At 40.0% G+C, this 71,103-nt stretch overlaps 5 protein-coding genes, 1 long non-coding RNA gene and 1 pseudogene across 9 annotated transcripts; 1 reads left to right on the top strand and 6 right to left on the bottom strand.

Moving 5' to 3' along the window:
• Window positions 1–21,760: 21,760 nt before the first annotated feature.
• On the bottom strand, window positions 21,761–25,101 carry LOC112164132. The gene is made up of 10 exons (XM_024300370.2): window positions 25,063–25,101; window positions 24,863–24,976; window positions 24,157–24,762; window positions 23,750–24,028; window positions 23,362–23,645; window positions 23,108–23,281; window positions 22,886–22,993; window positions 22,729–22,798; window positions 22,520–22,618; window positions 21,761–22,026 (listed from the first exon to the last, which is right to left on the bottom strand). Exons 1-10 carry the CDS (start codon window positions 25,099–25,101, stop codon window positions 21,934–21,936), a joined length of 1,866 nt encoding a protein of 621 aa, XP_024156138.1. The 3' UTR covers window positions 21,761–21,933.
• On the bottom strand, window positions 25,102–30,305 carry LOC112164131. Of its 2 annotated transcripts, none has more exons than XM_024300369.2 (4): window positions 30,227–30,305; window positions 25,580–26,011; window positions 25,251–25,463; window positions 25,102–25,159 (listed from the first exon to the last, which is right to left on the bottom strand). In XM_024300369.2, exons 2-4 carry the CDS (start codon window positions 25,778–25,780, stop codon window positions 25,115–25,117), a joined length of 459 nt encoding a protein of 152 aa, XP_024156137.1. In that variant the 5' UTR covers window positions 25,781–26,011; window positions 30,227–30,305; the 3' UTR covers window positions 25,102–25,114. The 2 variants fall into 2 exon arrangements, with proteins under 2 accessions (XP_024156137.1, XP_040363389.1); XM_040507455.1 differs by lacking the exon at window positions 30,227–30,305 and adding an exon at window positions 26,486–26,698.
• LOC112164130 lies at window positions 25,853–29,744 on the bottom strand. Its single transcript, XM_024300368.1, has 5 exons — window positions 27,193–29,744; window positions 26,993–27,098; window positions 26,536–26,891; window positions 26,250–26,406; window positions 25,853–26,011 (listed from the first exon to the last, which is right to left on the bottom strand). Exons 1-5 carry the CDS (start codon window positions 29,742–29,744, stop codon window positions 25,853–25,855), a joined length of 3,330 nt encoding a protein of 1,109 aa, XP_024156136.1.
• Window positions 30,306–53,560: 23,255 nt separating the features above from the next.
• Window positions 53,561–55,540, bottom strand: LOC112164129 (annotated as a pseudogene).
• Window positions 55,541–55,592: 52 nt separating this feature from the next.
• Window positions 55,593–56,736, bottom strand: LOC121048998. Its single transcript, XR_005799101.1, has 3 exons — window positions 56,578–56,736; window positions 55,726–55,848; window positions 55,593–55,608 (listed from the first exon to the last, which is right to left on the bottom strand). It is a non-coding gene; the product is annotated as an uncharacterized LOC121048998 (long non-coding RNA).
• Window positions 56,737–57,157: 421 nt separating this feature from the next.
• LOC112164128 (F-box/kelch-repeat protein At3g06240) lies at window positions 57,158–58,466 on the bottom strand. Its single transcript, XM_024300367.1, has 2 exons — window positions 57,493–58,466; window positions 57,158–57,215 (listed from the first exon to the last, which is right to left on the bottom strand). The coding sequence occupies exons 1-2, from the start codon at window positions 58,464–58,466 to the stop codon at window positions 57,158–57,160; spliced, it is 1,032 nt and encodes a 343-aa protein (XP_024156135.1).
• A 5,250-nt stretch (window positions 58,467–63,716) lies between these two features.
• Window positions 63,717–66,404, top strand: LOC112166335 (F-box/kelch-repeat protein At3g06240). 3 transcript variants are annotated; one of them, XM_024303155.2, is made up of 2 exons: window positions 63,717–64,915; window positions 65,960–66,404. In XM_024303155.2, exon 1 carries the CDS (start codon window positions 63,768–63,770, stop codon window positions 64,887–64,889), a length of 1,122 nt encoding a protein of 373 aa, XP_024158923.1. In that variant the 5' UTR covers window positions 63,717–63,767; the 3' UTR covers window positions 64,890–64,915; window positions 65,960–66,404. The 3 variants fall into 3 exon arrangements, with proteins under 3 accessions (XP_024158923.1, XP_024158920.1, XP_040375722.1); XM_024303152.2 differs by having other exon boundaries at window positions 65,864–66,404; XM_040519788.1 differs by lacking the exon at window positions 65,960–66,404 and adding an exon at window positions 65,199–65,845.
• Window positions 66,405–71,103: the final 4,699 nt, after the last annotated feature.

Below are 71,103 nucleotides of genomic sequence, written 5' to 3'. Positions count from 1 at the left end.
AACTCCCAATTCTTCGGTGAGGCCTCAAGGAAAGAAGATTGCCAAAGAAGTTATCCGGAAAGGAAAGAAAGCATCTAATGATTCCAGTCCTCTGACATCTGTTGTGGAGACTATAGCAATCAACCAAACATCAATGTTGTCGGCTAAGGAGAAATGTGATGAGGAATTTGCTCAACATCTTCATGACCAACAACAGTGAGATTATATACGCTTGCAAATGGATATGCGAAATGAGGCATTCAAAATTCAAGAGAGAGATTTCAAAATTCAAGAGAGGGAAGAGCGAATTATGGAGATGGACACAAGTAAGATGACGCCAACCAAAAAGAAATACTGGCAAAGAAAACAAAAAAAAAATTGCGGAGAAAGAAGATGAAGATGCAACCCGTGGATCTAACTTCCCACAACCACCATTCATCGGTGGATATTATCCACAATTTCCTTTCCCCAGTGGCTTCCCACAACCACCATTAACCTGTGGCTTCCCACAACTACCATTCGCCAGTGGAGTCCCTTCCCCACCTTTCTCTTCGAGTGAATCCACCAACCCCAACCATATGGATGACCCCTCAAACACAAATTGGATTCCTAATGAAGATGAGGATTAGGAAAATTAGGGAGTTATTTATTTTAAATAATTGTATTATTATGATTCCAATGCTTGGTTTTTCACTTATGTAATATTAGATTGATGAAATGAAAATTTATTTGAATATGCGGGTACATTGGAAAGAAGTCCTCAAGCAATAATACCCTTACAAATGAAAAGCACACATACATAATTAAAAACATAAAAACTAAATGAAAACCACACAAACATAATTAAAAACATAAAAACTAAATGAAAACACACACAAATAGCAGATCTAGATACGTCTATTGCCTTGAACTTCCCAAAAGTGCTGAATGAGATCTTCCTGAAGGTTGGAATGACTATGCTCAGATCTAATTTCTTGGTATCGGTCCATGAATCTGTTCATATTATGACCATCTCTATCAACAAGATCAAAGTTTCACTACAAGAAATATGGGCTAATACAACGAAGTGATCTGCAAGGACTTGACAATTCATTGCATTTGGTTAGGTTATACAAAGAATTGTACAAGTCTTTGCTTTTGGTTTGAAGGATATGCAAGGAATAGATAAAGTTTTCGCATTTGGGTAACCAAAATAAGAAAAAGTGTAAAGTCCTTGTGTAAACTTTCCATTTCCTTGCATTGACCGGCAGGATCTTTGGCGCTCAGACTATTTTTTTTTTTTCTTTTGTCTCTCTCTCTCTCTCTCTCTCTCTCTCTCTCTCTCTACCCTTTTGCTTCCTCATCTCTCTTCTAAGTAGCTCTCACTCTCAAAAACCAGATCGATAAACACACCAAACACAAAACAACCAAATCTGAATCGGACCTTTTCCATCAATCTTCGCCATCCTTCTCTCTTAGCCTCTCACATGCTGCTTCATTTCCTTTGAATTCCAATCTAGGCCCAAAATCTATAATACCCAAATCAAAAACCCAAACACCTCAACCCCAATTATCTCCTCTGATCTTAAAAACCAAACACAAACCTCACGCTCTTTTTCTCTCTACCCTCTCCCTTGCCTCTCTGCCTTCTCTCCCGTCGACAACTACGTCTTCGACTGCTGCTCCATCGTGGACTCCACCTTCGACTATGGTCGCCGCTTCATTCCTGACTCGTCCACTTCAGCTCGCTCAATTTCACTCCGAAACCAAAACCCCAATCCCAATTCCCCCCAAATTTACCAAACCGCTAAGGTATTCCGGTGGCCATCCTAGTATGAGTTCCAGATCCGCGACCTGGGCACCCACATGGTACGACTCCATTTCCAGAGCATCAATTCTTGTAATTTTGATTGGAATAGTGCTCAGTTTCATGTGTTGGTCAATGGGTTTGTGGTTTTGAAAGTCAATAACTTTGGATTTGGGGGTGTATTAGGTCCAATGGTTAGGGAGTACTTGATTTGGGTCAGTACTGAAAAGCTTGTAATTCGATTTGTTCTTGATAAAAATTCAAGCTTTGCGTTTGTGAATGCGATTGAGGTCATTCTGCACCTAAGGACCTTGTTGCTAATACTGCAATATATGTGAGTGATGGGAAAGTTGTGGGTTTCAATGGGGTTGGCTAAGCAAGCTCTTCAAGTTGTGCATAGGGTCAATGTGGGAGGTCAAAATGTGACACCCTTTAATGATAGTCTATGGAGGACTTGGATTACTGATTTAAATAGCAAAAGTGGGTTTGGTTTTGTTTTAATTGTTTATCTATCTGAAAGTGGATTACTGAGAATACAAGTTGTGGCTGAATTGCTTCTAGGGCTAGTGTTAAGTTTGTTGAGCGTTTGCCTCCCAAATTGATGACTAGATCGATATGGATGTAACTACTTTGATCACTTGCATTCTATCTACTTTTCACTTGCTTTGTTATTTGATTGTGCATGTTAACGTTAGTGATCCGTGGGATCTCTAGTTAGCTTTAGAGAGAGAGAGAGAGAGAGAGAGTGACACAAGTGAAGTATAGTGGTTCACCTCCCGCCTTAGCGGGAGACTACGTCCACTTGAAAGCTTATACTAGTGTGTCGAGCCTTGCGGCCTAACAAGATTACAAGAGATGTAATGGGATGATGTTGAATTGTGGGAGGAGGCATTCCTTTTATAGGTGAAGGAATGCTTCTCCTTTACATTGTTTTCGATGTGGGACAAGCAACCATAACTATTCTAGTCTAGAGAGCCTATTTGTGAGGGCATGTTGGCAAGGCCGGGAAGGTGGCTTCCCGGCGACGGATTTGCGACTTCCGGATACCGTAGCGTAGCTTGAACATAGGGCTACAAGATGCATGTCTCGGTTGGGCCTCACCATGGCTCGTGGGTGTCTCAAAGAGGGTGTTACTTATGCTTGATGATGTAGTAAATACTCCATATTGTTGGAGGTATGTACAAGTCCCCGAAGTCCCCAAGTAAGAGGAGCTTCTTGGTTGGGGAGTTATAATCACGAAGTCATCAAGCATAAGTAACTGGGCGGCACGGAGCCCCTACAAGTCCCCGAACTCCGTAAGCAAGAAGGGACTCGTGAACCTGCAAAACAAAGACAAAAAACAGGCATATGTAGGATTCTCGTTGTATTGGGCAACAAATGTGAGTTGCACTTATATGCGTTTGGCATATACGAACATACGGGGTGCATGATACATGTTGATGTATACACTCGAATGGCGCCGAGTACGATCGCTTATGACGTACAAACTCGAGAGCGCGTATGGTCGTGTGAGCATATGGATTGCATAAATGTAAGTTGTATGAGCGTTGCGGAGGTAAGCGTTTGTAATTCGTGAGTGTTGAATGCTTGAACGTTTGTGTTTGTTTGGTTGTCGCTCGTATTAATGGAACGTGAAAACAATTCGATTTGTCACAAGCGACAAATGGTAGAAGAATTCAATGTTCCATTAACGTGTGGTGTGTCGAGTAGACATGAGTGTAAAGTTTGAGGATTGCCGGGCAGGCATGAGCGAAACACTCGGGGTTGCCGGGAAGGCTCGTGGGTTGCCGGGAAGGGATGAGCGGAAGCTCGGGGGTGCCGGGAAGGCATGAGCGGGAAGCTCGTGAGCGGAAGCTCGTGGGTGCCGGGAAGGCATGAGCGGAAGCTCGGGGTGCCGGGAAGGCATGAGCGGGAAGCTCGTGGGTTGCCGGGAAGGCATGAGCGGGAAGCTCTGGGTTGCCGCGAAGGCATGAGCGGAAGCTCGGGGTGCCACGAAGGCATGAGCGGAAGCTCAGGGTGCCGCGAAGGCATGAGCGGAAGCTCAGGGTGCCGCGAAGGCATGAGCGGAAGCTTAGGGTGCTGGGAAGGCATGAGCGGGAAGCTCGTGAGCGGAAGCTCGTGGGTGCCGGGAAGGCATGAGCGGAAGCTCGGGGGTGCCGGGAAGGCATTAACGGGTAGCTCGACGGTGATGCCCTGAGGCATGAGCGTGACCGTTGCTAATTATGTTGGGCTGTATGTACAAGTCCCCGAAGTCCCCAGTCAAGGAGGGTGTTCTTGCGGGTTGATACCAAAGCGTAGCTTTGTGCCATATATCAAGCATAATTAGTGCGAGTGCATCGTCCATCTAGAATTGTTAGAGCGAACGCTTTTGCCCTTTCGGGTGGGCCCCTGCTAGGCCCTGCGAGGAGTCCCCCACTCCTGGCTATAGACCTCCGGATGGTCGGAAAATTGTTTGATGAGAGAAGCTGCGCGGAGCAGAGGGTGTTGGGTAGCGAGCCCAATCTTAGATACCCAAGCGTCGGGGTTAACTGCCTGATCAATGGCTGCCGTGGGTTGTGTTAACTAGTCCCTAGCTGTTTTCTCGAATGAGAAACTTGACTGCAATGCCGCGTAGCGGTCATTGTCATTATGAGGCGTTGCCTTACCGCCTGGCGGTTGTTTGAAAAAAAATGATAAACACATAGAGCAAGTAATAAAATTTTGTTTGAGTGTCCCATACTTATTTAATTTTGCAATTAAAATAGAAGCATGGTATATGTGTATAGCATGTACTTGTAATGTGGATGCTAATATCATTTTTGCACTTTTGTAGATATGCTAAAGGATCATTGAGATCGGTATGTGAAGCATGGCATATCTAGTATGTGAGATCTAGAAAGTGTTGCCAAATCTACAAAATATTGTTGGCATGCTCAAAAGTTTATGGAAGCATGTAAAAGCATATCAAGTGTGATATATTGTAGGCATGCTTAGAGGTAGTAAAAGCATGTGATTGGCATGACATTAGCTCAATTTGAAAGAGCGTAAAAGATAAGATGTAGTGACTTATCTTGTGTCGATTTGAGGTTCATTGCTTGTGGCGGATAAAGTACTCCGATAATGTACGTCAACTCGTAGTTGAGGTTGAATGCTCAATAGAAATAGTTGAATTTCCTTGAAACAAAATAGATGATTAGTACACAAGTATGTAAAATCAACACTAGTATTTTGCATATACATTTTACATATGTACTTTGATGAGATTTTAGGCAAAGTGTATATGTAGTAGTTGACGATAAAATGGCATCCATAACTAGCTATTTTGAATGTCAAATTTGCGGGGAACAAAACCCATTACGTGTACCGATGGAAAAGGTGCATGGCGGTATGATTTATATGGAAATGCACTAGGTGAGATAATCATTTTGCCATATGCGTGTAGCCGCCTATATATATGTGTGGGAAATGTTCCTGGCCACAAGATATATATATATATATATATATATATATATATATATATATATATATAGGCAAAGAGGCATTGTACTAGATTGGGCGGTAGCATAGTGCACATATGTGGTGAACGTCCCTAGCTTAGCTTGTATATGTCATGGGTGTCTGACATATGCCTATTAGTTGATAACAAGGTACATGCAGCTAATATACAAGTGGAGGGATATTAATTAGCATGTTCATGCACAGTAGTTCATATAATTGATTTCCACAATTAAGTCATATGTGGGCATGCCGTGTATCATGTCTGACCACAGCTATATATACATGCATAATTGTGTTCATTGTTTTGTCACTTTACTAGTGCTTTAGCTGAAGCTAAGATATTGACAGCTAGCATCAACATAACATGTGTACGTGTTGATGAACAAGTAAAGATGGTACATGCAGCAAATAGGTCAATAGCACGTGTTAGATGTGCCTAGGCAAAGTAGAGCTAGCATGCACGGGGACCTGAATGGCGGCCTGTGAAGTAGACCAAGTCAAAAAAGAAAAGATAGCATACGACCGCATCAAAATATAGATTACTCGTGGTCCTTGTCCACTGAGCATATACGTGCATCACATATATATAATAGTGAGCTAGCTGTATTTAGAAGTATGAGCAAGTATGATGCTGTGAGCATACCCATCTATATGCTGTTGAAAACTAGCAGTATTTACAGAGAGTGGAAGTTTCGAAAAGAACACTTATCTTGTTGTCCGCTGAGCACCTTGAAGATATTTAGAGAAGAACCGGAGCTTATGAGTGAAGAGGAATGATCATGTGGTCCGTGCTCTCAGGTGCTCGGTGAGTGGCTGGAACGCTCTCAATTTCTAGAGCAGATGAAAGGAGGTGAAATGGATGGTGACAGCCATGACGTGGTGAAGATTGATGATCGAGTAGTCGACCGAGTCCCCATCGTTAATGGATCTCCCTTGCCAGCCTCTCCTGACGTGACGACTTGACGTAGCAAGAACACCCAAGTTTGGCGGTAGGCAGAACACCCAAGTTTGGCGGTAGCACAGACTTGGTGTTCAGCGGAGCTTTGGCACCTTAGCCAGCGGTGGCTCCTAGCGGTGAAGGTCAGCGATGCCGCTGATGGATATCTAGAGGAGCTTTGTTTCCGGCTGACGAAGCCTAGCGGAGAAGTTTCCCGCTGATGAAGCTTAGCGGAGGAGGCTTTGGCCGGTGGGTCAAGATGGTCAGCGGAGGAGAGTTCAGCGGTGGAGCAGCTCGGCGGAGCGGGGCTCGTGGTACCGCTGATGGTTGTTGGCGGAAGGGCTTACCGGTGGAGGTATTGCCGCTGCTGGGAGTATCTGGCGGGAAATGTACCGCTGATGGTGCTCTAGCGGAGCTTTGAAGTTGGGCGGTGAACAGTGTGGCGGAAGATTTTCCGTCGGAGAGGAGCAGAGATAAAGTTGATGCTCAGTTTTGCTTTGTGTGATTGCTAAAACATGTGGTACGGAGAGGAGCTTGATGACCGGTGGTATTTGCCGCTGGTGAAGCTGAGCGGAAGAACTGCTGCTGATGGAGATTAGCGGCGCCTTGTTTCCCGCTGATGAAGCTTAGAGGAGAAGCTTGCACAAGCCCAGCGGACTGGTGCTCATGACAGCGGCAGCGGAGGTATCGTCAGCGGCGGTGGAGGTTTGGGCCAACGGGGCGGAGCCTTGGCAAGGGTAAGAAGATGCCGCTGATGGAACTGATCGCTGAGCGGCGGAAGCATGGCGGTGCTATGCATGGCGGAAGGCAGCTCTGGAGCCTTGGCCATCGGTGGTTGAGTTTTGGGCCAGCGGGGCGGAGGTAGGGACTGGCGGAGATGGTTCCTAGCGGAGATGGAGTTCTGGCGGAAGTGGCTGGGTGCCCAGAGCAAATCTCTGGGTGTCCAGAGAAGTTTGCCGCCAAATTTTTATTTTATTTTATTTTATTTTTTTTTTTGTGAAGTTCAGCGTTGACTAACCATGGTCAGCGTTGACCAAGCTAGCCCGGCGTTGACCGACCCCGCCGGTCGTTGACCAGCCATGTTGGGCGTTGACTGGCCCCAATTTGATGTTGAATGAGCGTTGATTCGACATTTTCGGGTCAACGTTCGTGGTAGGTGACGAAGCCTTTGTGTTGGCTTCCCACAGACGGCGCCAATGTTAACGTTAGTGATCCGTGGGATCTCTAGTTAGCTTTAGAGAGAGAGAGAGAGAGAGAGAGTGACACAAGCGAAGTATAGTGGTTCACCTCCCGCCTTAGCGGGAGACTACGTCCACTTGAAAGCTTATACTAGTGTGTCGAGCCTTGCGGCCTAACAAGATTACAAGAGATGTAATGGGATGATGTTGAATTGTGGGAGGAGGCATTCCTTTTATAGGTGAAGGAATGCTTCTCCTTTACATTGTTTTCGATGTGGGACAAGCAACCATAACTATTCTAGTCTAGAGAGCCTATTTGTGAGGGCATGTTGGCAAGGCCGGGAAGATGGCTTCCCGGCGACGGATTTGCGACTTCCGGATACCATAGCGTAGCTTGAACATAAGGCTACAAGATGCATGTCTCGGTTGGGCCTCACCATGGCTCGTGGGTGTCTCAAAGAGGGTGTTACTTATGCTTGATGATGTAGTAAATACTCCATATTGTTGGAGGTATGTACAGTGCAAAAGTTAAATTGGTTATGAAATATTTGAAGATGCAATTTGAGTATTCTGGTCAAGAATTGTTTTGAACTAATTCAATTTGCTATCTGTAGGCTCTTCATATATATTTTGACAACCTTTGTTCGGGTAGTGTGTCCCCTATATCTCTTTAGCCCTTTTGGTAATTTGACACTAGAATGCCCACTATAACATATTTACATATCTATTTCAATGTGTATATATGTTAAGTTCACTAAGTTGTGAAGCTTTGTTGCTTGATTGTTTTTGGAGTGGATATTAGGTTGTCTCTAACTTGTTTATTTTGATTGTTTTCTCAAAACCAAAAATGTGATGCCCTGGAAATTCGTATTTTTTTTTCGAATTTAATTTTTGTGGTTATTGGATGGTTTCGTGGCTCGAGGATGGAGCAGAAGTGTTTCAAGCGAATAATTATTCAGGAAGCATCATTTTAGGGGGGGTGCAAGGGTTGACTTTTTATTCATTGGGTTTCTCCAAAAACTTCCTTCATGAAAGTTGTAGAGTGTGTTGATACGAGTTCGTAGATATGTGGAACTCGGAAATCGGAGTTAGTATGGGGAAGTTATGGCTTTTGGAAGAAGTTTCCATTTTGGTAAAAATCGGAATTTTCTGAAATTATTTTCATAATTTCCAAGTTTTCATTTCTGGAAAGTCTCATTCTCACTCTTTTCTCTCTTGGTCAACCTTCACTATATGAGTTTTTCGTCTGACCCGCCCTGGACCAGGCCGACTTGACTCGACTTTTCCGGCGGTCTCCAAGGTGAAATCTTCCAGATCAACTCGTCTCGGCCGTCTGCTCCTCCCTCTGGTGTCCTCTAGCAGCGATTGTCCTTCACGGATGTGCTACAAGAAAGCAAAGTTTGAGGATTTCGGACCCGACCAAAAATCCTTGTTCCGGTGACAGCACGGCTTCAAGTTTTCTTCTTTGAGTTTGTGGAAGATTTCTAGATCGATCTGTGGAATTTGTTTGGATTGATTTACATGGAAATCGGTTCAACAAGGATTCTGCAAAAATCAAAAGCTTGTGAGACAGTTTTGGACCCTTTATGCTTGTTTTCTGACTTCGAGCTAGTTATGAAAATTTACAAGCATGCTTAGATGAACAGCTTTGATGTTGGGAGTTTTGTGAAATATTGAGTTTTGGTGGGCGGCAGTGCGCCACTACCTATGGCGGTGTTCTGGTGGCTTTCCGGCCATGTAGGGAACTTTTTTGGTATTATATATGTTCTACTCGTTGATACGAGCGTTTCGATATATAATATGCAAATTTTGGAGTTCGTATGGAATTGTTATGATTTTTATGGTTTCATACCGGTCGATTTATTCGATCCGTGAGGATTCGAGCTTCCGATCGACTTATGGTTTTGGCATATCGATCGTAGAAGTATCCCGGAGATATTGGGTGGTCTTCAATGTGGTTTCGCCTCGATTGGAGTCACTTTGGGCATTTCAATTCAAAATAGGGGTCTCAGACTTAAATCGTTTTTGGATTGTTGCTAAGTTGAAACGATATGTGATTAGGTACTTGACGAGGTATCATTGGACGGTTGTTTTGTGGTGTGGCTGCCTTGTTCTGTATTGAAGACGCAGCGGGAATTTCGAGGTGAGTAATCTCACGCGGTTCATTTATGAACGAAGTTACCCTTATTGTTTTGAGAGTTATTTAGTTAACTGCAAACTATTGTGGGTATTAGTGGCATTTCTGAGTGAATGACCACGTGTGTATATATATATTTACGTGAAATATGTATATTCTTGGAATAGATGGGTGATTTATGCAATAGGGATTGATGGGTTTCATTCTATTACTTGAGGCATGACTTTTTGGGAGACAATGTGTTAGGAATTGGGAATTCCTATTGTCTGGGAAGTGTCAAGATTTGTTGTTGGTACATCATGGGGGGTAGCAGGGAGATATCTGATGCTCATGAGTACGTGTTTTTAAAAGAGAGATTCGGGGATTCTTTCTTTTAAATGTCCTGGGAGGACTTGTGAATCATATTCTATTTGTTAGGTTAACGATAGATATGATTGAGGTGTGTGTTGATGTGTTGTGTGTCTACGTTGGACCAATGTGTTGTTTTGTCTAGGTTGGACTGATTTGTTGTTGGTACATCATGGGGGGTAGCGGGAAACTATCTGATGCTCATGAGTACGTGTTTTTAAAACAAAGTTTCGGGGATTCTTTCTTTTAAATGTCCTGGGAGTACTTGCGAATCATATTCTATTTGTTAGGTTAACGATAGATATGATTGAGGTGTGTGTTGATGTGTTGTGTGTCTAGGTTGGACCGATGTGTTGTTTTGTCCAGGTTGCACTGATTTGTTGTTAGTACATCAAGGGGATAGCGGGGAGCTATCTGATGCTCATGTGTACGTGTTTTAAAAAAGGAGTTTTGGGGATCCTTTCTTTTAAATGTCTGGGGAGGACTTGTGTATCATATTTAAATTGTCAGAGTTTCAATTAATATGATTTTTGTCACGGGGTGATTGTGTTGTGTTCTTTTGGGAAAAGAATGTGTTGTGTTGGGAAAACAAGGTGTGTGGTTCTTTTTCACGAGTTGATGGCTTTCCTCGTTGGATGAGTTGTGCGTGTGTGTTTTGAGTTACTCATACTGGCTTGCAAAAGCTTACCGGGTTTGTTGTGTGGCAACCCAGTGCACCATTCAAACGGTGTATGTGTTATTTCTGGAGGTCAAGATAATCGTGGCTGGTGCTGAGGTAGCGTGCTCGCAGCTTAACGGTAGGAAGCCATTTATGTGACTTTACCGTTATTAAGACTTCAGCTTGTAGTGAGCTCTGAGGAGCATTTACGTTTTATTTCGTTGTGGCAATTTAATTCGTAAGCAGTTGTATTACATAACTCTGTGCAGGACGAGTATATGTTATTATTGTGAGTTCAGGGCATGAATGTGTACTTAGGTTTAAAGGGAAAAGTTTCCAGGTATTTTGTGTTGAAGGCTGAACGATTGCGCATATATAAGTATGAGATTATATATCGATTTTTAATTTTGTTAAAAATCAAGAGCGTGACAGTTTGGTATCAGAGCGTAAGGTGCATATTTGGTGACAATCAATACTCCTCGAGTGATGGCCCGTCTGCAGCGGAACCCCATCCGATGCTCTTCGGTATTGATATAGTCATTGGGTATGCAGTGGGCGTTGGAATGTTAGTCTTCAGGGTAGTGTTGGCTCAGTGAACAAAGTGTAGGAGCTTAAGGTAACTTCTAGGAGTTATAGTCTTTTGAGGAATGAAGACCTTTAGATGTAACTCTTGTTTAAGTAAGGGATAGAATTGTGTCTTCGGACGTAGTGTATGGATGATGTGTGATGAATAATATGCATGATGGGTTCATATTATTGTTGAATGTGACTTTTTATTATGGAAAAATATGTTTTCTATTGTTTGAAAAGTATTGAGCTTGATGTTACAGTTTTTAATCAAGTGTGACTCATTTTAAATGTATTGGTCCTTGTACCAAGGGTCACAGGTGGAGATCGATATTGAGTCACAGATGGTTACTGATAACAGATGGTGATCGATATTGGATCACATATGGTGTTCAAGATTGAGTCACAGATGGTGACTGGGATTGGATCACAGTATTTTTGAATATAACTGTAGATACCTCTACTAGCATGACTAGTTTGCTATCTCACCAAGCATAAGTAACACCCTCTTTGGGACACCCACAAGCCATGGTGAGGCCCAACCGCTACTCGCATCTTGTAGCCCTATGTTCAAGCTACGCCACGGAATCCGAACGTGGCAAATACGTCGCCGGGAAGCCACCTTTCCGGCCTCACAAAGTTGCCTTCACAAACATGCTTTTTAGACTAGAAATGGTGGTTACTTGTTCCACATCGAAAACCATGTAAAGGAGATGGCTTCCTTCACCTATAAAAGGAATGCCTCCTCCCACTTAAACATACATCCCATTACATCTTTTGTAATCCCCTTGGGCCGCAAGGCTCAACACACTAGTGTAACATTCAAGTGGACGTAGTTTCCCGCTAAGGCGGGAGACGAACCACTATACATCTCGTGTCACTCTCTCTCTCTCTCTCTCTCTCTCTCTCTCTCATGCTAACTAGAGATCCCCTCGGATCTCTAACGTTAACAATGACTTTTCACGAAACAATATTGTGGAAAAAGATGTTTTCTATTGTTTGAAAAGTATTGAGCTTGATGTTACATTTTTTAGTCAAGCGTGACTCATTTTAAATGTATTGGTCTTTGTACCAAGGGTCTCAGATGGTGATCGATATTGAGTCACATATGGTTATTGATCACAGATGGTGATCAATATTGGATCATAGATGGTGATCGAGATTGAGTCACAGATGGTGAATGGGATTGGATCACAGATGGTGATCGAGATTGAGTAGATCACAGAGGGTGACTGATCATAGATGGTGATAGATATTGAGTCACAGATGGTGATTGATCACAGATGGTGATCGATATTGAGTCACAGATGGGGATCGATATTGAGTCACAGATGGTGACCGATCACAGATGGTGACGGATCACAGATAATGATCGATATTGAGTCACAGATAGTGACCGATCATAAATGGTGATCAATAGTGAGTCACAGATAGTGACGGATCACAGATAGTGATTGATATTGAGTCATAGATGGTGACTGATCACAGATGGTGATCGAGATTGAATCACAGATGCTCACAAATGGTGATAAAGGCATGTTATCTGTAATCACGTCCTTGGCCGAACGAGTGGTTATGATTTCAATCAGAGCTCTAGTCTGTCTGCTTTTATAGCTTATGGGGGTAACAGTTGAGGTTGCTGGAGACTCATAAGTATGTAGTTTAAAAGAGAGTTCAGAGTGCATTCTTCCTTTATGGTCTAGATGAGACTTGAATTGCTTCTTGATGGTTAAGTTAGCAAATAGAACATTGTCATAGCGGTGACTTATTTTGTCCTTTCGGTGGAAAGGATATGAAGGGTTAGAAGGAATCATGGTTGCATGGTTTCCTCAAGCTGATGTGTGTGAGGATAAGAATGTACCTTATCTAATTCTGCTTATGTGCTAGAATGATGTGTGATAGTTGTGTACTTCTTTTCATGTGTTGTGTTGTGTTGGGTTTTCCCTATTGTCTAAAGTTAGACTTTGAGTGTGCTTTGTGGTGTGAGGCATCCTTCATTATTGTGGTAGTAGGGGCCACTTTGATTGTGATTACAATGACAAGTGATGATGTGTGTGCGGGTCAGGGGGGGCCAAACCTTAGCTTAGCTTTGTGTCTCAAGTTGGGTTGACACTTATTGAGTTGTGATGCTTGGGCTATTGTTGATTGAGTTGAAGTGAAGGTTTCACTTTCAATTCCTGTAATACAAGGGTTGCATTTTTGAGGAAATGATGCAGATACTGCTGTGATAACAGGATTCTGGACTCTTGTGTGATATGTGTGTAGTGCTGCAGTCACGGAGTCTTTGTTGGGTAGTGTACGAGGATGAGATCCATGAAACGATTGGGTTACCACTAAGTGGTGTGGTAAGGATTCCCAGAAGTTGTGATACTAGGTAGGGTACATGTACCTATTGTTGATCTAGGTATGTTGCACAGTGAGACAAGAACAGGTTGTTGAGGAATGAGAATTGGATGTGGGGATGAGTTTTATCTGTACTTGTTGGCGTGGTACGTTTAAATTTCAGGACGAAACTTCTTTAAGGGGAGGTGGAATGTGATGCCCCGGAAATTCGTATTTATTTTCCGAGGATTTTCTGGAGTTCAATTTTTGTGGTTATTGGACGGTTTCGTGGCTCGTGGATGGAGCGGAAGTGTTTCGGGCGAATAATTATTCAGGAAGCGTCATTTTAGGGTGGGGAGCAAGGGTTGACTTTTTATTCGTTGGGTTTCTCCAAAAACTTCCATCATGAAAGTTGTAGAACGCGTCGATACGAGTTCGTAGATATGTGGAACGTGGAAATCAGAGTTCGTATAGGGCAGTTATGGCTTTCGGAAAAAGTTTCCATTTTGGTATAAATAGGAATTTTCCGAAATTATTTTCATAATTTCCAAGTTTCCATTTCTAGAAACTCTCATTCTCTCTCTTTTATCTCTCGGTCGACCTTCACTATCTGAGTTATTCGTCTGACCCAACCCAGACCCGGCCAACCTGACCCGACTTTTCCGGCGGTGAAATCTTCTAGATCAGCTCGTCTCTAGTGTCCTCTACCAGCGATTCTCCTTCACGGATGTGCTGTAAGGAGGCAAAGTTTGGAGATTTCGGACCCGACCGGAAATCCTTATTCCGGTGACGGCACGGCTTCAAGTTTTCTTCTTTGGGTTCGTGGAAGCTTTCTAGATCGATATGTGTTGTTTGTTTGGATCGATTTACGTGGTAATCGGTTCAACTCGGATTGAGTAAGAATCCAAAGCTTGTGAAGTGGTTTTTGACCTTTTATGCTAGTTTTCTGACTTCAAGCTAGTTATGAAAATTCACAAGTATGCTTAGATGAACATCTTTGATGTTGGGAGTTTTGTAAAATATTAAGTTTTGGCAGCCTGTGGAGGCGTTCTGGTGGCTTTCGGGCCATGTAGGGAACTATTTTTAGTATTATATATGTTTTACTAGTTGATAAGAGCATCTCGATGTATCATACGCAAATTTTGGAGTTCGTATGGAATTGTTATGATTTTTACGGTTTCATACCGGTCGATTTATTCAATCCGTAAGGACTCGAGCTTCCGATCGACTTGTGGTTCCGGCATATCGATCGTAGAAGTATTCCGGAGACATTGGGTGGTCTCGGATGTGGTTTTGCGTCTATTGGCGTCACTTTGGGGATTTTAGTTCAAAAAGGGGTTTCAGACTTAAATCCTTTGTGGATTGCTGCTAAGTTGAAACAGTATGTGATTAGGTACTTGATGAGGTATCCTTGGACGGATGTTTTGTGAGGTGGCTGCCTTGTTCTATATTGAAGACGCAGCGGGAGTTTCGAGATGAGTAATCTCACGAGGTTCATTTATGAACGAAGTTACCCTTATTGTTTTCAGAGTTAATTAGTTAACTGCAAACTATTGTTGGTATTAGTGGCATTCCTGAGTGAATGACCAAGTGTGTAAATATATATTTACGTGAAATATGTATATTCTTATGGGTAGGTAGGTGATTTATGCAATAGGGATTGATGGGTTTCATTCTATTGCTTTAGGCTTGACTTTTCGGGAGACAATGTGTTAGGAATTGGGAATTCCTATTGTCTGGAAAGTATCAAGATTTGTTGTTGGTACATCATGGGGGTAGTGGGGAGCTATCTGATGCTCATGAGTATGTGTTTTTAAAAGAGAGTTTCGGGGATTCTTTCTTTTAAATGTCCTGGGAGGACTTGTGAATCATATTCTATTTGTTAGGTTAACGATAGATATGATTGAGGTGTGTGTTGATGTGTTGTGTGTCTAGGTTGGACTGATGTGCTGTTTTGTCCTGGTTGGACTGATTTGTTGTTGGTGCATCATGGGGGCTAGCGAGGAGCTATCTGATGCTCATGAGTACGTGTTTTTAAAACAGAGTTTCAGGGATTCTTTCTTTTAAATGTCCTAGGAGGACTTGCGAATCATATTCTATTTGTTAGGTTAACGATAGATATGATTGAGGTGTGTGTTGATGTGTTGTGTGTCTAGGTTGGACTGATGTGTTGTTTTGTCCAGGTTGGACTGATTTGTTGTTGGTACATCAAGGGGGTAGCGGGGAGCTATCTGATGCTCATGTGTACGTGTTTTAAAAAGGGAGTTTTGCGGATGCTTTCTTTTAATTGTCCGGGGAGGACTTGTGTATCATATTTAAATTGTCAGAGTTTCAATTAATATGATTTTTGCCACGGGGTGATTGTGTTGTGTTCTTTTGGGAAAAGAATGTGTTGTGTTGGGAAAAAAAAGTGTGTGGTTCTTTTTCACGAGTTGATGGGTTTCCTCGTTGGATGAGTTGTGCGTGTGTGTTTTGATTTACTCATACTGACTTGCAAAAGCTTACCGGGTTTGTTGTGTGGAAACCCGGTGCACCATTCAAACGATGTAGGGGTTATTTCTGCAGGTCAAGATAATCGTGGCTGATGCTAAGGTAGCGTGCTTGCAGCTTAACAGTAGGAAGCCATTTATGTGACTTTACCGTTATTAAGACTTCCGCTTGTAGTGAGCTCTGAGGAGCATTTACGTTTTATTTTGTTGTGTCAATTAATTCGTAAGCTGTTGTATTACATAACTTTGTGGAGGGCTAGTATATGTTATTATTGTGGGTTCTGGGCATCAATGTGTACTTGGGTTAAAAGGGAAAAGTTTCCAGGTATTTTGTATTGATTGTTGAACGATCGCGCATATATAAGTATGAGATTATATATCTATTTTTAATTTTGTTAAAAATCAAGGGCATGACAGTTTGGTTTTAGAGTGTAAGTTGCATATTTGGGGACAATCAATACTCCTCGAGTGATGGCCCGTCTGCAGCAGATCCCCATTGGATGCTCTTCGGTATTAATATAGTCATTGGGTATGTAGTGAGTGTTGAAATGTGAATCTTCAGGGTAGTGTTGGCTCAATGAACAAAGTGTAAGAGCTTAAGGTAGCTTCTAGGAGTTATAGTCTTTTAAGGAATGAGGACCTTTAGATTTAACTCTTGTTTAAGTAGGGGATAGAATTGTATCTTCTGACGTAGTGTGTGGATGATGTGTGATGAATAATATGCATGATGGGTTCATATTATTGTTGAATGTTACTTTTCCGGAAACAATATTGTGAAAAAGATGTTTTCTATTGTTTGAAAAGTAATGAGCTTGATGTTACATTTTTTAGTCAAGCGTGACTCATTTTAAATGTATTAGTCCTTGTACCAAGGGTCACAGATGGAGATTGATATTGAGTCACAGATGGTTATTGATCACAGATGGTGATTGATATTGGATCATAGATGGTGATCGAGATTGAGTCACAAATGGTGACAGGGATTGTGTCACAGATGGTGATCGAGATTTAGTGGATCACAGATGGTGATCGAGATTGAGTGGATCATAGATGGTGATCGAGATTGAGTCATAGATGGTGACTGGGATTGGATCATATTATTGTTAAATGTGAATTTTCAGGAAACAATATTGTGGAAAGAGATGTTTGCTATTGTTTGAAAAGTATTGAGCTTGATGTTACATTTTTTAGTCATGCGTGACTCATTTTAAATGTATTGGTCCTTGTACAAAGGGTCACAGATGGTGATCGATATTGAGTCACAGATGGTTATTGATCACAAATGGTGATCGATATTAGATCACAAATGGTGTTCTAGATTGAGTCACAGATGGTGACAAGGATTAGATCACAGATGGTGATCGAGATTGAGTTGTGATGCTTGGGCTATTGTTAATTAAGTTGAAGTGAAGGTTTCATTTTCAATTCCTATAATGCAAGGGTTTCATTTTTGAGGAAATGATGTAGATACTGTTGTGATGACAGGATTCTGGACTCTTGTGTGATATGTGTGAAGTGCTACAGTCACAAAGTCTTTATTGGGTAGTGTACGAGGATGAGATCCATGAAATGATTGGGTTCCCACTAAGTGGTGTGGTAAGGATTCCCAGAAGTTGTGATACTAGGTAGGGTACCTGTATCTATTGTTGATCTAGGTATGTTGCACAGTGAGACTAGAACAAGTTGTTGAGGAATGATAATTGGATGTGGGGATGAGTTTTATCTGTACTTGTTGGCGTGGTACGTTTAAATTTCTGGACAAAATTTCTTTAAGGGGGTTGGAATGTGATGCCCCAGAAATTCGAATTTATTTTCCGAAGATTTTCCGTAATTTAATTTTTGTGGTTATTGGACCGTTGCATGGCTCGTGGATGGAGCGGAAGTGTTTCGGGCGAATAATTATTCAGGAAGCGTCATTTTAGGGGGGCACAAGGGTTGACTTTTTAGTCATTGGGTTTCTCTGAAAACTTCCTTCACGAAAGTTTTAGAGCTCGTCGATACGAGTTCGTAGATAGAGGAACGTGGAAATCAGAGTTCGTATAAGGAAGTTATGGCTATTGAAAGAAGTTTCCATTTTGGTATAAATATGAATTTTCTGAAATTATTTTCATAATTTCAAAGTTTCCATTTCTGGTAACTCTCATTCTCTCTTTTCTCTCTCGTTTCTCTCTCGGTCAACCTTCACTATCTGAGTTTTTTGTCTAACCCAACCCAACTTTTCCGACAATTTTCGGCAGTGAAATCTTCCAGATCAGCTCGTCTCGGTCGTCTGCTCCTCCCTCTGGTGTCCTCTAGCAGCGATTCTCCTTCACAAATGTGCTGCAAGGAGGCAAAGTTTCAGGATTTCGGACTCGACCGGAAATCCTTGTTGGCACGGCTTCAAGTTTCATTCTTTGAGTTTGTGGAAGCTTTCTAGATCAATCTGTGGTGTTTATTTGAATCTATTTACGTGGAAATCAGTTCAACTCGGATTGAGCAAAAATCCAAAGCTTGTGAGGTATTTTTCGACCTTTTATGCTTGTTTTTTGACTTCGAACTAGTTATGAAAATTCACAAGGATGCTTAGATGAACAGCTTTGAGGTTGGGAGTTTTGTGAAATATTGAGTTTTGGCCGGCGGTGGTGCGCCACCACCTGTGGCAGCGTTCTGGTGGCGTTCGGGCCATGTAGGGAACTGTTTTTAGTATTATATATGTTCTACTCGTTTATACGAGCGTTTCGATATATTCTTCGCAAAATTCGAGTTCGTATGGAATTGTTATGATTTTTACGGTTTCATACTGGTCGATTTGTTCGATCCGTGAGGAGTCGAGCTTCCGATCGACTTGTGGTTTTGGCATATCGATCGTAGATGTATTCCGGCGACATTGGGTAGTCTCGGATGTTTTTTTTCCTCGATTGGCGTCACTTTGGGGATTTTAGTTCAAAACAGGGGTTTCGGACTTAAATCGTTTGTGGATTGTTGCTAAGTTGAAACAGTATGTGATTAGGTACTTGACGAGGTATCCTTGGACGGTTGTTTTGTGGTGTGGTTGCCTTGTTCTGTATTGAAGACACAGTGGGAGTTTTGAGGTGAGTAATCTCACGAGGTTCATTTATGAACGAAGTTACCCTTATTGTTTTGAGAGTTATTTAGTTAACTGTAAACTATTGTTGGTATTAGTGGCATTCCTGAGTGAATGACCACGTGTGTATATATATATTTACATGAAATATGTATATTCTTGTGAGTTGATGGGTGATTTATGCAATATGGATTGATCAGTTTCATTCTATTGCTTGAGGCTTGACTTTTGGGGAGACAATGTATTAGGAATTGGGAATTCCTATTGTTTGGGAAGTGTCAAGATTTGTTGTTTGTACATCATGGGGGGTAGCGGGGAGCTATCTGTTGCTCATGTGTACGTGTTTTTAAAAGAGAGTTTCGGGGATTCTTTCTTTTAAATGTCCTGGGAGAACTTGTGAATCATATTTTATTTGTTAGGTTAACGATGGATATGATTTTGGTGTGTGTTGATGTGTTGTTTTGTCCAGGTTGGAGTGATTTGTTGTTGGTACATCATGAGGGGTAGCGGGGAGCTATCTGATGCACATGAGTACGTGTTTTTAAAATAGAGTTTCAGGGATTCTTTCTTTTAAATGTCCTGGGAGGACTTGTGAATCATATTCTATTTGTTAGGTTAACGATAGATATGATTGAGGTGTGTGTTGATGTGTTGTGTGTCTAGGTTGTATCGATGTGTTGTTTTGTCCTGGTTGGACTTATTTGTTGTTGGTACATCAAGGGGGGCAGCGGGGAGCTATCTGATGCTCATGAGTACGTGTTTTAAAAAGGGAGTTTGGGGGATGCTTTCTTTTAAATGTCCGGGGAGGACTTGTGTATCCTATTTAAATTATCATAGTTTCAATTAATATGATTTTTCTCACGGGGTGATTGTGTTGTGTTCTTTTAGGAAAAGAATGTGCGGTGTTGGGAAAACAAGGTTTCTGGTCCTTTTTCATGAGTTGATGGGTTTCCTCATTGGATGAGTTGTGCGTGTGTGTTTTGAGTTACTCATATGGGCTTGCAAAAGCTTACCAGGTTTGTTGTGTGGCAACCCGATCCACTATTCAAACTGTGTATGGGTTATTTCTACAGGTCATGATAATCATGGTTGATGCTGAGGTAGCGTGCTTGCAGCTTAACTGTAGGAAGTCATTTATGTGACTTTACCGTTATTAAGACTTCCGCTTGTAGTGAGCTCTGAGGAGCATTTACGTTTTATTTTGTTGTGGTAATACTTGTAAGCAGTTGTATGACATAACTCTGTGGAGGGCAAGTATATGTTATTATTGTGGGTTCTGGGCATCAATGTTTACTTGGGTTAAATGGGAAATGTTTCCAGGTATTTTGTATTGATGGCCGAACGATCGCGCATATATAAGTATGAGATTATACATCGATTTTTAATTTTGTTAAAAATCAAGGGCATGACAGTTTGGTATCAGAGCGTAAGGTGCATATTTGGTGACAATCAATACTCCTCGAGTGATGGCCCGTCTGCATCGGATCCACATCCAATGCTCTTCGGTATTGATATAGTCATTGGGTATGCAGTGAGTGTTGGAATGTGAGTCTTCAGGGTAGTGTTGGCTCAGTGAACAATGTTTAGGAGCTTAAGTTATCTTCTAGGAGTTATAGTCTTTTGAGGAATGTGGACCTTTAGATTCAACTCTTGTTTACGTAGGGGATAGAATTATATCTTCTGACGTAGTGTGTGGATGATGTGTGATGAATAATATGCATGATGGGTTCATATTATTGTCAAATGTGACTTTTCCGGAAACAATATTGTGGAAAAAGATGTTTTCTATTCACTACTACACAAAGTGAATCAGACAACAGTCAAAAGCCTGTTGTCTGAATGAAAATGGAGATGTTGTAAACTGGCGTGTTGTCTGATCTCCCCCATCAGACAACATTCTTTTTTAATTGTCTCTCTGGTCATTCACACAACATGTGTACCTAAATATGTGTTGTCTAAATTTACCAAATTTCGATTCATGACGGTAGTCTGTTGTCGGGTATGAACTCAGACAACAGCTTATTGTCGGGGTGTTGAGTGAAATTCACCAAGCACAACAATCTTTCCAAGCCTTTGTTGTCTGCTATATATTTTCAACGACAATATTGTATGAGACCTGATGTGTGAAGTAAACATCACACAAGCATTTTTGATTATCAAATGTTGTGTGAAATGTATTACAAATATCAATTTGCTCGATATGGTGTTGTCTCGGGAGAACCTCAGACTACATCTTCAATTACCGTGTGTTGTCTGAATATCTCTAAGATAACAATTATCTAGATTCCAATGTTGTCTAAAATTCAATTAATATAACAAAATTAATTTAGCATGTGTTGTATCGGATGAATTTCAGACAACACATTGTTTCTTCTTCTTGTTGTCTGAATTAACAGTTATATAACAAGTTTGATGATACTGATGTTGTCTAAATGTAATTTAAGATAACATTAATGTTGATGAATTTGTTGTCTTGAATGAACCTCAGACCACAATATTCCTTCCTTCTTGTTGTCGGTGTTCCTTTAAGACGACAAATTGCTGGATGCCATTGTTGTCTACACTAGCTTAAGATGACAAGTTGGTAGATGCAAATGTTGTCTGAATATCTTTGAGATGACAAGTTAGTAGATGCAAATGTTGTCTGAATATCTTTGAGATGACAAGTTGGTATATAAAGGTGTTGTCTGAATTCTCCTCAGACAATAAGCTTTATTTGGACCTTTCTTTTGTGTTGTGTGATAGTTTGCACTACAACAGTTACATTCATATATATGTTGTTGGACTTGAGTTTGCACAATTGATCTGGAAATAGGCAGATATGAAATTCAAAGTTGTCATTTACTTCATCATTCTCATACATCATTCTCGCAAATCTTACATTATCAATTCAAAGTACAAGCATCAACTCATGTCCAACCAAATCCATAGAACAAAGTTTCAACTGAACTAAAAAAGAAAATATAACTTCATAAGTACCAAGCACAATGCTTACATATATGTCTTCACCATAAACTTTGCCCACTCATTTCTGACCACATCAATATCTTCCTGGGTATATGTTGCTTTGCCTCTTCTCTCCCACTGAAATAAATTAGTTTGTAGTTAGTAATGGACAAATTTGCAAAAAGAATCTATAGCTGTACGTCATTGAGCATTATGTATTCTGGACAACCTTGACAAAGTTTTGTAATCTGAGCATATATGCCACTTAGTAATTGACATCAAAATTTCAATAACTATAATCCAAGCAACCAACAGCAAATTAATGCAGTTATTATATATATGACATCTTCACTAAAACACATTCAAAACAACAACAACCAAAATTTAAGGGATTTTGGACTTTCCTGACATATCCAAGCAATCGACATTAACGAAAAAATTACATATACATGTCATTGTTCAACAAAAGACATGTAAAACAACAGCAACCAAAATTTCAAGCATTCTGGACAACCTTGACATAATCCAAGCAACCAACACCAACCAAAAGTCATATTCACCCAAACACATGAAACACAATAGCAACCAAAATTTCAGTAACTATATTCCAAGCAACCTCAACTAGTATTACCTTGGTGAAAAAATCTAAGCTCTTATCTTCCACTATTTCCTTCATATATCTCATTACATAATATCCACAGTCTTTGTCCGACTTTTGCTCAGGAATACCCTAAAAAAAGTATATTAAATACCAACAATGGGCAAAACTCATTCGGGAATAACCAACTTCTCGAACAAAAATTATAAAAACTGTTTCAAAAAAAGGTTTCATAATCATACCGCACAGTTTTTCCAAGTAGTTGTCTTTCTGCCCTGCCTCTTGAGTTGAGCATTATGTATTTTGATGCCACTTTAAAATTAGCAGAAAATTTGTGTTAATATGCAGCTGAAACATCAGTTTAAATTAAGTCCATTACTACTAAAAACATCCACTTACTTATCAACAATATTCTTCCACTCTCCTGTGCAGAGTCTCCTCTTTAATGGATCCATGAAGTAGACAATGTCTTCTTCAGGACTGAGTACAGTTAGCATCCAATGACATCTTCAAAGCAGAAAAAAAAAAATCACATTTCAAGACAATGGACATCAAATCACAATATATTCAGGACCATATCAATTTCAGAAAGCATGTATCCAATGCATGGAGATTACATACCCAGAGTTATATGGCACCAAAATAATCTGACCACGCTTTGCTCGTTTTAGCCTATCGGCGATAGCACGGGAACGCTCAATTGGACTGCCACACCCAATGGCACCAACATCTGTATTGTCCATAAATCCAACCATATCTACCATTTTTGTTTTTTTCAACACACAATATAGGTAGCTACAAATGAAAGAACGCAACATTAAACCATAAGTTTTATGACAAGTATATGTAAATTCCAACTAATGCGAGTAGGTTACCGAATATAGATGCCTATGCAGCTGCCCGATACTTCCTTCATGGTAACAAAGTTATTAATATCATGTTTGCAAATAAAAGTTTTGGAAGGATGTCCGAAAATCTTTTCATCGAACTCGCAGATAATTGTTTGAGCATTTCTCATTCTTTCTTTGGCCCAATTGCATACCGCAATAAGAGATGCAGGAGTAGTTGGTGGCAGTGATGCAGTGTCTATATCTTCCTCTTCATCATCATCTTCAACTGCAATTTTTCTCTTCTTCAATCCTTTACTCTTTGCTGCCGTCTGCTTGTGTAACAGAAAATGGTACAAATCAGTAGGGACAAGTCATCAAAGCAAGAATTAAGTTTAAGGTACATTTAAATGAAGTTATAAGTACTATTTGTTACCTTAGACTCGCATTGAAAAATTATAAGGTTTTCAGGCCAGGCCACATAAGTCCCGATAGCATCTCGAACAGTCACTATTTCATCTTTGATCGGAAATGGAAGCTTAGCTTCATCCACTAGAGAAGTGACAATTGACACACGCCTATTTCCCTTGAGCAATGGAACACCATGGATAAGCTGGCTATTGTTTTCACCATTGACTTCTGTAATTGTTACAATTGCTACAACATTATCGATTGAACCTGTAGCCAATCGGCACTCTTTCTCAATTGTTTCTACCTAAAAATGATAAAGTGTTATAATGAGACACTATATAAGATAGTTGATCAAATAATGTAACATGGCAGCATAACACATCATCTAACTAAACGATGTAATGGTTTAATGTAGAACACATTTACAATTACCTGAATTGAACCCTTCTGGATTTCCAGATCAACAACCACCTCACTATTTTTGACATCTTTCGCAGTAGCATTCAACTTCACTCCACTAATGGGATTCACATCTTTTACTGGCTCCTGAAGAGGAAGTTTTAATTCCAAAAATTCTGTTGATGGCTCCTGAAGATGTTCTAAATCCAAAGACTTCTTAACAGTGGCAGAAATCAGTTTTTCAGTTCCCACAACGGCCTTCTCTTGCAAATTTGAACAACTTCCTTGTCCAGAACCCACTTGCTTGTCAATGGTGGAAACTTTGGGGGACTCAGTTTGCAAAGCACTCACACCAAGCTTCTCTACTAACCTCCTAAATCTCTCCTCCCAAATTGCTCGTTCTTCTGCTAATATCTTCTCCCTCTCTTGTTCCATTATCTTCTGAACACTTAACCTAACAGTTTGTTCAACACTTTGCTTTCGACGTTTTGGGAGGTTAAAATATGTAGATTTCCTCACACTGCCTCCCACTCCTCTTACTACTCCAGTATTTTCAGGATTTCCTAATGCTAAGGTTAATACATCATCTGCACCCGAAGTGATTAACTCTCCCTCAACCTCCTTTTTCTTCAAAGCAGCCTGAAAATACATGTGTTTGGGGGTGAGATATATACGAAAGTATTGATGGTGTAACATTACATTCAAAGGGCTGATCTCAAACCAAATTGAAACAACTTACAATTTTTTTGGCCTTCTCCTCTACCAAAGGATCTTTAAACCCACCATTCTTGTCCTGACGTGCCTTAATCCACATCGTTGCACGATCAAGTTCAGAGTCACTCATACATCCAGACTATATAAATTGATCAAGTCAATATTTATACCATTGTATAATAAATCAGTATGTACAAACCATGAAACATGCAACTGATTACTAACCAGTTCTTCCTCCAATCCAGCATATCCTTTACGTGACATCCGATGAGGATACTTATTTAAGGCCCTTTTTTTTTTTTTTCTGTTTCTCATGCAGTTCCTACATAACAAGGTCCACTCATTACATGCTTAACTTGTAAACACTCAATCAATATGTACAAAATAGTAACTGCCAAATAGTTCTTACTTACCAGGAATGTGTCAGACAACCTATCCTTTACAAAAATCTCCCAATCCCGTTGATTAATGAAAAGATAGTCCTCTGGACGAGACTCGATCATTTCAGGGTTATCCCTATAAGGGAGAATGTAGCGGGTAGTCAAATGACTCTTGAATTCTCTCCATTTCCGTCCTGCTGAGATTAAAACCATTCTTTTGTGTTCTGGACGCAACAGAAACGCCAACTATATACATGAAAATAGCAACCAACAACGCATAAGTAACTGAACAAGTAAGCATCAATCATATGCAACACATCAGAAATACCAAAAGATCAAAAATTAGGAAATATGGATCATACCTTTACGCCTTCCCAGATTTTGTTTTTATGTTCCATTAAAACATCGTTCCATGTAGGATTCGAGATTGCAACCTTCTTGCGAGCTAACACCCCAATATATGACTGCATTTCTTTACCAGCTTTCCCTATTGGTTCTCCTTTATCGTTAAAGCTAACTGTCATCTTCTTTCCAATAATTTTTCTCCTCACAATGCGACACATAGTTACACACCCTCGTTTAAGCAACTTCAGTCCTTCTTTTCTGACAGCTTTTGAACCCTTCGAATGACGTTGTCAAATCAATGACAAGGCCTTTGATGCACCATGTACTGAAGCCTTACTGGTTCCCTTTGATCTCTTGGTAGTATACCTTGTCCCCAACTGAATTTCTCTCATTCTCTTAGCCATTGCTAGTGCTTGAGATGAAGGTCTTCGCGTTGAAGGTGCCATAATCTGAAAACACAAAACCAAATACAGTCAGCTTTTCATTTATAATGATTAAGTGTTGCGATACACAAAAGCAAATACAATCAAGTTCATAATATTTATAACGTCTAATAAGTAAATGAGAATTCAACCATTTTGCATTATCAGACATCATCAAAAAATGATCATTACACATGCTAAAAGTGCCTCAACATTAACTGCCTATACTACAAATGGGTTTAGTGGAGATTTATCATTTATCAACCCATATCCCTTCATTCCCTTCTCGCAAGTAGCGATTCTCATCATCACCAACTGCATTGTCATACGACTCAATTGCTGGCATTCTTGCTACAAAGGGCTGTTGCTCAAGTTCCAAATTGTCAAGCTCTTCTTCTTCATCCCCATCGTGGGCATAATCTCTATCAGAACATTGAATAACTACTGATCAATCATCATCAAGAGGGTCAGATGCATACCATACTTGTTTCACATCCTTACCTAAAACAAATGGATCGGCCACATGACCTATCCTATTCAAGTTTACCAACGTAAACCCAAACTCATCTACTATAATGCCCTTGGCATTTTCAACCCAATCACACTTAAACACAGGGATTCTAAACTGTTGATAGTCCATCTCCCAAATTGATGTAATCACCCCATAAAATTGCATATCATCCAGTTTGGGGTTTTTGTCCTTCGCACTAGATACTTGTAAAGCACGGACATTTAGGAAAACACCACTATTTTGCACTTTCCTAACATCATCACGTTCCTTGGTATTGAAATGAACCCCATTGACCATGTAACTACAAAATGTAGGTACATCCGGATTCGGTCCATCTGCAATCCACCTCAAAGTTTCAGAGATTCCATGATTAGGATTGCCCAATTCTTCAAGAACCTATGAAAACATATAAACATATTAATGCACAGCCACCAAAACATATTAACATCATCACGTTCCTAGGTATTAAAATTGATACTTTTGTTAACGACACGTACCCTCTCCTTTATCCAGCTAACAAAAGTTAAATTTTGCTTATTGGTCAGCCAATTTTCATTTTTTTTGAACCTTGGATAGGTATGCTTCAAAATCTCCATATGTTCTCTGCAAAATTATAAATGTGATCAAAACTAACATTTTTAACTGCGAAAAGCTGTACAAATGTAAACAATAGATTGAAAGTGTAATTTATACTTACTCGAAGTATGGTCTTGCTTCCTCTGTATTCTGTAACACACATAGATGTGCTAGCTCCAACTCCCTTCCATAGACAGATACAATAGTAGCACCAGATAAGGGTTTGCTGCAAGTTACGTCAAATATGCCTACTGATGGGATGCCAACTATATCTTCAGAAAGTGCACGTTCTGAGCAAAATTCCACGGCTTCTTCAGCAATATAGGACTCAGCAATGCAACCCTCTGGATTGTTTCGATTTCTAACATAGCCTTTGAGGGTTTTCATGTACCGTTCAAAAGGGTACATCCACCTAAAGAATACTGGTCCACAAAGCTCAACTTCTCTGACAAGATGAACTGTGAGATGAATCATGATGTCGAAAAACGAAGGTGGAAAATACTTTTCAAGCTCACAAACTGTCAGAACGAGGTCTTCTTGCATTTTTTTTAGCTCTCTAACATCTATCACTTTACTGCATATAGCCTTAAAGAACAAACAAAACCGAATGATTGCATACCGGACTGGCTTCTCTAAACTTGAACGTATAGCAATAGGAAGTAGCTGTTGCATGACCATATGACAATCATGTGATTTGAGCCCCACCAGCCTTAGGTCATCCAAGGAAACAAGATTCCTTATATTTGAGGAAATTCCGTACGGACCTTTCATGCTGAAAAAAGACATGCACATTGCTCTTTTCTCTTCTACCAGCAGATTCCAAGTTGCCAAAGGCAGCTTGTCTTTTTTTTTCCCAGGTTCTGGTGCCAAACCAGTCCTTATGCCCATATCTACCATATCCAACCTAGCAGCGACTCCATCCTTTGTTTTTCCAGGAATGTTGAATAATGTACCGATAATGCTATCGCATACATTCTTCTCAATGTGCATGACATCGAGATTATGTCGAACCGGAAGAAATTTCCAATACTCAAGATCAAAGAATATGGACTTCTTCTTCCAACAAGGTCTGCTTTCATCTTCTAGACCCTTATATGTTGGAGAAGGGTTCTTTTCACCGAATGGTCGGTTCATCCCCTCAACCCTTTGCAAGACCTCTTCTCCACTTAAAGGTTCAGGGGCAGTTTCATATTCTGGTAGGTTATTGAACTCCTTAGTCTGCCTTCTATAAGGATGATGGCGCGGTAACCATCTCCGGTGAACAATATGGCTCATCTTTTGTCCATGAGACAACCGATGAGGTTTTGTGTTCTCACAACATATAGGACAGCCATTGTATCCCTTAGTGATACTGCCCGACAAGTTCCCATAAGCAGGAAAGTCATTAATTGTCCAAAAGAGAACAGCTTTCAGTTTGAAGTATTCTCCTCTAAATGCATCATAGACTCCATCTATCCCATCCCACAAAGCTTTTAAATCATCAACTAAGGGCTGCAAGTACACATCAATGTCATTTCCGGGTTGTTTAGGTCCTGAAATCAGCATAGTTAGCATCATGAACTTCCTTTTCATGCACAGCCATGGTGGGAGGTTATACGTAACTAGTATAACTGGCCAGCAAGAATATCTACTGCTTAAAGAGCTGTGGGGATTGAAACCATCGGATGAAAGTGCAAGTCTGATGTTCCTAGGGTCATTGCCAAAGTCTGGCCATTTTTGGTCTACTAACTTCCAAGTGGGGGAATCTGCCGGATGACGCATAAACTCATCCTTCCTCCTCTCATACTCATGCCAAGTTAGGCTTTTGGAAGTTTTTGTGGACTGAAACATGCGCTTGAACCTTGGGATTGGGGGAAAGTACCACAATACCTTCCCAGGTACCCCTTGCTTCACAGTACTATCTTTCCCTAATTTCCACCTTGACTCCCCACATGTAGGACAACTAGTTGCATCAGCATGCTGTCCTCTATACAAAATGCAGTCATTAGGACATGCATGTATCTTTTTGTAGTCCATTCCTAATGAAACCAAAGTCTTTTTGGCCTCATAATGTGAACTTGGTATCTCATTACCTTCAGGAAGAAACATGGCGATCATGATCAACATGTCAGAATAGCACACATTAGACATGCCATGTTTTGCTTTAAGGTTATAGGTCTGTATAAGTGCATTTAATTTTGTGTGCTTCGTACAACCAGGGTACAAAGCTTTATCTCCATCCTCAACTAGCTTCATGAAGTCATTCGATTCAACTGAAAACTGCTCATCCTCACCATTATCAACAAACTGCTCTTCCTCACCATTATCGATAAACTGCTCATCCTCACTAGCCCTATTTTCTCCCTGATCTTCCAGCCCTATATTATCTGCCCCATCTCCATCTTCTACCATATCAACAGTAGCTTCAGATATCCCTTCAAGGGCATTCATCGTTGCCCTAGAAGGTTCTCCGTGCCATACCCAATCTTTGTAACTCTCATCTATACCATTCCAATATAGATGATCTTTTATCATCCTAGCTGATAAAAACCCATCTGTACCCCCACATTTAGCACAGGGACAGCAGATATGATCTATATCGCTTGCATTCTCTACAGCAAACTTAAGGAATTCCTGAACACCTAGCTTATATGTATGTGATCTCCTATCAGCATGCATCCAAGACTTATCCATCTTAAAAAGAAAACAAACTTAAGTTTAGACAACTTAAAAAAGCATTCTCTAATGTATCAACACAATATATACACGAGTACTTATCCATATTAAAAATAAATAAAAAACTTCACATCTGCCAACTTCAAAAAGCATTATCTGATATATGTATCAACATAATACAGCTACTTTAAAAGACGAAGAAAACTAAAAAACAGAAGAAGCCAATTCAATTCAAATGTTTCCGTATTCCACCAAAACATAAAACGTCGCATATTAGAAGACTGCTACATATTCTCTTTTAATTTCCAAACCGGCCATTACTATATTTATAGACTAAGGATAATTAAGCCATATTATAAAGCATATATATACATTACAGGATAATTAAGCCATATTATAAAGCATATATATACATTACATAACTGACAACCACAAGCAGCAAACCACAGTCATGAGGCCTTTTATACATTCATGTCCAAAGAAGAAAATAAGTGATATACCTTAAGGATAGCAAGCTTAATTTAGTCCAACCAACACCAGCTGACCTTCTTCAACCCTTTGAACTTTAGGCAAATCTACCTAACATGGTAACAAATTTCAAGATCAATATCATAACCACATCTTTGCTCCAGCGCAACAAATTAATGCTAGTAATCACACAATTCACTTACAGCAAAGTATTCAGCAACCATTGAATTCACTATATATCTCTATTTTGATAAAGTATCATGTTTATATTAGTTGCATTTTTTTAAGTTAGATAACAAGGAGAGGTCCTTCGGTATACAAGTTATTATTTCAGAGCATGTTCACAACTCAACAAAACGTGTGGCAAATAGTCTTGACAAGATGAAGGACAAGCATAGCAAAATGTCGTATGTCGTCTGATACATGTGTGATTCACATTCTGGCTACCATTAATACCCTCAATATTTTGCAACAAGAAAAAAAAATTTAAAAAAATTCTGCAACTCCATGGTCAGAGCTCAGAAGATGAAGAAATTCAATGAAATTTGAACCAAAAATAGGCAGATGAATATAACTCCCAACAAAAAGAAAAGCAGCAAACTCATCACAATCTAGAATGTAAGCAGCAGTACCAGCCAAAAAGAAAATACAGAAGCATCAGCACAACAATAAAGAAATAAATTAACAACTAAAAAACTGTGACCTACTTAAAATAAATTTCTTTTAAGAGAGAGACAGAGAGAGGGGTTTTAAATTTAGGAAAACAAAAAATGATTCCGGTGAATTTTGGTCATATTTCAAGGGCAAATGAAAACCAGAAGACATATTCTTCCCTGGGAAACAATTCTTCAGAAAGCTGAACCATTTTAATTTTTCTCTAAAAGAAAAAGGAAATAAAAACACTTTCATTTCATCAAGAAAAATTACAGAGCTTTAGTGAAATACCACCATGGTCATAAACACAGCCACTTGTTTACAATTAACATTTGCCACAACAAACACATGTCTAAGATCAGCAAACAGAGAAAGAAAAAAAATTGTGTTTTCATTTTTAATTAACCTCTATAATAAATCAAACACAAACCCCTCTGAGGCAAAACAGAAACACAAACAACTACAAGCAGTTGAAGCAACACAAACAAAAAGTACATGTCTTCTGAGTTCCCAACCATTTCTGAACTCAGAAATCACAGTCAAGACCAAACCTTTGGTCACAATTAAGCACATAAAAGGAGTATAAAAAATAACGTGGGCAAAGATCTGACACACAACACACCTCTAGTTTTCAGAGCCAGAAGAATATGAAGCCAAAGTCAAAGGAGCCAACAATCCAACCCTTCAACAAATTAATGCTAGTAATCACACAATTCACTTACTGCAAAGTATTAAGCAACCATTGAATTCACTATATATCTCTATTTTGATAAAGTATCATGTTTATATTAGTTGCATTTTTTTAAGTTAGATAAGGGAAGCCCGAGCTATTAGACGATAAGACAAACCAAGCATGATACTCTCTTCACACTACAGGGTCTACAAGTGGCAGTTTCCCATTTCAAACCTATAAAGCAGTTTAATACCCAACACAACCCATATCCAATTCTAAGTTTCTAACCTCCTCTCCCTAAGTCAATGCACACACACAAACTATTGTAATGCTGCAGGTTAGCAAACTATTGTAATGCTGCAGGTTAATACCCAGCAGGTTAGCAAACTATTGTAATGCTGCTGCAACTACCGTTCTTTCAGCACCATATAAGTTTTATTTGGTTACTTCATCAGCCAAATGTTGGCACATATATAAACTCTCAGGTAGCACTTAACATTATGATTAATATAAGTTTACAGTTTAACAATATAAAGTTTACAGGTAGCACTTGATTTTATTTTATTTATGTGGAAGTAATGGTCATTCCAATAATTGAAAAAAGCTAGATAGATTATTGTTAAATGAGCAAGTTTTGGAACAAAAGGAGAAGGTAATACACAATTTTCAGACAAGAACCTAGATCACAACAGAGAGTCATAGACTTCATCGACTCCAAAAAGTCACAGAGTTAATTTCCCAAAAAGTCATAGACAATATTTTCATAATCATTGCAATTTCCCAATCAATCTAAGAACATTGAGCAAGAGGCTCTGTAGACTAGTATATAATCCAGATGAATTATAGCTAAAGAAAGCAACACATCTCCACAGTTTCTAAATGAGGACAAAAAATCACAATATAAAAACCAGCACATGAGCAAATGCAAACGAACCTGAAAATCCAAAACAAAAGAGAGGCAATAGTGTATCATCTTTAGATAGAGAATTAGACATATACCTTTCCTTGTTGCTATACAGACCACAATCCACAATCCTCCATGATTAGGATCCGCAACGCCATTCTTCTGTTCTTGCAAACACAAACAAAACATGAATTAGCAACGCCACTCTTCTCCTTGTTTGTCCAACCAAATATACATTGACATATATGAATACCAAACAGGTACTAGCTTGTCCAAACTGAGAGCCTTCCATTAAGCTTGCATTCTAAACAAGACCCAATTTAGCAATTGAACAAAGAAACACCCAGAAATACCATCAAGTTTTTCAAATCACCAAAGACCCATCTTTTGAATCACAAAAACATAACTACCCATATCAAAAATCAATGAAATGCTGCAAAATTTCAGCTTTCAAAAGACAAAATCGCACAAATGAAACTGTGCTCCACCCAGAACATGAAGTAAAGAAATTCAAGGTTTTTGACATTATACCTTCCGACTTGTTTCGAAGATTGCAAATCAAAGGAGCAAAACCAAGGAATGATTCTAGCTATGAGGCTGAGAGAAGAAGCAGTGAGAGAGCAAATAAAACCCAAACCTAATCATACCCAACAAACCCAGATTGAAAATTTCCAAACCCTAATAAAACAAAGGCCTAATTAAAGAGGGATATAGTACCTGTAGACTAATCGACCAGAGTTGATGCGGCCGTAAGCTTCGGTGACTTCGAGCTCAGGCAGCGGAGAGAGTAAACCACCTGGGTAGCGACTAAGCTTCGGCGACTTCGAGCTCGACCAGGTAGCGACTTCGAGCGGAGACTTCGAGCGGAGAGAGAGTGAGAGTGAGAGGCGGAGAAAGAGTGAGGCGAGAGCGAGAGAGTGAGAGTGAGAGGCGGAGAGAGAGTGAGGCGAGAGCGAGAGAGAGTGAGGTCTGGTTTCGATAGGCTGCTGAGGGTGAGATGGTGAGAGCAAAAAGGAGGGAGAATGACCTAATTTCTTTCAAGAAACGGAGGGAAGTTTTTGGCTTCGATACGACCAAGGAAGGAGATCTGCTAGCTCAAAAGGATTTGACCGATTTGTGTTTTGGGCTTTTGGCTACAAAAAATAAATATAAATTAAACTTTTTGATTTTTTCTGATTTCTCAGACAACACATGTCCTAATAACTGTTGTCTTATAGTTATCAATTTCACCAAACTCCAATTGATTACAATGTGTTGGCTGAGTTTGAGAAGAAACGACAAGTATAACTAATGTGTCGTCTGACTAACTCAGACGACACCAAAATGTCGTATGTCGTCTGATACATGTCGTGTGATTCACTTTGTGTAGTAGTGATTTTTTTAAAAGTATTGAGCTTGATGTTACATTTTTTAGTCAAGCGTGACTCATTTTAAATGTATTGGTCCTTGTACCAACTGTCACAGATGGAGATCGATATTGAGTCACAGATGGTTACTGATCACAGATGGTGATCGATATTGGATCACAGATGGTGATCGAGATTGAGTGGATTACAGATGGTAACTGGTCACAGAAGGTGATCGATATTGAGTCACAGATGGTGACAGATCACATATGGTTATCGATATTGAGTCACAGATTGTGACTTATCACAGATGGTAATCGATATTGAGTCACAGGAGATGGTAATCGATATTGAGTCACAGATGGTGACGAATCACATATGGTGATCGATATTGAGTCACAGATGGTGACTGATCGCAGATAGTGTTAACGTTAGAGATTCGAGGGGTCTCTAGTTAGCTTTAGAGAGAGAGCAACACAAGAAAGTATAGTGGTTCGTCTCCGGCTTAGCGGGAGACTACGTCCACTTGAATATTGTACTATGTGTGTTTGGGCCTTGCGGCTGAAGGGAATTACCAAGTGTGTAATGGTGTGGTGTTTAAGGAGGAGGAGGGGTCCCCTTTTATTAGTAAGGAAGCCTGTCCTCTTACACTTGCTTTCCAATATGGGATGCAAAACATAAATATTCTAGTGTAGAAAGCATGTTGTGGAGGCATGTTGGCAAGGCGGGGAAGGTGGCTTCTCGCCGAGGTATTGGCCGCTTCCGACTACCGCGGTGTAGCTTTGACATCGGGCTACGGGATGAATGTTTCGGTTGGGCCCCACCATGGGTCGTGGACCCCCCCCCCCAAGAAGGTGTTACTTTTGCTTGATGATGTAGAAAATAGTCTTGCTAGTAGAGGTATCTAGAAGTCCCCGAAGTCCCCAAGTATGAGGAGCTTCTTGGTTGGGGAGTTATAAAGATGATGTCATCAAGCATAAGTAATCGGGCAGCACCGAGCCCCAACAAATCCTCGAACTCTGTAAGCAACATGAGACTCGTTAACCTGCACAACAAAGACAAAAACACGCATATAGAGAATGCTTGTTGTATTGAGCAACGTATGTGAGTTGCATTGATATGCATTGGCATATATGAATGTACGAGGTGCATGATACATATTGATGTATGCATGTAAATGGCACCGAGTATGATTGGTTATGACTTATAAACTCTAGAACGCATATGGTTGTGTGAGCAAACGGACTGCATATGATAAATGCGTGATGGGCACAAGAAAACGAACAAGGTCGAGTTTAACGAGGTTACGCTAGGTGTAAGTTGCATGAGTACCATGAAGGCAAGCGTTTGTAATTTTGTGAACGATGAATACGCGAACGCTTGTGTTTGTTTGGTTTTAGCTCGTATTAATGGAACGTGAAAAGAGTTCAATTTGTTGCAAAGAACAAATGGTAGAAGAATTCAATGTTCCATTAATGTGTATTATGCCGAGGGGATGTGAGTATAACACTTGGGAATACCGGAAGGCAAGAGCATGGAAGCTCGAGTGTGCCGGAAAGGCGTGAGCGGAAGCTCGGGGGTTGTCGGGAAGGCATGAGCGTAAAGCTCAGGGGTGAGCAAAAGCTCGGGGTTGCCGAGTAGGCATAAGCGGAAAGCTCGTGAGCGGAAAGCTCGTGAGCGGAAAGCTCGTGAGAGGAAAGCTCGGGGATTGCCAGGAATGCATGAGCGGAAAGCTCGGGGGTGCCAGGAAGGCATGAGCGGAAAGCTCGGGGTTGCCGGGAAGGCATGAGCGGAGAGCTCGTGAGCGGGAAGCTCGGTGATGCCGCTGAGGCAAGAGCGTGAAAGCTCGAAGATGCCGCTGAGGCAAGAGTGTGAAAGCTCGGAGATGCCGCTAAGGCAAGAGTATGGAAACTCGGGGATGCTGCTGAGGCAAGAGCGTGGAAGCTCGGAGATGCCGCTGAGGCAAGACCTTGAAAGCTCCAAGATGCCACTGAGGCAAGAGCGCGACCGTTGCTAATTATGTTGGGCTGTATGTACAAGTCCCCGAAGTCCCCAATCAAGGAGGGTTTTCTTGTGGGGTTGATACCAAAGCGTAGCCTTATGCCGTATTACAAGCATAATTAGTGCAAGTGCGTCGCCCGTCTAGAATTGGTCGGAGCGAACGCTTATGCCCTTTTGGGTGGGCCCCTGCTAGGCCCTCCGAGGAGTCCCCCACTCCTAGCTATAGACCTTTGTATGGTCAGAAAATTATTTGATGAGGGGAGCTGCGTTTAAGCAATGGGTGTTAGGTAGCGAACCAAATCTTTGATACCCAAGCATCGGGGTTAACTGTCGGATCAATGGCTACCGTGGGTTGCGTTAGCCGGTCCCTTTACTATTTCAAGGAGGAAAAAAAGCTTGACTGTAATGCCCCGTAGCGGTCATTGTCATTATGAGGCGTTGCCTTATCGCTTGGCAGTTGGTCGTGGACCATAAACTCGTGGAGTCTAGATTCGTTTAGGTCTTTTTCCCGTGGGGAAATTTTGACAAAGTATGGTCGCCAAGAGGCTAGACAAAATATTTTACATATAGTGTACATGTAAAACTTGCTACTTATATGAACAACAAATAAACATGGCATAGTTTGTCTAAGTAAGCCCCACATGTTTATTTAATTGAGTTGTAATTAAATAGAAGCATGGCCTATTTGTATAGCATGTACTTGTAGTAAAGTTGCTAATAACATTTTGTATTTGTTGTAAACATGCTTAGAGATCGTTTGAGATCGGTATATGAAGCATGGCATATCTAGCATGCGAGGCCTAGCAAGTGTTGCCAAATCTCCGAAATGTTGTAGGCATGCTTAAGAGTTATAAAAGCATGGCATAGGCCTGGTAATAGCTCTAGTTGCAAGAGCGTAAAAGATAAGATATAGTTACTTATCTTATGCCAATTTGGAGCGAGTTGGCGTTGGAATTGCTGTAAGGCGTTGGAATTGCTGCAAGTACCCAAATCATGTTGGAATTGTCCAAGCATGACTCTCTATTGCTCCGGAGAAGTTCCTTATTAGTAGAAGGATGATGATTTCGCTAATTGGAAATGTGATCGGTGATTATGTTTCCTTGAAACAAACTAGGTGATTAGTACATGAGCTTATAAAATCAACACTAATAGCTTATATATGTACTTTGATAAGATTGTAAGCAAAGTGTATAAGCAAATGTAGTGTTTGAAGACAAAATGACATATTTGATTGTGTGCCACGAATATGAATTTCAAAGTGACAATGAAGTGTTAAAGAAACATTTTGAATAACTCACCATGTAAGCATTAGGCCCTGTACACTATAGAGATTTATGCTTAAATAAGCACTTTGCAGGTGTCAATTCGATCATACATTCATCAAGAATGATCATGTTGTATGTGCATGGTTTAAATGTATTAATTTTGCACAGGGTAATGTGTGAAGCGTTAGTTCCAAGGTAATAAATTGAGTTATCCCAAAGGTAATAGAGGTGATAGTGGCATGCATAAATGGGTTTATTCATCCATCATTTTGCTGGTGCTTTATAGGCTGCAGAAGCTTAATTATATGTGTGAAACTAGTGCTGACAGCAAGCTCACAAAAACATGCATGTTTGTGTGTTGACGATCTAAGTAAAGATGGCGCATGCAATAAATAGGTCAATAGCACATGTTAGATGTGGCTAGGTAAAGTAGAGCTAGCATGCATGGGGACCTGAATGGCGGCATACGACATGGACCAAGTCATTTTGAAAAAGAAAAGATAGCGTACGACCGCACTAACATATAAATTGCGCATGGTCCTTGTCCACTGAGCATATACGTGTATCACAATTATGGATAAGAGTATGAAGGTGTATGCATGAGTGCACATGTGTATACAAAGTATTTGATCAACAACGCAACTAAGTGTGAATCATGGCTCTGTCTATGCAATAGGTATATGTGTAAATATATGATGAACCCAATGATAGACAAGCAGAAAATATTACACTTAGCTTTTCCTTTGAGAATGCCAGACTGCTGTTCGACGGACTTGCCGCTGAGTGAGCGAAGCAGAAGCTGCTGGGCACAATGCTAGTAAAGGAGATTAAAGGTTGATGATCTCACGAGGCCGCTGAACGCTAGTGAAAGAGATTGAAGGTTGATGATCTCAAGAGGCCGCTGGCGGTGGCTCCTGGCACTGTTGGCGGATGGTGCCCAGGGAGGGTGGCTAGCGGTAACATAGTATTGCTCAGCGGGGCTCACTTGGCTGAACCTTGGCCAGCAGAGCTGCCACCTGGCGGTAGAGCTTAGTAGTCATAGCTCAGCGGTAATAGCCTACCCAGCGGTGATAGGGTATCCAGCGGTGATTCTCAACAGATGCCAACCAGCGGTGAAGCCTAGTGGAGAAGTTCAACAGAACGGAGCTTTTATTTAGCAGTCGTGCTCGGATGAGCGGAGCTTTGGTAAAGGTTTGGCTAGTGGTGATGATGGTCAGCGGTTGTGGAGACTCGGAGTTTGGCGGAGACTCGGAACTCAACGGAGCTATGCTCAGCGGTAGTCGAGCTTGGCCAGCTGCTATGGTTGGCGAAAGAAGCTTTGGCTAGCTATAGTGGCTAGCCGAGGATGGGTCAGCATGGCCGAATGGAGGCCGCTGGTGACCGGCGGAGCGGAGCCTTATGCTCACTTGGAGCTCGACGGAGATTCGATGCCAGCTCAGCAGAGGATCGAAGTTCGGCAGAAAACTCGGAGCTCAGCGGAGCCATGCTCAGCGGTTGCCGGAGCCATTGTGCAATCACCAGTGCCCTGCCGGTGCAGCTTTGGTCGGCAGAGGTTGCCTGGGCATGCCGCTGGTGGAGAGTAATGCAACGAGGAAGACGAGGCTTTGTTCAAGAAAATGGGTGTCCAGAGGATTATTCTGGGTGCCATTTAAGCTGACCATTTAAGTTGGCGTTGACTTTTGTGCTGACCAGCGTTGACTTGGGATGGAGTTGGCGTTTGCTAGGGTTGACTTTTGAGATAGGTGTTGACTGGAGTTGACCAGCCCTTTGTGCATTGACTTGGCAGATGGCATAAGTTACCGCTAAGAATATCAATTATATAACTCAAAAGAAAAATAATTTTGAGTTCCGTCAAGATGACTCAACTCAAGGGTAAGTGACAAAGCCATTGTATCGGTTTACCCTGCTTCTAGCGCCAATGTTAACGTTAGAGATCCGAGGGGTCTCTAATTAGATTTAGAGAGAGAGAGAGAGAGAGAGAGAGCAACACAAGCAAGTATAGTGGTTCATCTCCGCCTTAGCGGGAGACTACGTCCACTTGAATATTATACTATGTGTGTTTGGGCCTTGCAGCCCAAGGGGATTGCCAAGTGTGTAATGGGATGGTGTTTAAGGAGGATGAGGGGTCCCCTTTTGTAAGTAAGGAAGCCTCTCCACTTACACTTGCTTTCCAATGTGGGTTGCAAAACATAACTATTCTAGTGTAGAAAGCATGTTGTGGAGGCAAGTTGGCAAGGCCGGGAATGTGGCTTCTCGGAGAGGTATTGGCCTCTTCCGACTACCGTAGTGTAGCTTGGACATCAAGCTATGGGATGCATGTCTCGGTTGGGCCCCACCATGGCTTGTGGGCCCCTCAAGAAGGTGTTATTTATGCTTGGTGATGTAGAAAATAGCCTTGCTAGTAGAAGTATCTACATATGGTGATCGATATTGAGTCACAGATGGTGACAGATCACAGATGGTGATCGATATTGAGTCACAGATGGTGACTGATCACAGATGGTGATCGATATTGAGTCACAGATGGTGACAGATCACAGATGGTGATCGATATTGAGTCACAGATGGTGACTGATCACAGATGGTGATCGATATTGAGTCACATATGGTGATTGATCACAGATAGTGATGGATCACAGATGGTGATCGATATGGAGTCACACATAGTGACTTATCACAGATGGTGATCGAGATTGAATCACAGATGGTCACGAATGGTGACAAAGGCATGTTATCGGTAATCACGTCCTTGGCCGGACGAGTGGTTATGATTTCAATCAGAGCTCTAGTCTGTCTACCATTATAGCTTATCGGGGTAACGGTCGAGGTTGCTGGAGACTCATAAGTATGTAGTTTAAAGGAGAGTTCGGAGTGCATTCTTCCTTTATTGTCTAGATAAGACTTGAATTGCTTCTTGATAGTTAAATTAGCAAATAGAACATTGTCACAGCGGTGACTTATGTTGTCCTTTCGGTGGAAAGGATATGATGGGTTAGAAGAAATCATGGTTGCATGGTTTCCTCAAGATGATGTGTATGAGGATAAGAAGGTACCTTATCTAATTCTGCTTATATGCTAGAATGATGTGTGATAGTTGTATACTTCTTTCCATGTGTTGTGTTGTGTTGGGTTTTTCCTGTTGCCTAAAGTTAGACTTTGAGTGTGGTTTGTGGTGTGAGGCATCCTTCATTGTTGTGGTAGTAGAGGCCACTTTGATTGTGATTACAATGACAGGTGATGACGTGTGTGCAGGTCAAGCGGGCCCAGACCTTAGCTTGTCTTTGTGTCTCAAGTTGGGTAGACACTTATTGAGTTGGGATGCTTGGGCTATTGTTGATTGTAGTTGAAGTGAAGGTTTCACTTTCAATCTTGTATTGCAAGGGTTGCATTTTTGAGGAAATGATGCAGATACTGTTGTGATAACAGGATTCTGGACAGTTGTGTGATATGTGTGTAGTGCTGCAGTCACAGAGTCTTTGTTGGGTAGTGTACGAGGATGAGATCCATGAAATGATTGGGATACCACTAAGTGGTGTGGTAAGGATTCCTAGAAGTTGTGATACTAAGTAGGGTACCTGTATCTATTGTTGATCTAGGTATGTTGCACAGTGAGACAAGAACAGGTTGTTGAGGAATAAGAATTGGATGTGGGGATGAGTTTTATCCGTACTTGTTGGCGTAGTACGTTTAAATTTCGGGACGAAATTTCTTTAAGGGGGGTGGAATGTGATGCCCTGGAAATTCATATTTATTTTCTGAGAATTTTCCAGAATTTAATTTTTGTGGTTATTGGACAGTTTCGTGGCTCGTGGATGGAGCAGAAGTGTTTCGGGCAAATAATTATTCAGGAAGCGTCATTTTAAGGGGGGTAAGGGTTGACTTTTTATTAGTTGGGTTTATCCAAAACTTCCTTCATGAAAGTTATAGAGCGCGACGATACGAGTTCGTAGATATGTGAAATGCAGAAATCAGAGTTCGTATAGGGAAGTTATGGCTTTCGGAAGAAGTTTCCATTTTGGTATAAATAGGAATTTTCCGAAATTATTTTCATAATTTCCAAGTTTCCATTTCTGGAAACTCTCATTCTCTCTCTTTTCTCTCTCGGTCGACCTTCACTATCTAAGTTTTTTATCTGACCCGACCCGGACCCAGACCCGGCCAACCCGACCCGACTTTTCTGACAGTTTCCGGCAATGAAATCTTCCAGATCAGCTCATCTCGGCCGTCTGCTCCTCCCTCTGGTGTCCTCCAGCAGCGATTCTCCTTCAAGGATGTGCTGCAAGGAGGTAAAGTTTGAGGATTTCGGACCAGAACGGAAATTCTTGTTCCGGTGATGGCACGGCTTCAAATTTCATTCTTTGAGTCGTGGAAGCTTTCTAGATCGATCTGTGGTGTTTGTTTGGATCGATTTACATGGAAATCGGTTCAACTCGGATTGAGCAAGAATCCAAAGATGAGGCATTTTTCGACATTTTATGCTTCTTTTCTGACTTCAAGCTAGTTATGAAAATTCTCAAGCATGCTTAGATGAACAGCTTTGATGTTGGAAGTTTTGTGAAATATTGAGTTTTAGCCGACGGCGGTGTGGTGGCGTTCTGGTGGCTTTCCGGCCATGAAGGGAACTATTTTTGGTATTATATATGTTCTACTCGTTGATACGAGCGTTCGATAGATAATATGCAAATTTTGGAGTTCGTATGGAATTGTTATGATTTTTACGGTTTCATATCGGTCGATTTATTTGATCCATGAGGATTCGAGCATCTGATCGACTTATGGTTTTGGCATATCGATCGTAGAAGTATTCTGGAGACATTGGGTGGTCTTGGATGTGGTTTTGCCACGATTGGTGTCACTTTGGGGATTTTAGTTTAAAACAGGGGTTTCGGACTTAAATCGTTTAGGGATTGTTGCCAAGTTGAAACCGTATGTGATCAGGTACTTGATGAGGTATCATTGGATGGTTGTTTTGTCGTGTGGCTACCTTATTCTATATTGAAGACTCAGTGGGAGTTTCGAGGTGAGTAATCTCACAAGGTTCATTTATGAACGAAGTTACCCTTATTGTTTTGAGAGTTATTTAGCTAACTGCAAACTATTGTTGGTATTAGTGGCATTCCTGAGTGAATGACCACGTGTGTGTATATATATTTACGTGAAATATGTATATTCTTGGAATAGATGGGTGATTTATGCAATAGGGATTGATGGGTTTCATTCTATTACTTGAGGCATGACTTTTCGGGAGACAATGTGTTAGGAATTGGGAATTCCTATTGTTTGAGAAGTGTCAAGATTTATTGTCGGTACATCATGGGGGGTAGCGGGGAGCTATCTGATGCCCATGAGTACGTGTTTTTAAAAGAGAGTTTCGGGGATTTTTTCTTTTAAATGTCCTGGGAGGACTTGTGAATCATATTCTATTTGTTAGGTTAAGAATGGATATGATTTAGGTGCGTGTTGATGTGTTGTTATGTACAGGTTGGACTGATTTGTTGTTGGTACATCATGGGGGGTAGCAGGGAGCTATCTGATGCTTATGAGTACGTGTTTTTAAAAGAGAGTTTCAGGGATTCTTTCTTTTAAATGTCCTGGGAGGACTTGTGAATCATATTCTATTTGTTAGGTTAACGATGGATATGATTTAGGTGTCTGTTGATGTGTTGTTTTGTCCAGGTTGGACTGATTTGTTGTTGGTACATCATGGGGGGTAGCGGGGAGCTATCTGATGCCCATGGGTACGTGTTTTTAAAAGAGAGTTTCAAGGATTCTTTCTTTTAAATGTCTTGGGAGGACTTGTGAATCATATTCTATTTGTTAGGTTAACGATAGATATGATTGAGGTGTGTGTTGATGTGTTGTGTGTCTAGGTTGGACCGATGTGTTGTTTTGTCCAGGTTGGCCTGATTTGTTGTTGGTACATCAGGGGGGGGTAGCGAGGAGCTATCTGATGCTTATGAGTACGTGTTTTAAAAAGGGAGTTTTGGGAAGCTTTCTTTTAAATGTCCGAGGAGGACTTGTGTATCATATTTAAATTGTCAGAGTTTCAATTAATATAATTTTTATCATGGAGTGATTGTGTTGTGTTCTTTTGGGAAAAGAATGTGCTGTGTTGGGAAAACAAGGTGTGTGGTTCTTTTTCACGAGTTGATGGGTTTCCTCGTTGGATGAGTTGTGTGTGTGTGTTTTGAGTTACTCATACTGGTTTGCAAAAGCTTACTGGGTTTGTTCTGTGGCAACCCAATGCACCATTCAAATGGTGTAGGGGTTATTTCTGCAGGTCAGGATAATCGTGGCTGATGCTGAGGTAGCGTGCTTGCAGCTTAACGATAGGAAGCCATTTATGTGACTTTACCGTTATTAAGACTTCCACTTCCAGTGAACTCTGATGAGCATTTACGTTTTATTTTGTTGTGGCAGTTTAATTTGTAAGCTGTTGTATTACATAACTCTGTGAAGAGCGAGTATATGTTATTATTGTGGGTTCAGGGCATCAATGTGTACTTGGGTTAAAAGGGAAAAGTTTTCAGATATTTTGTATTGATGGCTGAACGATCGTGCATATATAAGTATGAGATTATATATCGATTTTTAATTTTGTTAAAAATCAGGGGCGTGACAAAAAACCCTAAAATTGCTTTCTTGTTTGTTTCTTTAGTTTCTGTTTTCACAGGTTTCTGTCCTCTGTTTTCTTTTAATTAATTAGCATAGAAAATGATCACCAAAATCCCTAAAAATTTACCAGTATCCAGTTTAGTGTGTTCGCTTAGTGTCTATGAAATTTCATTGAAATCAGAGTAGTTTAGGATTGGTTTTTGTTTTCGTTTTGGTTTCTGGTCATAGTTAATCAGATTTGTGTTTATTAGTTTAGTTGTTATTCCATCTTCTGTGGGTAATGACCCCTGCTTGCCTGTCTACAAGCGACTAATTCATTGTTTCCAAGGTAGAGTTTGTGTGAGCTTTAAGTTTCACAAAATAACGTACTTAATAGTTTGAAACTTTATATTTATATGACCAGGTGCTTGTTGAATGTGAAGCATTGCTAGCTTCAGTAGCAGCTATGCAGGAATAATAATGTGTCCATATGTTTAACAGACAGTGAAAATACTTTACTTTCTTCAGTAACTTAGTCTTTAATTAGATTTTGAATTCTAGATTTTATATTCATCAATTGTAACTATGAATGACTAATGGGATGAATAATATGATGTTTACTTCCACGAGGTGGAGCAGGGCTGATCCTATTTCCCTAGAGGTCATGGAGTAGGGCTTTCTATTCTCTTCTTTGTGATTGTTATTTCTCTATTGCTTATAAATGCTAGCTTTTATTAGGTAGTGGGAAAAATTCGAACAGATGAATGTGTGAGTGTGATAGAACGGACAAATTTAAGACACCCTCTTGGACTCCCACAAAAACTAGATTTGGTGACTTTGGATCTATCATTCAACTCTATTGTATTGGTAAGCTGCCAAGTGCTAGTAATTATGTGGTTACTTTGGTTGTTTTTAATCTCTCTTATTTTCTTTGAGGTGTGAAACAAATGATTTTATGCTTTCCCTAAATCCAAAGAAAAACTATCTTATCTTTCAGCTTGTCACCTTCATTATCAACTTTGAGTATTTTTCCCTTCTTACATTGCTTGTGATCATTTTCAGGACTCAACCTTTCCATAATGGACAAATTATCCGAACCCAGCTGATGCTATATATGTGCATGATGAACTATATCATTTGATGCAGTTAGGCGAGCAGTTGAGGAAATTGATGGAACATATTATTGGACAATGGATAGATTAACTTGGTTCTCTACTTTACATCAATCTGTGGTTGTATTGTTGCACTTTTATATCTCATATTTTGAAATTAGCTGTTGTATTGTAATCAACTAATTTTGTTATGGTATAAATGGTAGTATGATGAGTTTGTTCCTTAAGCTGTATACCAAAGTAGGGCTATGCCTAAATGAAATCTAGCTTGTAGTTATACTTAATATTTTGGCTTGAATATATATGTAAAGCACCTATAGATGTTCCTCCATGAAGCCACATAATTTCATTTACATGATTGAATTTCAGTGTTTGATGATTTGTTAGTTTAGGTGCAATTGAATCTCTTCTTGTGACTGAGCATCTTTCTAAATTAGATTATGTGATCATCAAGATGGAGTTTGCTTTATGGCTTGAATTGTTTTAATATAGTTAGCAATTCTAAGGTACCTAAGCTCTGAACTCTAATGAACTGGCTTTCTTCCAGTATTCTCATATTGAAGGAATGAATTTGGATGACTTTCCCCATACTAGAATATACTCACCCCAAGCTTCAGTGATTTGCATTTGCTACTTTTGGTCTGGTGCTCTATTGTGCATATTTATCTTCATTTTGCTATCTTGCTCTAAATTAGTGTAGCCTCAGTATTTGATGTACAAATAAACTAATTGTTTTTAATTCAAGGAAGAAAAAAAAAATCTGGAGCTCTATTTGTGTGTTTTCTTTTATTCAGTTTCAATTTTTTTTTTAATTTTTTTAATACTAAATGTAAGGAATTATATGCAAGGAATTGTACTTGTATATCAGTTAACCAGAGTTAACCTCAGGTTCAGAATTCCTTGCATTTGAGATGAACAATTCTTTGCATTTTTGAACTCAAATGCAAGGAATTTTCAAGTTGTTGTATTTACTCTTTTGCAAGGGCCTTTTTGCATGGACCCAAATGCAAGGAACATTCCTTGAATTTGGGTTAATGCACGGAATTTCTAGCTTTTTACAAGGAAAAAATTCCTTGCAGAATGTCATTTTTCTTGTAGTGGATCTCTACCAGTGGGTCCCTCCCATACCTCAGCAATCCTGGCCTCATATTGTTATCCTCTTTATCATATGACTCCAACTCATCATCGCTGTCTTCAGGTCGTTCATTCTCGACAATCATGTTGTGTAATATAATACAAGTCAACATGATGTATCGAAGGTCCTCTTTATGCCACCCACGAGCAACTCCTCTAACAATACCAAAGTGTGACTGTAATATACCAAAACATCTTTCCACATCCTTCATATACCCCTCTTGAGCCTTTGCAAACTCGATTTCTTTGGGGCGTGTAGGATTTCAAACTGTTTTCAAGAAAGTCGCCCATCGAGGATAAATACCGTCAACGAGATAGTAGCCTAAATTGTGAATTCTATTATTAACTTGGAATTGGATCTGAGGTGCTCTATCGGCGGTAAGCTTGTCAAACAACGGAGACTTTGCCAAGACGTTGAGGTCGTTGCATTCCCCAGGCATTCCACAGAATGCGTGCCAAATCCAGGTGTCGTAAGATGCGACTACTTCCAGAATGATAGTAGAGATATGTTTCCTACCACTATATTCTCCAGCCTAACCTTTCGGACAATTCTTCCATTGTCAATGCATACAATCGATGCTCCCAATCATTCCTGGAAAACCTCTTATCTCAGCTTTGGGAAGAAGTCGTCTGAGGTCGACAGTAGTAGAAGCGCGGAGGTATTCTGTTGAGTAAAGATCAACAATTCCTCGTGTAAATCTCTGAAGGGTTGCGATGGAGGTGGATTTCGCCATCTGACAATACTCAGCACATTGATCTGCCCCAGCACAGTAAGCAAGCATTCGCAAGGAAGCTGTCATCTTCTGCTCCGAAAGTAGTCCGACTTTCTTGGTAGCATCTGACTTTTGAACAAAGTAATGATCATACTGGCAAAGGTCAATAGATATATGCTTGAAGAAATTGAGACTCATCCTCTAACGTGTTCAGAACTCCCAATCTTTGAACACTGGCCGGTCGACAAAGTAGTCGGCCATCAAAGTTTTGCCCATTTCTTCTCTAAATCTCTCCTCATTTAGTGCACGTACCAGGATGAGAACCGCGCACTCGGCGTTGGTTTTCAGATTCTTCTGCAACTGTCGCGATCACAATGGCGTTGGTGGCCATCATCTCGTCATCATCTTCATTCTGAGACCGTCGAATTTGATCCCACAACCTATTCATTGAAACGAGGGAAATTGAGGAAATATGTAATGCTAGAGATATGAAAAAGGTGAAGGCTGTTAAGCTCAGATAGTGTTTGTGTATGTAGTGTAAAGATCATGTCTATTTATTGAAATTTTTCATACAGATAAAAATGTAGGTGGGTTATCACTCATTTCAAAAAAATTGTCTGTGGTGTACATGTGATAACAGTGTTGGTGGAGTTTAAAATTTTTTCACACTTTTCAAAAACTTTGTTGGTGGTGTACATGTGATAAAAGTGTTAGTGGAGTTATAAAAAAAAATATATCGGTGGACATATAATTTGTCTGCCCATAAAATTTTCTTAATTTAGTTGCATTTCCAAAAGAAAAAATTTCACAAATGGTCACTCAACTATGACTCATTCGACACTTTGGTCACTCAACTATTACACTGTCAATCACTTAAGTCACTTTGTCAATTTTTTTCATTAAAAAAATTATAAAAAATACTCTTTGGGTGAATTAAGTGATTGACAGTGTAATAGTTGAGTGACCAAAGTGTCGAATGAGTCATAGTTGAGTGACCATTTGTGGAATTCTCCCTTTCCAAAATATTCATCATTACTATTTATTTACATCATACATTTCTTATTTACAAATAATAATAATAATAATAATAATAATAATAATAATAATAATAATAAAATATTCAATGAACAGTAACTGACTGGTAACCCTGACCTAACGGGTGGAAGCAAAAGTCTATTGGCAGTGAACAGTTTCCTATCCTGGTGACCCAATGGGTGAACTTGCTTTTAGGGAGCTAATTATGTTTGAAATGCCTCATCCCCTACATGTTGTCCATGAGAGCAAGAACAAAGGCACAAATCACAATAAAATCTGGAAAACTCTATGGCAGAAATTTTCCACAAATTTTCTTCTCCCTGGTTCGAAGCCATTGTTGTCGTATTGAAGTTCTGATCAGACAACTTGCGTTTATGCTTGATCTAATGGCATGGATGTATACATGACTGGAATTAAAGTGATCGAGAATAATTAGGAGAAAAATTTCAATGATGATTGCTTTAGAAGATCAGCATGGGTGAATAAAAGAAAAAAGAAAAAGTAGAAAAAGCATTGAAATTAACATCTTCCATATGTTCTGGGTCGGCAAAGGAGACTGTATTTTATAGCAATTGAGAGAGGAAACGGGAGGTGTCTATAATGAGCATAAACTATAAGAAAAAGTGATAGCTAGGAAGAAATATTTTCAATAAATCGTTGCTAATTGTGTTCACGATTGATTCCTTTTATTACTGTTGATATGGTGAATAAAAAAATAAAAAATAAATAAAGGTATTGATGTAAAATTGCAAATTCTTGAACCAACAAGGAGTCCCATGCATGGCCTTCTACTTGTTCCAAGTACACTAAGATAGGTTATTCAGTTATTCTCATGATCGGGAATAATCAGTCAAGTATTCAAACGGGCCGCTAAGCACGAGCACGGCACGGGCCGGACACGCTTAAAAAAGACCCGGTACGGCCCAAACCCGTTAGTGGCCCGGCACGACCCGAGCACGTTAGAATAATGGGCCGGGTTGGACCTAGGAATATTAGCCCATTGGCCCGGCCCGGCCCTAGTCTGTGATGGGCCCGGCAAGCCCCGAGCACGACATATTGTGGGCCGGCCCTTTACAAATACAAAATTTCATTTTGCTTTAAAAATATTTAAAAATCACATTGATGAAATTTGAATATTAGACCTCTTTTTTAAAATCTCATGACAATTCCACCAATGCTATTTCTTTATATTGTCAAAATAATGAAATAAAACGTTATATCCTTATTTTGACATAAAGTATTTTTTCTAATCTCATAATAATACAACTATAGAATGAAGGAAAGAATAATATGATACTAAATCTTCATTATATTAATAAAGATTAATCTCACAATAATATACTACAAGCAATATATTTTGAGTTATTTTTTTCTTTCTTTCTATCTTGTAGTGAAATATAAAAAATATTAGAAAACTAATCTTAAAAAGCTAAGATTAAGAAAAATATTGTAGAACTTAATTTATTTTAATTTTCTAAATAGTTAAATAAAATGAATTTTTATTTATTCAAATTAAGATTTTAAAATCGTGCTTTATAGTAGGTAGGCACGAACACAGCCCGTTTATTGACCTGGCACTAGCACGGCCCGGCACGATATGGGTTCGGGCCATGGGCCGGACCGGGCTTAATGTTTAAGTAAATGGGCCAGCACGAGCCCGGCACTATAATAAATAGGCCGGCCCAAGCACGGCACGAAGCACGACTAGGCCCGCTTAAAATTCCACTAGGATCCGCATGATTCATTAGCCTATACCTATAATGCTCCCGAAGAATACCTTTGGGTTATTGTTAAGAGTTTTTGTCCATTTACTCCATTTTTAGATATTTTTTTTCCATTTACTTCATTAAGATTTTTTAATTCTCTCTTACCCAAAACACTCTAAGGATGTTTTCCTTAATATCCCATTAAGATTTTTTTTTTGTTTTTAATTTTTTTAATACCATTTTACCCTTACCCCTTTATTACTTATAAAGAGAAAAAAAAACTATAGGAGACTTCGCCGGAACCCGGTCACTGGCCGCCGGAATCCGGTCAACTTTCACAGGATTCCTGCCAACTTTTGCCAGATTCCGGTCACTAGCTGCCCACCAAACTTTTCTGAAAATCTCACCGAAAATGTTCATTGCCCAGAATAGACAATAGCCCCCCATAGAGGGGCAATAGACCTTTATTGCCCCCCAATAGACATCTATTGCCTTCCAATAGATGTTTATTATCCCCAATAAAAATTTCAGTTGCCAGAATATCAACTAATCTCCCTAAATTTAGACAAATAAAACTTTGTTCAAAGAAAAAAACGAAGAGACTATATCAATTTAAAAACGTCTATTGCCCTCCAATAGACGCCTATTGCCCTCCAATAGACGCCTATTGCTCCCCAATAGACATTAAATTTTTTTCATTCCTTCTGTCCCATTACTTAAAAAAAGAAAACAAAACAAAAAAACTGATTTGGGCACCCAGAAAATACTCTGGGCACCCAAGTTAAGAGCCGGACAAAAAACAACCAAATCAAAGCACCTCCGGAGCTCGCCGCCGATGTCTCTCACATGTAAAAAAAATGATTTGGGCGGCTGTAGCTTCTCTTTCTCCTTCTTCTCCTTCCGAACAAATTCTCAGAGCCGTGCACAACTTCTCGTTGTTCAGGAAGGAGACTGGTTCGGGGAATATCTAAACCACACCACTAGCCCACGGTCGAGCTGGCCAGACATGAAGAGACCGGGGATCCCGGCTTCGAAATTTCCTGAAATCGGACCCAAATCTCGCCAAAGATTATTGTTCTGCAATGGGCTGCCATGGGATTGAGGCAAAAGAGGCTCGTCCTTGTGATCAAGGTTGGCTTCGGCCTCCGCCAGAATCTGGACGCAAGGCTCGGATCCCAGACCAGTGATGAACATAAGAACTGTGCGGCTGCGAAGTCAACTGCGTCAACGTCGCGACCGCCGCTGCCGGGGATCAAGGCTTTGAAGCCGTCTAATGCATCTCCTCGACTCACCGGAGATCGGAGAATCAAAATTCCAGCGGCACTCCTCGACTCAACAGATTTGATTCAAATTAGAAACGAGGCGCTGTTCGAGGAGGTGGAATTGGAATCTGATTTTGGAGGGAAGACACTGGAATCGGATTTTGAAGGGAGGGGAGAGAGAGAGAGAGAGAGAGAGAGAGAGAGAGAGAGAGAGAGAGAGAGAGAGAGAGAGAGAGAGAGAGAGAGAGAGAGAGAGAGAGAGAGAGAGAGAGAGAGAGTGATAGAGATCGGGAGAGAGAATTGTGCTGGGAGAGAGGAAAGTGGCATCAAGTGTAATTTATTAATTAGATTAAGACTAAAATTGTCATTTTGCTTCATTTTGGGTTAGTAAGAATAAAAATTTGTTGTTGGGGTAAGTGAGACATTTTTTGTTGATTTTGGTGCTTTGGGTCAAGAACCCATTATTAAGGGATCAACCCCAAACTAATAATACGACCCAATTGAACCCAAACGGTAGACGAGCTATTGAAAGGATTACTATATGGGTCTCTGATTACATACGATCAAAATACATAAAAAATACTTTGCTGCTATCATATCCAACAACTCAGAAACTTACAGAGCAACACTCTAAAACCAGCGGCATTTAGGTAGGAGTAGGCTGCAATGAACCAACACATTTGTAGACCAAAGGGGCCCCACTGACGTGGCCTCTTCTCCTCCACATAAACTGGCGAAATTTTGTTGACTGTTAACCTTCTGTTAACTATAAATTCCGTGGTGTCATGGTAAAAGGATAAGGGTTTTCTGGTATATTGGCATCTTGAGGGTTACAGCCTTGGCTCGACATTTATCTGGTTTGGCGGCTTATTCATCAAAGCCACGGAGAAGCGAGGACTTGGATGATCCCGGAGCTCCGCCGCATCAACCAGCCCATTACGGCCCTGCTGTAATTTCTTTCTGCTTCTTTGGTCTTTCGTTTCCTTCACTTTGCCGTTACTTGATGTGTACATTTGAAGCAGTTTATAACCCAAATTGCAGTTGAAGCAGATTCAAATTTATCTTAATTAGTTTCTGGGAGGAGCGTTAATCTTTTCGGTTCGGTTTATATTCATCTGATGTTCACCTCTTTATTTGAATATTTGATGGTTTGAACTGAATTAAAAATGATATCTTTTCCCCATTGGATTCAAATATATTTTCCTTTTATCCATTTTGGAGATAGTGGGAATAAAGTTTAGCTTTAACTTATGAGCTTCTTGATTCTGTGCAAATTGAAGCTTCTTGGTTCTTATCACTTGTGGGCTCTAACTTCCCAACAAAAAGTGGAGATACTCATAGTTATTACTTCCAATTTATGTAGTTTAGATGGTTGGATTATGGTTAATTGGATGATGTTTATTTGTGCTTTTATTGTTTTTATGATAAGAGATAACAAGCGATTTGGTTTTGTTGTTGACGCGCGGGGGGGGGGGGGGGGGGGGGGGGGGGGGGGGGTGGTGTGGTGGTTAGAGGAAAGGAAGAAAAATAAAAGAGGAGAGAGGGGGAGAACGAAGAAGAGAGGGAAGTAATAGAGAGTTGTTGAGAAGAAACATAGTGAGGAGAAGGAGGGAGGGAGGGACAAAATTTGGTATTTGAGGGCTTGCACGTTTTGGGTGAACTTCTCTGTTGGAAGAAGTTGATCTTGGAATACTGCAATTGAACAAGCGAGAATTTAATCTTGGTGATGGGGCTGTGCCGTGGGATTAAGATTAGGTGAAGAGGATGTCTTTCTTGGTATTTTGATCTCTAAGGTTGCTTTGGAGTGTTAATCTTTCTTGGTGTTTTGATCGGTATTCCTTTTTGCCCAAGTTTGCTTATTATGTCTGAAAATGGTTATGGCTATTAATGTTAAGGTTTGTAATTTCTTGCAGAAAGTTACAAACCCATGTTTAGTTTATGACTTTGGAATTAGTTTGTATAGTATTTCCACTTTGAATATTGTTTTGACTGTCAATATTAACCGATAGCGCATTGTGATCATGGTCTAATTGCTTTAGTTGTAAAAACTTTGTCTTTGACAACTAATTTATGCAGAATAATGGAAATAAAACTGAATTGATTGATATATGTGCATTTTCTTGTTATTGTTGATATAGATGGACACATTCTCATTATCAACATGCTCTTTTCATACAAGTATCATCCTCATTAATATACGAACGGAACCACTTGTAATCTTACAAAACAGCTTCGAGATACTGAAATATGAAGCTATGAACTTTATTTAGTTTTCATTTTTCTGTTCCCATCCCTCTTCTCCTTACTCTCTATGCATTTTGCAAGTGAGATTTGTATGCTCAGAGCTGAGAGCTATGATTAGTTCAATTACAGAGATATCCACCTGCAAGTAAATGCCCCACACTTTGCAAGCATCCATAAGCCTCTATCTCTTTCCCCTCTGTCTCTCTATTTAGTGAATCTAATGGCTACTTTCAACCAACAGATTATTCCAATCAGAGAGACCGGTATGGCAGACCATTAATTGTAATGTACTTCCCAAGGATTACAAGGAAACCCAAGTTGAGGATGAAGAATCTAAAATTAAGCAGATAGTTATGGTCATAGACAGTGAGTCTCATTCCAATGATGAATCTGAGAAATAACATTTTATAAATTCAGAAAATTTTGTGAATGCTAATGATAGCCAACCTTATGTAATCTTGTATTCTTTTGCACCTTTCACAAGTCATTGATTGTCCTCTAACATTGTTGCCCTTATATTTCGAGATGGATATCACATCCTGAATTGATACTAGTAAATCAGAATGTTTATACTTTATACCATGTTTATACCGCATTTACTTAAAAGCAGCAAATATGCTTTTTTATAATTCCAGAAATGGTGAAAGGCGGGTTAGATAAGCTACATGGCACCAATATAAGTCTTGGAACAGTCGGGAAAATGCCGGATCAAAGACATTGATCATCTGGAACACCATCACCATAACTAGATCCTTGACCTATTGTTATTATACATGTACATGCATGGTTGTTAAAGTCGCAATTCTTATTGGCAGAGTGATATTCACTTTGTTCCCGCTGAATTCAGTAGAGCCAAGTACTCACTTATGACTTCACCTTGTCTAGTAACTTCAATATCATAGTCAGTGAAAGCCTCTCCTTGTGCTAGTTCTTCAGCAAGTTCACGCTCTGATGCAATACTAGACGTTGAAGGACCTCCAACTTGACCATTTTGATTATCAAGCATTGACGCAAGAGAATTTGCAATGTCAATTGCAACATCAGATTGACTATTGTTCTTAGCATTGACTGCAGGAATTGCCTCAGATTGGTTAGCAGCATCTGTGGGGTTTGGTGCCTGTCCCGAGAGCAGTGGACAGATTGCTTGGTCCATTGTCCCTCCACCCTGCAAAGCTAAGACTGCTGAACACAAAGTTGTAAACATCAGAGTGAGCACGATTTGGCCTCACAAACATAAACCAAGTATAATAACATCTGTTTTATGTACCTAATGATCTGTCAAAGGCCATGCGTACAAAAGCTTCAACTGAAGCATCTACTGCTTGGCACTGTAGTTTACTTTTCCTCGATTCAAGATGTTGCTGCAAGTAAATAAATTTAATAGTGTTCATTCTCTAAATAAACTTCAAATAGTGTTCAAACAAAAATGTTCAAGTCACCTGTATGGAAGAATTGGTCTCTGGATTTGTCAAATCCAATGCCTTCTCCACTGTCATTTCATCATAAGTGCTTCAGCAGCAAGCTCCTTTTCAAACCTGCAAAGTCAAGAAACTCTTAGGATGACTAACGACTATACAGGGCTGATGGAAACATCTTGATTGCTCATCCTCAGTGCCATTTTTGTATCTCGTTCTCTGAAGCCCATAATCATCACAAGAGAAAGAGATTCATCCAGCACCTGAAGCTAGAATCCACAACCAAAAATACATGTTAATTGGATTTTGTTGAAACTAATGGTTTCACTCAGAAAAGTGGGAGACATAGAATACCAGCATAATGTGCTTGATAAATTCTGTGGAAACTTGAAAAAGGAAATCCATCTTTTTTTTTTTTAACAAAATTCGTGCACTTTGCATTTATACGAAGAGAAGACTTGACTGTAAATTTAAGTACATTTTATAATTTTGGACCTCCATAATCCTATCTACGAGAGGCAAACATTCAGTGCATGACATGGCCCTTCTCCTTTCCAATTACCTGGGTGAACAACTCTTGTACAGAAGTCAATACCTTCATTGACTTATCAACCTGACCACGGTGATACGCCGCCACCCCTTCCAGCAGCTCCAGTATCAAATATCTATAATGAGAATCAACAAAGTAAGTAGACTTGCGTAGTGTAGACAAACATTCAGATATGTAGTAGAAGTAGTCACAGTGCACGCTCTGGATCACAACCTGCCTGAAGGAGTCTAACGCAAGAAGAGTCCTTTCCATGAGCTCGTTCAAGACCTTCTCTGGCTTTCTCAAGGCGAATTCTTGCCACTGAGAGCCAGTTGATGTCTCTAAGCATGAAATAACACCAAACCATATCGATTTGCAGTATAGAAGGATTATCGACCAGCTGAAAGCAAACAAAACATGGCGAATGTTATACACTCATATTGAAACTAATTTAACAAAGTGAAAGGCAGATTGATATAGTTTAACTGTCAAAGTTACACAGCCACATGTACTTCATAGTAATACAATGTCTTCAATAAAGTAACTCACTCACCTTAATAACCGATGGATCGCAGAGAGAAAGCCCCCTACAAGAATGAAAAAAAGGAAGAAAATACAAAACACAGAGTTTAGGAGACATAAGCTACTGTAACAAGCATGGACAAGCCAAGTAACTTGCAAATTTCATATGAACGAAACTATCAGTTGCAAAAAGGCACTAGTAACAAACCTCCTCCATGCTGAGCACTTCCATTGCATCTTTGTAATTTTGTGCTTTAATCAGTTGCTTTGCATTGGTATTTAACATCAGGCTCATCATGATTGCCCTGTCAAACAACATTTCAAATCTTTCGTCAAACTCAAAATGGAATTGCATCCCCTTAATTGCTCATAGAAGGATCTAACTTGAGAACAGAAATTACTAAACCCTGATTAAATCATACCGCTGATCAATCTCCGATCCCATTTGTACTTTCTTCCCACTCTGATTTTCAAGTACTATGTTGAAATCTTCAATTGGCAATGAACCATCAGCATGTCTCTTCGACAGCGCAGTTGGAGCAGCCCTATAAATTTAATAGATACACAGCCTGGTCAAAACCAACACACAGACAGATACTAAAACAAAACATACTAAACAAAACATACTAAACAAAACACAAAGGTATGGAAGATAATTTTTCTTCTGAAACTTTTTTAAAGCTCATAGATAATTATAAGTTGTAGATAAAACTGACACTTTTCTGACCACCAAAAACACTATTAAACCCAGAATAGAGTGTTCATCAGATAAACAGCCACCAGAATCATACAAAAACACACTCATATGCAATGAAACTGATTCTACCACGAAGCCAACTAACATAACAAAGTTTTCATAAAGCTAAATTCTTTCATCAAAATCAAACAAATGCATTTGAACATAACACAACCAAATTTGAATCAAATCCATGGCATAAACTATTATATTCGATATGAAAATTGTAGAATCTAATACAACACGGCGTTATATCAAAATAACCCAGAATCTCAATTCAAGGAACTTGTAATGTAACACTTAACATCGAGACTAACCCAGAATCTCATCATTAAGCATAATGTCTATACTATTTTCATAATTAATCGAATGTAGATTCCCATATCAGAAATCAAACCACTCCATGCTCAATCCCAAAATCGGCAGATGCAATTTCTTATTCCCTACAATTTCACATTTCCTCTATATACTAAACGACTAACAAAAAAAAAAAAAAACGACTAACAACAACAAATCGGAGCAGAGATAGTCACAAAACCTGAGTCTACTCCTTCCTTCAGGCAGCCAATACTTAAAAGGATTTGCCTTATTTCGCCCTATTTCGATAATCTAAAACTCAGTTTTCAAAATACTGGCTTTCTTTGCAGGTCGCAATCTTCTCGATAAAATGAGATATCCTTTGCAGATTGGTGTTTTGTAGAGATGAAGGACGACGGAGAAGGGTATTTAGTCTTGGAATCTTATCTCCTCCTTGATGCAGCTGCCTCTCCCCTTCTCCCCTAAAAGCCCCTGTTGTAACTTCATACTTTACACTTTCATCTTCCCTGTCCTATGTGGGTTGACGCAGTCAATCTAACAGAAAAGCAGGCGGCATCTGTTGGTCTACAAAACTTTTGGTTCATTCCAGACTTCTCCAATTCGACGTACAGCAACACAAGCACTAGCCAATTCCATGAAGAAGGTTCAATACTAAACTAAACTAGTACTTGAAGTAGCATTTTGGAACCAAATTAGAGAAATTGTTCTTAAAAGCAAAACTATAGAATCACCAAAATTTGACAACGTACTGAAGGTGAGGTGCACCTGAAGTTGAACCGAAACATGAGAAACGCCAATTCTTATGCATCACTACAGCTAAACCGGCTTGTGTCCTCTGGGGAGGAAATAGACTTGCTCCTGCAATACGAAGATATTCAATAAACAAAAAGGATTACTTGCAAAAGCTCAATAAACAAAAAGGTTCTGTCTCTAATTCTCTATTATCTTGAGTGGATTTATTTCTTTACCTATTCCATCTGCATCTGCAGCTGACATGCTTAATCATTGAGAGGTGCTATAGTTATTGGGTGACACAAGGCTCTCCAGGTAAAACCCAGAAGAACAAGGTTCGCGAATTCCACGAATTGATAGATTGCGAAGGCTTTTTTTTTTATCAAAGTTATACATAACCAACCGCTGTTGCATTTGATCTTGCAGCAGCAATAGATGATGATTTTTCTTCACAAAACCGGAATGTAACCCTTCAGTAAAGGGTAGGGAGATGCTTATCTTAGTCCAGGATTTGGCCACTCCGTATTCTTTCATGACCCAAAACTCTAGATCATCCTTTTTACCCACACATAAGCATTCCTGGAAGACGCTGAGATAATATTCATCTTCACCTTCAATAATATTAAAATCAGGCGGCAGAGGAATCTCACGAACATCCTCCTCTGCTAAAACGAAAGATACGATCACCATAGATGATCTGTCATGGACTCTACGAACCAACCAATGAACTCCTCCATTCACCAGTCTCCCATCCATCGCCGGTGTTCGATATTTGTAGGGGTATCCACTTTGAATCACTCGCCAAGAACCGGTTTTCAATGAATAAACACTAAACCTAAGTTCATCTTGACAGAAAAGCCCATGAACCACCTTGTAATCTAGGGTAGACAGATCAAATCCAAACCCACACACTTCATCAGACCAAGTATCATACGTTGGTGGAATAGGTAAATTCTTGGTCTGGCTGATGGCGGGGTTAAACAAACTAAATTCATGATAACATGACCGCATGAACAACAAGCCATTGCTATGAATCACCAAACCCATAAAATCTTGAAGATATGTATTGTCTACTAAAACACAATTCCCAGAATAATCATCAAGATTAATACGATTGAGACACTCATCGAGGTCGATAGAGTAAAGAGTCCACATATCACTAATGAAGACGCTTCTTCTTTGGTAGAACACATCCTCATGCTCAATGGCTTTGTCATAGTGCAACTTCACAAAGTGAGGGTCAAGGATTAGAGAATTCCAAGACTTTTTGACACACCTGAATCGGCATAACGACTTCACCGGCAGCCACGCAAGAATCCCGCGGATGATCTCCGACGGCAACTTTGGGAGGTCTTCAACTTTTTCGGCGGTTGCCATTTTGTTTCTTGAATGTTCACCTAGTCAGTTATTGACCAAGAAAATAATACTCAACCACCCTTGGATGTAAATCCAATGGCAGAGAGAATTATTATTAAGTTGAGGTGTTTTGTTTTCAACCATTGGATGTAAATCTAAGGGTTATTGAGCATAAATTCTTTGGTCAGTAACTGACCAGGTGAACACCACTTACCCTAATAGAGTCACAGCGATAAATATAAATATGCGGACCTATCTTCCTGGTCAGCCCAAAGTGCGTTTAACTGCGCCCAGTAGTAAAAAGCCAAGCCCAAGTTCCCAACCTGGGCCTATCTATTCAACATTGCACATAACACGTAAATTCCGTCAGTTTCTTCGTCCCCCCTAACTCTGGCAGTACTTTATACTGTCAAATAGTTCATTCAAAACAAAAACAAAAAAATTCGATTTATCTTGGATGATTGCAATGTCCACCGTTGATCCAGAGTATTTAAATTTTCAACAACGCTAAATTCTTTTTTTTTTAATTAAATAAGAATTATGCGACATTAGCTTCTCAGAGGCAAACATTGTAAGGAACAAGCCTCATCCTCGAACTCAAAAGAGAAGGGTTTGCCACACTTTAGAAGCCCACCGCCGGTCTCTTATTTTTATTTTATTAATAACATAAAAAATAATATACAACCTAGAGGGAGGGACATAAACCTCACCCCAAAAGCTAGAAAGAAAGACAAAAGGAAATGGAAAAATTGAAGCAGAACCTCAAATTTTCCCAACTTCCAGATAATTAAACAGCTTGCAAAGCAAAACAATGCAAGAAACAATAGAGGAAATGTAGGGTTAGAGATTAGCGATGTTCCTGTGACTCTAGTATGCAGGGCTAGACATTTCAAATTTGAGGAAATGTGGATGCAACATGAGGAGTGTCCCTCTGTAATTCAAAGTGGATGGGCTATTCCTTCAGTTGGTGAACCTATGAAACAAGTGGGACTGAAAATCAAGGCTACTGGGAAGAGATTAATGGAGTGGGATGATGGTACTTTTCGACAAAGGCTGACATCGATGAAGCTTGTACAGGACAAACTTGACACATTACATTAATGAGGTTACCTTATACTCCAGATCAATTTGAGCAATAGCATGCATTATAGGTCAGGTATAATGAGTTACTGTCCTTGGACGAGGCTTATTGGAGACAGAGATCCTGAGTCCTGTGGTTGAAGGAAGGTGATAGGAACTCTACTTTCTTCCACCGAAAGGCTTCTAATAGATGAAGTCATAATTAGTAAAGGGTATATCAGATGCTTCAGGTCAATGGCAGACGAGTCCAGAGTTGATTTCCAATGCTTTACTTGATTATTATGGAACCATCTTCCAAGCTAAAGGAACTGATCAGGAGGCAATTAATTTTGTACTTGATATGGTCAATCCGTGTATTTCAGATGATATGAACAGTTCCCCTATGGCCGATTATTCTGATGAGGAGATAAAGAAAGTGCTATTTCAAATGCTCCCTCCAAATTACATGGTCCTGATGGTATGTTACCAGCTTTTTTCCAGAGGTATTGGAATGTCATAGACCATGATGTATGCCTTCAAACTGGGCAGCTGGATTCTGAAAGTAATTTCACGCCTCTTACACTGATTCCGAAGTTAAAAGAACCCAAATTGGTTTCTAACTTTCGACCAATAGCATTATGTAATGTTGTTTAAAGGATCGCTTCTAAGGTTCTTGCAAACAAGCTTAAACATCTTCTACCTGCTATAGTATCTCCCCTGCAAAGTGCATTTGTTCTGGCCAGTCTAATATTAGAAAACACTCTGGTAGCTTCTGAAGTAGCACATTTCATGCATAAATTACGCAACCAAAGCGAAGGCTTTTTTCCCCTTAAGCTTGACATCAATAAGGCTTATGATTGCTTAGAATTGGGCTTTCTTGAAGTTATACTATCGAAAATGGGATTTGCTAGAAAATGGATTGATATTGTGCTCTGTTCTATTAAATCTATTCGTTATTCTGTTATAATGAATGGAACTCCTACAGCTTATATCATCCCTTCTAGAGGCATTCAGTAGAGAGATCCTTTATCCCCATACATGTTCATTCTATGTGCTGAAGGATTATCTACAGTGATTTCTGATTCAGTGACTCAGGATTTATTGAAAGGTTTGGTGATGTGTCTAAGGGCATCTGTGATACACCATCTTCTTTTTGCTGATGACAGTTTTTTTTTTTTTGGAAGCTTTGGCAAAGGAATGTGTTCAGGTGAAAAATATCCTCAATATTTATGAGCATGCTTCGAGCCAACGAATTAACTTAGAGAATAGTAGTGTTGCATTTAGTAAAAATGTGCATCTGGAATTGAAGTCTTCACTGATAGCTATCTTGGGGGGCTAAATGTGTTAAAGAACATGTTTGATATCAAGGTTCTAAAAAACGCTAGGCGCTAGTCGGGCGGAAGGTCGGGAACATGTTTTTTTTTTAATTTATTTTTATTTTTATAACATATAATTATATAAATAGCACATAGTATTGGACTGATATGTCAATAGAATCAACTTCTGCTACTCATTATCTGTCTATCACAGTATGAGAGGGTGTCCAGATAGTATCACTTCTGTTATCCAAATTCTGTTAATCAAACAGCAGCACAACATCATGGATTCATGGATGATACAACATACATAGCATTCATGAATGACAAACCCAGTCACTGGGATAGACATTATCACAGTACATATTTCAACTTCAACTCTTCAAGTCGAAAACTGCAGATTGAAAAGTCGGGTTCGCATCTCGGGTAGTTCAAGTGTTTCATATATGCTTGTGTGATGTATGGAGGGGTATAGAAAATAGCAGATAGGATTTTATTAGTAAAATTTTGTTTTCTGGGTAGACAATTATCAGTTGAAATAAGTGTATCAACTCACAGAAGCATCAAACATATTCAGAATCAATATCAATATTCATTCAATCCAATATTCCAACCAAAAACAATATTCCATAATCATTATTCAAACCAAAAGCAACTAAGCAAGGCAGCAACTTACCCAGAAATTGAAGATTTCTGAATCGATTCAATCGAACCAAGAAGGCAAGAAGGTGACCAGTTGAAGGCGAGGCTGGCGAGCTAGATACTTGAAATGAAAACCCAGAAATTCATCACGATCTGAAACCCACGACAGATCGATTCAAAACCGACAACAGATCGATTCAAAACCCACAACAGATCAATTCAAAAAAAAAAAAATTGAACTTACCAATTCTGCACAGACGGAGAGATGAGTCGTGCGGCCTTGCCGGAGAGAGGGAGAGAGGTCGTGCCGCGGTGCCGGAGAGAGAGAGAGAGAGAGCAAAGACGGCGAGTCGGCGATAGTGAGAGTGTGAGACAGAGGTTAGGTTTCGACTTCATACTTTGAGAGTTTGAGTTCGAGACCTTCAGTTCGACTTTGATTTCATTAAAAAAAAAATGAAGCAGCGCCTAGTCGCATAGCGCCCAGAGCCCAGGACAACCCGACTAGGCGGCCGACTTTCAGCCCGGCGCCCAGCTCTACCGATTACCCTAAAATTCGAACGGTATGGAGGTGCCGCCTAGGCCGATTTTTAGAACCCTGTTTGATATTTGGGTTTACCTCTTCATGTAGGGAGATCAAAGACAGCTATATTTGCATACCTTAAAGAGAGATTGACTAAGAAACTTGTTAGTTGGCGCACCAAGATTCTCAGTGCTGTTGGTAAGGAGATTTTAATTAAAGCAGTTGCTACTGTTATCCCTTTGTATGTTGTGAATTGCTGTATGTTACCTAAGTCTTTGATATGCATCAACTTTGTGCTCAATACTTTTGGGGGTGTTCTAAGGAGCACAGAAAAATACATTGTCGATCTTGGGACCGAATGTGTTTAACTAAAGCTAAAGGTGGAATGGGTTTTAAGAACCTGCATGCTTATAATCTCTTGATGCTGGCTAAAAAAGCTTGGAGGTTACTTCATAGACCTACTTTTCTTATTTCCATATCGTACAAGGCTCGTTACTATCCAGACTGCTCTTTTTTATAGGCTAATATGGGAGAGGCTCCCTCTTTTGCATGGAGAAGCATTATAAATCCACGCCCGGTACTTACGGCTGGTTTACTTTGGTAGGTTGTGTTAGGTAGGGATATAAATATTTGGAACGATGATTGGATTCCTAATATTCCCAGCCATAATCTTCATCAGCCTAGCCATTGCAATATTCATTTTGTCTCTGACCTTATTCATTTGGAAAGAAAAACTTGGAAGAGAGAACTTCTTCAAAATTTATTTTCCGAGGAGGTTCAGGCAGCTATATTATGCATTCCTTTGAGTTCTCGTCGTGCTCTAGATCGTTTAACATGGAAGCTTGATCGAAAGGGTTTCTTTTCAATAAAGTCTGCATATTGGGTTGCTCGAGATTTTGTGATAGGGAGCTCTCTTTCATCTACCTCTCTTAGGGATCCATTTAGCATGCTATGGAAAACCTTGTGGAAAGCCAAGGTTCCAGGTAAGGTTTCAATTTGTATTTGGAGAGCTTGTCATAATATACTTCCCACAAGAGATTGTTTAAGCAAAAGGGAAATCCTCGCATCCCCTCCATTTTCTATACAACTGCCTAATTCTCCTTCTTTTAGTCGAAGCACAATTAACTGGGGTGAGTGGTAATTAAATTATTCAGACCAATCCAAAACCAACCATTCAAGATTGCCAAAAAAAAATAAAATTTAAAATGGCATCCCCTAAATAACCTTAGCACGCACTATATCCAGTTCTTTTCCAATTTCTTCGTTCCACCTTCTAAAGGTGCTTAAAAATTAACTCTGACGATATGTTATCTTTGGGTTAATAATAAGAAATTTGTGGTCTAATTGGCATGCCAGCAACCTTTGAGATGCTTCCTAGAGTTCATTAACGACAGTATCTTGGTTTCCCTTATTTCAACACTAAACGTAATTCATTTGAGAACATCAAAATATATGCTCGTCTAGGAGAGAAAATGCTAGTAAGTGCCTAGGAGGAATGATTAATTCCAATCACCGCAATTTCTTCTTTGCTATCAGGAATAACGAATCTAACGCTTCCGACTCTTGATTCTGTTACAAAAACACTATCCTATGTTTTCCGAAATGATTTTACTTGATTGTCAAAAGAGAGAGAGTAAAAAAAAAAAAAGATACACACAGAGGTTTTATGTAAAAAATGAAATGGGCTTCATTCTTTGAAATAATCATGGGCTCAAGTTCGGCTCTCGGCTCAATCCAAACTCATCTGAGGAGGAGTGTTGGACTAGTGAGAAGAATCAGACAGAAATGGCGGACCAAAAGAAACAGATGCGACTCCCAAACCTCCCCACGGAGGTCATACGCGAGATTCTTGGGTGGCTTCCAGTGAAATCCCTATGCCGATTCAGGTGTGTATCAAACACATGGCTCTCTCTAATCTCTGAATCCCACTTCGTGAATTCCCACTTCAACAAAGCCTTTGAGCATGAACATGTCTTCTACCAAAGACGAAGAGTCCTAATTAGAGATGCTTGGCTATGCCGCCTTTTCAGTATCAACCTTGATGAGTGTCTCAATCACACAAATATTGACGATGTTGGTGATGATGTTTTAGTTGTACCCACTCAACTCAAGCGTCGTAGATTTACTAAGTTCGTGTTTTCCTGCAATGGGTTGTTGTTGTTGAAGTCGTATTATGTGTTTTATTTGTTAAACCCTGCAACCAAGGAAACCAAGATAGTACCAAACCCACCAGAGCTATATATGTGGTCTAATGAGCTGTATGGGTTTGGATTTGATCTGTCCAGTCTAGATTACAAGGTGGTTCAGGGCGAGTTCTTTGAATTTGATCTTGGGTTTAGTGTTTATTCATTGAAAACCGGGTCTTGGCGAGCGATTGAGAAGCGATATCCCTATGAAAGTTTACAGTCTGGTATGCAGGGGAGACTGCTGAATGGGAGTATTCACTGGTTGGTTTGTAGAAACTACAATGATGTGCCATCCATGGTTCTCTTGTCTTTCGTTTTAGCAGACGAGGAAGTGCAAGAGATTCCACTACCGCCTGATTTCCTTGTTGATTTCAACATTGAAGATGAAACGTATTTTCTCGACGTGTTCCAGGAATGCCTGTGTGTGGGAAAGAATGATGCTTTTGAGTTTTGGGTCATGAAGGAATACGGAGCGATGAAATCTTGGACTAAAATAAGCATCTCCTTCCCATGTACTGAAGGGCTACATTCTGGTTTCATGAAGAAAAATCATCATCTGTTGCTGGATTTGCACCAACACCGTCTGGTCATGTACAATTTTGATGATGGAAGCTCTCGAAATCTTTCAGTTGGGAAAAGTTCCAATGTTGATTTTGTTGGGTGCTACTTGGAGAGCCTTGTTTCTCCTAATCACTACCATATGACTGTTGGAGAACATTAAGCAAGAAGCAGATATTGAGATGATAGGTAAAGAACATGAATCAACTTAATCTCTTTCGGGTTTGTTTTGCTGTTATTTTGGTATACATTTTCTATGCACTACAAACAATGTGAAATAGTTATAGTAGCGGTTGCCATCTTAACAGCTGGAATTAGATTTTGACTAAAAGGAGTTGGAAGACTATCATGCCAAGTAAACAAACTGATGTAGATTCTCTTCTGCATTCTTTTCCGTACGTTTTATCAATTCTTGACAAAAGAAAGGGGAATAAAGTTTTATCTATGACTCTGTTTCTCTTGGGAATTGCAGAAAATAGTGTATTTTCTCATTACTACCTGTTAACAAGACCATGGCCAATTCTGGTTTTTCTATGTTTATTCATCACTATTCCTACTGTTGCATATCATCACCATTTCCATGGTGGATACTTCCGTGTACTTTCATTTTCCAACTACCTACATTCAGTGTTGCGGGCTAGTTACTCAACAAAGACAGGATAGTGAACCTTCTTTTGGATAGAGCACTTGGGCCCAGAAATGTTTTGTCACATCCTTCTCAAAGCTAAAAGAAAATACAAAGACTGTACTCGGCCTGATACCAATGCATTCTCTCCCTACTCCGCAGAACATAGATACCACTTAGATTAGATCATTGGTTTTGAGTGCTTTTGTTTGTCACATTGGCTCTGTTCAGAGATTATACTGGACAAGAGAATCAAACTCTGTTCCTATTAATATTTCGTCTCTTTCTTCTATTGACTTATATGAAATGCCTATTGTGATTGTGCATAACTCTTGTGATCGATTATGCCTGGCCTTGTGCACATCTTTTTGTTTTATTTTTCAAAATGGATTTCTCTTTCCTTGTGTCCATCACATTTAAATGACTCCTTATTTTTTGTTTACAAATGATTGCATATATGACAAAGCTGAAATTTTTTGATGGAAATGACCACTAAAGACCTTGTGTTGCAGGCTTTCCACAGAATTATATATGTATCTATGAGATCGAGTATGGAATTCTGTTTTGTCACTTTAAATTGAGTACCGTTTCCCTCCTTTTCCTGCTAGGATTGGAAATCCTGTATTTTACATATCCATACGATCAAGTCCTTGGGTTTCCGAAATACTGTAAAAAGAAGTGCTTCAAATCACTGCTATTTGACTGGAAATTCTGCTTTCACTGGAGGAAATGGGATTGAAGACTTGAGACTCAGGCTGGTTTAGCTGTTGTGATGCACAAAGTTGTTCACATGATTCTGTAGGGACAATGTCATGCAAATTGGTTTCTCAGTACACCTCAGTGCTGCTGATCTTTACTTAATATGTTCCAGCTCCTTATAGACTAATGAAGCAATTCAAATGAAACTTTGTAGGTCAGAAATTGTTGCAATTCATGTACTGGTTCGGGATATTCTTATTTTTTTCTTTATTAACTGGTGCTTGGTGTTTGGAGGAGCTGAAGTTGATGTTATGACCATGGTAAGTGTGGGTTTGAAATGTGTTTAACATTTGGATGCTTTTACCGACATGTATGCTATTTCAGGAACACATCTTAAAGAAGATTGTAGTTTTATACTAAATCTGCTATAACTAATAAAATCCATAAAACGAAAAACAAAAAAACAGAAAGGTATTCGAACTATTAATTTTCTATCTTAATTTTTTTCAAAAGAATTAAACCTTCATATGAATGATGATCTGCAATTCGGATCCCATACACGATGTGTTTTTCAATATTTACAAGCAGAGGGCTTATATATGTGTTGCAATCAAGTAAAAGGTGGAGCAAAAGTAATAACTAACAAGGTGCATGCTAGATAGTGAACAAATGAACGAGAGCTTGCATTTGCACTCCGATTGAGAACAACATAACATACTTCACAGCTTAACTTGTAAGAGAAAGCTTATTCACTTGTGCATTCATGGTTGGAAAGTAAAGATCTACATTACAAAAGTGATAAAAGTGGGCGACTCATTCCCAATTTTACCGAGGCATTTTAGTTAGAACTCAACACATAGTAAGTCTGTAATAAGTGGTTAAGTTGGGACAAGATCTGTACAATAGTGAGTCACAGACCATGTTTGTCGTTGTTTAACATTCATCTGATTAATAAGCATTGTCGCTATTAGTTTGGCCACGACTAATATGATTGCAACAACTATAACATGCCGCACCATCACCAGGATCCCTTTGACTCTCGGTTTAATATACTTGGCTATTTGGTCCCTTAGCCAATTTATCACCATTGTGGCTATTAGTTTGGCTGCAACTAACATGACTGCAACAACTATAAGATGCTGCACCGTCACCATAATCCCTTTGACTCTCGGTTTACTGTACTTCGCTATTGGTCCCTTAGGAAGTTTATCACTTCTCTGTCCATGGAGTTTCCGCCGATAACCAAAGTTAGAACCACCATCACCAAGACTCCCAACATCTCCAGTACCGATGGCATCTCACCAGAGCTGTCGTCCTTATCTTTTGAGTGTCCTATGGTTGCTATCTCCATTATAAACCCTATGCGACAAGGCTTCAAAAAAGTGAAAAACACACCAAGAATAGCAAAAAAAAACTGCAGGTAATTAAGACACAGCAGAGGACAAACAGTTGAGTTAACACAAGGTCACACAACTGAGTTATCAGTTCTAAGTTTTGGTTTCTCCGATTTTGCTTGAATGGATTTTTTCCATTCACCTAAGGGGCTATTTATAAAGAGCAAGCAATCCTAAATATAACAGGAATAAATAGGGGGGAAACTAGGAAAACAATTCCTCTTCCTGGGGCAATTCATCCTTATTCTTTTAGGGAATGTGGATTGTACATTACGCAATTTGGTAGCCATCCACACTCTAAGGCCCCTGATTTAAATTGGTTCCGAAATCCGAAGTGCTCCACTATTCTGTCGGTCTTTTCAAACATATGCTGCAGTCTACGGAAGAGACAAAATAATTTGACAATCCAAATGAAAATCTGAAGGTTCAAACTTTAGAGTTAATAATGAACCACCACTTCCAAATTTTTGTGAGTGTGTATATTGTTTATAATTCGCATCAACAATAGAAACAGTTCATTTCTTGGTTTCTCACATGCTGAATATGAGATCCTTTTTTCTTTTCTTTTCTTTTCTCTAGATGTTGAAAACCTATACAAGCTAAAGGGGAGAAACCACTGAGGAAAACATGAATTAAACATTTCAAAATTATACTCTTAAATAATTTGCAGTTAATTAAGCCTTCATTTGCATCTTTAATTATGTTTGATTCGATCTTACCTTTAAATTTGCTTTCACTGCAATTCTTGCAATTAAGCTGGATTGCTTGCTAATCTAAAGAAAAAGAGAGCTAGTGGCTGGAGATCGAAGAACTGGCAATACTTACTTAAGCTGCTCAATCATTACTCTCTGTTGCCCTGGCCGGCCTGCCTTAATAGCCCCGCGCCGTCCCAGGCCTGGCGTACTGTCGCTTCTTTAAGTTTCTACATATAAACGGAAATAATTGAGCTAGCTAGATCTGGGATGTGCAAATTATGTTCTGAAAAACTTGATTGCTAGAAAGAGCGATCGATCGATGGAGCTTCAGAGATGCAGCTGGCTAGCTACGCATACGCATGGCAAAGCAACAAATCAAAAGAACATACATGGTATTATAAATATTTGAAGTGTACATAAAGATCAAGTGATCGAGATCGTATCTATCAGAAAATGTCGACCATATTACCTCCTTTCATTGCTATCAAATCAACCTTGCTCCACGCTTACTTCAACTACAGCAACGATTCTGATTCCCAGACAATAGGCGGAGGGAATGAACATTGTCAAATTCCGTGTCGCAAGAACTTTTTGTTTGAGAGCATCTGATATGCGCTTGTCCTGGCCTAGTATTTGCCGTCACCACTTCGAACTTCGCTACCTCAAAAGTGCATATAAGATGCTCTCACAACAAAAAGTTCTTGCGGCAGAAAACGGAATATGGCTGGCTCATTAGTCCGGACGCTGATGAACCAAACGAAGATCGATTGTCATGGATCCAAGTCATCGACCGGGATTCCTTAGTTATGTTGCCAAAACATACATGGCATTCAAAAGGCCACAACGACGTGGTTCGAGATCTCCACCGACGCTCGTGGAAGGGCCCAAAGCACGTCCACTATGATAGTAAAAGTTTCTGAGAGTTGCTCTTTGCCAATTACCCCACCATTATTGTCGTCTGGTGCTATCAAGAAGCATCGACAATGACAATATGGATTCTTTGGTGTGGAGAAGAGAGACCCCATGTCTGATATATACCTCATCCCATTGGTGCTATCAAGGAGAGGACCAGATCTGCTTTCTCTCTCCACCTCATGCCATCACTAGGAGAAATCAGTTCATTGACTTTGAATTTACTAGGGCCGGGCGTTTAAGCTCGAAAACCCCCAAATCCAGACCGGCCAGTCAAACAGGTCAGGCCCTATTTTTTTTCTTCAGCAAAACGGTTCGGGCCGGGCCTTCACTTTCAAAGTTACGGTTAGGGCCGGACCTTGACTTTCAAAGATGGAAAAGCCCGTCAGGCCCGTATTAGGTAAAAAGAGACACATGTCAATGTTTTATTGGTCAATATAAGGCCTCAAATATTTATCATAGGATCAGGCACACTGAATTCCCCACTGAAATACCTAAACCTAAACAACATCCTTAGCCTCATTTCTTCCCCCAAACCCGATCTGAGAGAGTCAGAGAGAGGCCGCCTCCTAACCCGATCTAAACCTTCATACTGGAGAGCGCCTCCTCCGGCCGCTTCTGCCATGTCCGCCGATGCCAAGACCTCTCTCTCTCTCTCTCTCTCTCTCTCTCTCTCTCTCTCTCTCTCTCTCTCTCTCTCTTCACTTCACTTCACGGTCTTCCCCTCTTCACTTCACTTCACGGTCTTCACCTGCAACCTAATCAATCTCAGTTGAGTCATTTCCCAAACTCGATCTGAACCTTCACGGATTCACTCCTTCAGTTCCCAAACTCGATCTGAACCTTCACGGCTTCACTCCTTCAATTCTCAAACTCAATCTGAACCTTCATACTCGATCTGAACCTTCACGGCTTCACTCCTTCAGTTCCTAAACTCGATCTCAACCTTCAGTTATCATACTCGATATGAACCTTCCGTTCCTAAACTTAAGTTGAACCTTCAGTGTCAACCTTCAGTTAGCATATTGTTTCATAAATTTGTGGGTTTCGGTTTCATAGCTTAGTATTTGCGGGTTTCTGTTTCAGGATCTCTTTGTTGCAGAAATTCTCTTTGTTTAGTTTCTTTCTCTTTCTCTTTGTTCATTTGTTGACTTGTTGTAATATTATGCTAGAGTTAAGGTTCTGGTTTGATTTGGGAAGCTTCAAATTGGTGGCCTTCGAATTGGTGGCTCTGGAGTTGTGATTGTCTGGTGTTCTTCTTCGAACTATAGGTGGGTCTTTTTGTGGGATATATCTTTCTTAGCTTTCAGTGTATGATACAGCTCATCTGATCCTTAAATCTCTTTCTTATATGTGTGCAATGGTAAAATATGATTTGATTTGCCTCCCTATTTTGGTTGTAGTATGGCCACTGATGGGAATGCTATTATACCATCGTCGACAGCTCCAGTAGAACCAAACCCGAGAGTGCCTGATGCTCCGATGCACCTACAGCTCCGACAGCTGTTCATCCTCCAAGACCACCAAGAAGCAAGAGGAAGAGGGCTGAGAAGAAGGCGGTCAAGCCACTGAAGATCACAACCAGGTCCAATGTCTGGGAACACTTTGAGAAGTTTGATAGGCCAATAGTGGAGGTTGTGGATGGAAAGAAGCAGGAAGTTGGACGTGAAGTAAGAGCAAAGTGCAGGTATTGTCAAACTGACCTTGCTGGAGATTCATCTTTTAGTGGCACTAGCACATTAAGAAGGCATATTGAGATTATTTGCAAACAATACCCTGGTAGGGCTGATGAGGGCAGCAGGTTTTGACTAGCGATGGGATGGCTTCCCATAGTCTAGTGTCTAGAACTTGGACTGAAGATGCATGTACTTTAGCTGCATGTAAAATGATAGTAGTCGATGAACTGCCATTTAGTTATATAGAGAAACCTGGGTTTATGCATTTTTGTGAAGTAGCTATCCCTTGTTGGACAGTCCCATCTAGACGTGCCATTCTAAGAAAGTTTTTAGAATTGTATGATGAAAAAAAAGAGGAGCTGAAAATGGAATTAAG

Source organism: Rosa chinensis, chromosome 5 (assembly GCF_002994745.2).
Source record: "Rosa chinensis cultivar Old Blush chromosome 5, RchiOBHm-V2, whole genome shotgun sequence".
Classification (NCBI taxonomy): domain Eukaryota; kingdom Viridiplantae; phylum Streptophyta; class Magnoliopsida; order Rosales; family Rosaceae; genus Rosa; species Rosa chinensis.
Note: the sequence above shows the minus strand (reverse complement) of the source record. Positions and strands in the feature narration are given on the sequence as shown.

Bases quoted from the DNA above. Each gene is read 5' to 3' on its own strand.
- LOC112164128 (XM_024300367.1), bottom strand. From the start codon at position 58,466: ATGGCAACCGCCGAAAAAGTTGAAGACCTCCCAAAGTTGCCGTCGGAG. The intron at 57,216-57,492 runs GTTGGTTATGTA...TTCGTATTGCAG, and splicing joins CAAGATCAAATGCAACAGCG to GAGCAAGTCTATTTCCTCCC.
- LOC112164130 (XM_024300368.1), bottom strand. From the start codon at position 29,744: ATGGATAAGTCTTGGATGCATGCTGATAGGAGATCACATACATATAAG. The intron at 27,099-27,192 runs GTAAGTATAAAT...ATAATTTTGCAG, and splicing joins GAAGCAAGACCATACTTCGA to AGAACATATGGAGATTTTGA. The intron at 26,892-26,992 runs GTACGTGTCGTT...ATGTTTTCATAG, and splicing joins TTAGCTGGATAAAGGAGAGG to GTTCTTGAAGAATTGGGCAA.
- LOC112166335 (XM_024303155.2), top strand. From the start codon at position 63,768: ATGGCGGACCAAAAGAAACAGATGCGACTCCCAAACCTCCCCACGGAG.
- LOC112164131 (XM_024300369.2), bottom strand. From the start codon at position 25,780: ATGTGTCGCATTGTGAGGAGAAAAATTATTGGAAAGAAGATGACAGTT. The intron at 25,464-25,579 runs GTATGATCCATA...TCATGTATATAG, and splicing joins AAATCTGGGAAGGCGTAAAG to TTGGCGTTTCTGTTGCGTCC. The intron at 25,160-25,250 runs GTAAGTAAGAAC...CTTGTTATGTAG, and splicing joins GGTTGTCTGACACATTCCTG to GAACTGCATGAGAAACAGAA.
- LOC112164132 (XM_024300370.2), bottom strand. From the start codon at position 25,101: ATGTCACGTAAAGGATATGCTGGATTGGAGGAAGAACTG. The intron at 24,029-24,156 runs GTAATTGTAAAT...TATCATTTTTAG, and splicing joins TCCAGAAGGGTTCAATTCAG to GTAGAAACAATTGAGAAAGA. The intron at 22,994-23,107 runs GTATGTAATCTC...TCTGCTTTGAAG, and splicing joins TTGGTGCCATATAACTCTGG to ATGTCATTGGATGCTAACTG.